This window comes from Dasypus novemcinctus, chromosome 20 (assembly GCF_030445035.2).
Source record: "Dasypus novemcinctus isolate mDasNov1 chromosome 20, mDasNov1.1.hap2, whole genome shotgun sequence".
NCBI classification, from domain to species: domain Eukaryota; kingdom Metazoa; phylum Chordata; class Mammalia; order Cingulata; family Dasypodidae; genus Dasypus; species Dasypus novemcinctus.
In genome coordinates, this window is record NC_080692.1 from 15,792,262 (window position 1) to 15,864,350 (window position 72,089).

Genomic DNA, 72,089 nt, shown 5'->3' on the forward strand with positions numbered 1-72,089 from the left:
CCCCCTCTCCCACTTTCCCACATTATCAACATCCTTCATTAGTGTGATACATTTGTTACAATTGATGAATACATATTCAAGCATTGCTACTAACCATTTACATTATAGTTTATACTCTGTCCCACACAATTTTGTAAGTTATGACAAAATACACAACGGCCTGCATCATCCACCACTGCAATGTCATGTAGGACAAATCCAATGTCCTGAAATGCACACATATTGCACTATTCTTCTCTCCCCCATCCCTCAGAACCTCTGGTGACCACTGCCTTTGTATTAATGATAAGAGTTCTTCCATTGCTAGAATAATGATAAGTCTGTTGTTGGTCATTGTGCATTCCCCAATCCTGATGATTCTGGGATGGTGATACCCATTCTGCCTCTAATTGAGAGGGAGCTTAGATCTCATTTGGCAGGTAGATGGAGCTATCTTGCTTGCAGTTGCAGACACTCTCTTCCTTGGGATGGGCATTGCCCATTGTCATCTCATTTTTAGTTGTCGTGGGTGAGTCCAATGAACAGGAGAGTAGGTGCTGCAATTCTGCTGAAATTCAGGGCTCAACTGGCACATGGGTGGACTAAAGATTTAAGTCTCTGGGGCATATATTTGTCAAGTATAGTACTAATTATAGGTTCAAATAAAAGGACAGAAGGACCATGTGTAGAGAACCTATAAATGAGTCACTTTGAAATCTCTTGGCCATAAAAACTCATTTATATTTAACATTTTCCCCTTAAGGTCAAGGTTTTTTCCTAGATGCATTGGTAGTTGGTGCTTGGTAATAATTCCTTAGTGCCAGGGAGGCTCATCCCCAAGATTCAAGTGCCATGTTGAGGGAGATGATAATTTGTTTATATGCTGTGTTCAGCCTAGAGAGTGGCCACATTTGAGGAGCAAGGAGTTTTGCCCATTTTTAATTGGGTTGTCTTTTATTGTTGAGTTGTGGCTTTTCTTTATGTATTCTGGATAATAAACACTTATTGGATATGTGGTTTCCAAATATTTTCTCCCATTGAGTAGGTTGTCTTTTCACTTATATGATAAGAAGGTTTTAATTATAATGAGGTCCCTATAATCTAATTTTTCTTTTTTTTTGCATGTACTTTTGGTTTAAAGTCTAAGAAACCATTACTTAACACAGATCCTGAAGGTGCTTCTTTACATTTTCTTCTAGAAGCATTATTGTCCTACTTCTTATATTTAGGTATTTGATTCATTTTGAGATATTTTATGTGGAGTAAGATAGGGGACCATTTCCTTCTTTTGCATTTGGGTATCCTTTTTCTCAATAGTGTTTATTGATGAGACTATTCTTCCCAATTGAGTGAACTTAGCACCATTGTCAAAAATCAATTGGCCATAAATGTGAGGGTCTATTTCTGAACTCTTAATTTGAATCCATTGGTCTAAATATTATCTCTGTACCAGTATCATCCTTTTCTGACCACTGTAGTTTTATAATGCGTTTTCAAGTCAGAAAATATGAGTCCTCCAATTTCATTCACTTTTTCAAGATGGTTTTGGCTAAACAGGGCCCATAACCCTTCCGATTAAATTTGATGATTAGCTTTTCCATTTCTGCAAAAAAGTTTGTTGGAATTTTTAGTGGGATTACATTGAAATCTGTAAAATGTTTTGGGTAGAAATGACGTCTTGACAGTATTTAGTCTTCCAATCCAGGAAAGTGGAATGGCCTTCCATATAGATGTTCAATGATTTCTTTAAGCAAAGTTTGCAGGGTTTTTTGTACAAAACCTTTACATCCTTGGTTAAATTTATTCCTAGATATTTGACTCTCTGAGTTGCTATTTTTTGAAGGAGGTACCAGGGATTGAACCTTACATGGGAAGCAGGCACTCAACCACTGAGCTACACCAGCTCCCCTAGTTACTATTTTAAATGGAATTTTTGCCTTGATTTCTTCCTCAGATTGTTCAATACTAATGTAGGGAAACACTGCTGACTTTTTATCCTTCTGTTTTGCTGAATTCATTTATTAGCTGTAGTATTTTTGTTGTATATATTTTCAGGACTTTCTATATATAAGGTTATATCATCTGCAAACAGTGATAGTATACTTCTTTCTTTTAATATGTATGCCATTGTTTTATTTTTCTTGCATAATTATCTGGCTAAAATTTTATACAATATTGAGTAGCAGTGACTACAATGGACATCCTTGTCTAGTTCTTGATCTTAGAGTGAAAGCTTTCAGTCTTTCACTTTGAGTATGATGTTAGCAATGGGTGCTTGATAGATGCCCATTCTCATGCTGCTAAAGTCTCCTATTCCTAGTTTTCTAAGTGTTTTAATCAGAAAACATTGCTGGATTTCATTAAATGCCTTTTCTGCATCAGTTGAGATGATCATTTTTCCCCTTTGGTATTATAATGTGCTTTTGACATTCATTGATTTATTACATTGAACCATCCCTGCATACCTGGCATGAATCCCACTTGATCATGATGTTTAATTCTTTTCATGTGCTGTTGGATTTGGTTTGCTAGTATTTTTGAGGATTTTTGCATTAATATTCACTAAGGGTATGGTGTATGGAATCTTTATCTGGCTTTGGTGTGAGGGCGAAGTTGGCCTCATAGAATGAGTTAGGGAGTGTTCCCTCCTCTTCAATATCTGGAAGACTTTGAGCATAATAGGTGTAAATCCTTGGAATGTTTGGCAAAATTCACTTGTGAAGCCACCTAGTCCTTGGCTTTCTTTTTGGGAGCTTTTTGATTACTGCTTCAATCTCTTTACTAGCTATTGATTTGTTCAGATCTTCTATTTCTTCCTTAGTCAGTGTAGGTAGTTTGTGTTCCTAGGAATTTATCCATTTTATCTAAGTTATCAAATTTGTTGGCATACAATTGTTCATAGTATCATAGTATCCTCTTATAGCCCTTTTTATTTCTTTGGAGATGGTAGTAATGTCCCCTGTTCAATATTGATTTTAGTTAAAAGTGTCCTCTCTCTCTCTCTCTCTTTTTTTTTTTTTTTTTTTTGTCAGTCTCATTCCATGTTTGTCAATTTTATTGAGCATTTCAAGGAGCTAATTTTTGGTTCTGAAGATTCTCTCTATTGTGCTTTTGTTCTCTATTTCATTTATCTCTGCTGTATTCTTTGTTATTTCTTGCCTTCTACTTACTTTCGGTTTATTTTGGTCCTCTTTTACTAGATCTGCTGGTTTTGCGGTAAAGTTCATGAGTTAAGAGTTTTGTTCTTTTTTAATTTAAGTATTTATAGCTAAAATTTCCCTCTCAGCTTCATCCTATAAGTTTTGATGTTATGTTTTCATGTCACTTGACTCAAGAAATTTCCTAAGATTTCTTCTTTGACCCCTTTGTTAAGAAGTATGTTGTTTAATTTCCATATATTTGTGAATATTCCATTTCTCCCTCTGTTACTGATTTTTATCTCATGTCATTGGAGTCAAAGAAGACATATTATATGATTTCAATATTTTTTACTTTATTGAGACATACATTACGATTTATCCTGGAGAGTGATGCATTTACAACAGAAAAGAATGTATATTCTGATGCTATTACATTAAGTATTCTATGTTTGTTCAGTGTGGCTGTTCAGAATATCATTCAATGGGCTGAACTTTTAAAAGTGTTGATGAGATATTTGTCAGAGCATGAACTCAGTTTTTCTACGTCTATAAAGAAGGAAATCAATATTTTTTGTGGCAGTGCCTGGAAAATGATATTGATGTATGTAAGCACTGCTCAACTCTTTCACAAAAAATGCACAGAAGGGTCAAAAACCTACCTGAGTGAGTTGTTTTGAGAATCCACAGGCAGGAGGCTGCAAGGCATCATTCAGAGAGAGAGGGACAAAGGATAAAGAACCTAAGGAAAAACCAAGAGCTGCTCACCCCTGTGGCTGGAAACAGAATGTAAGTAAGGTCCACCCTCAAGGCAAGTAGCCTTTTATGGAACCCCTGGCTCTTACCAGCCTGCTGAGTGGGAGGAAGCATTCCCTGGGAGGAAGAGGGATCTGGCAAAAGGTGCAGAGTGGTTTCCTTTCTGTGAGACATGCATAAGCCTAAATTCTGGGATGACCTCCCGACTCACTTTGAAGTCGCTTAACCATAAAAACTCATTTCTGTTCACAAAAGGGGAAACCCGTTTGATCAAGTTCTTTTTCCAGTTGCGTTGCTAGTTGGTGCTTGGTAGTAATCCCTCAGTGCCAAGGGGGCTTAACCCTGGGAGCTATATCCCACATATAGTGGAAGGTAAGGCATTTATATACTGAGTTTAGCTTAGAGAGAGGCCATATTTGAGCAACAAGGAGGCTCTCAGGAGATAACTCTTAGGCACCCTATAATACTAGGCTAAGTTTCCATTTCAAAAGTAAAAGTTCATAAGTAAAATCATCAATATCAAGGGCCCATTGATCCATCCTTCTTCACTAGCCACTGCCCCTGTAGTCGGGGAATTCTTACTGGCCCATTTGAGAATGTGGCAGAGCTCCCCTGAATGGGAATTCAATATTCTTTGATTATTGTGTGAATCTCCACCCACCATGACAATGCCCCATGAACTCTTGAACACATTCATATGCCTTATAGGCATGCCCCAGGGGAACCTCTTCTCATGCATACCCATCACTGACACACTGCACCAATGATCATCCCCTGCCACACTTGTAACCCCTCTGATCCAAAACTTCTTAAAAAAAGAAGCCAACAAAATAGCCAAATAAAATTAATAAGAAAATCAAATAACTATGATAGCTTTTAAAATGACAAATAAATACAAAAAATTAAAAAGAATTTGAAATAATTAAAGAAGTAATTTTTTAAATTAAAAAAATTTTTGCAGTATGTCTTTCTTCACTGTCAGATCTGTTGTCTTATGAGTACAGTGACATTTTCTTCCATTTATTCCCTCAGTGTCCTATAATTTTTTCATTTTACCTTAAAGAAGCTTTAGGTTACAGAAAAGAAATGTGCAGAATATAGAGGATTCCCATATACCTAACATCCTCTCCCTTTCCCCCTTTCCCCTATTAAAAACATTTTACACGTAGATGGTACATTTGTTGCAATTGATGTACAAATATTGAAACACTGCTAACAACCATGGTCAATGATTGACATGGTCTACATTTTGGAACATGCACTTCTATATATTTTGATGAAATTTAACATGGTCATCATTGCAAAATCAAGTAGAATAGTTCCAATGTCCCCAAAATGCCCCATGTACCATTTATTCTACTCCTCCTCCCCTCAGGACCCACAGTAACCAAGCTTCATTCCTTGAAGAACAAGATTCATAGTTACTTTTTTATTTTTTAGATTTATTTTATTTATTTCTCTCCCCTCCCCGCCACCGCCCCCCCTTGCCTGCTCTCTGTGTACATTCACTTTGTGTTCTTCTGTGTCTACTTGCATTCTTGTCATGTGGCACTGGGAAACTGTGTCTTTTTGTTGTTGTGATTGTGTCATCTTGCTGCATCAGCTCTCTGTGTGTGGTACCAGTCCTGGGTGGGCTGTGCTTTTTTTCACATGTGACAGCTCTCCTTGCAGAGCACACTCCTTGCGCATGGGCACCCCTATGCAGGGGACAACCCTGCATAGCATGGCACTCTTTCTGTGCAGCAGCACTGTGCTTGGCCAGCTCACCACATGGGTCAGTAGTCCCTGGGTATCAAACCCTGGACCCTCCATATGGTGGATGGACACTCTACCAGTTGAGTCACAACCACTTCCCTGATTCATAGTTACTTGCAACAAGTAACATACTGGTCTGCCCTCCATGATTAGGCACTGCCTATGCTCTTGAGACTCCTACCCCTCTATTTGAGAACATAGCAGGACTCTCCAGGCTAAGAGTCCAACAATTTCCCATTCATTGTGTGGGTCTCCACCCACTGACTATGACAGGATGAACACTCACATACTCCCTAGAAGCCTGCCCCAGGTGTGCGCTGTCCCTCATGCCCCCCCCCCATCCAACACCTTAAATCAGTATCCCTCCCCTGCTCTATTAGAAAAAAAATCCCAATGTTGTATTTTCAAACACATACCCACCAATCCTCAGAGTTCATCCACTCCCTCCACAGACCCTTCCCCCCAGTTCCATGGACAGTGCAGCTCTCTCAACCTACCCCCTCACAGGCCAGCAGTGCCTAACCCAATAGTATCACTGCACAACTACAGCCTTCCACCTCATCATAGATTTTGCCCATATGAACATTGGATAATAGCCCTCAGCTGTCTTTCTGTCTCCTATAAACCTGTCTTCCAGACTCTAGATCTGTGTCTGCTCAATATGTTAATTTATATTATTGAGGTCATGTTATATTTGTCCTTCAGTGCCTGGCTTGCTTCATTGACCATAAGGTCTTCAAGGTTCATCCATGTTATCCTGTGTGTTAATACTGCATTCCTTTTTACAGCTGAGTAATATTCTATTGTATGTATACACCAGAGTTTGCTTATCCATTCATCTGTATTTTTTCTTTTTTAAAATTTTCTTTCTTTCTTTTATTTTTTTAAGATTTATTTTTTTATTTAGTTCTCTCTCCTTCCCCCCCTCCCTTGTCTGCTCTCTGTGTCCATTCACTGTGTGTGTTCTTCTGTGTCTCCTTGAATTCTTGTCAGCACCACCGAGAATCTGTGTATCTTTTTTGCTGCATCATCTTGCTGTGTCAACTCTCTGTGTGTGTGGCGCCACTCCTGGGCAGGCTGTGCTTTTTTCGCGTGGGGTGGCTCTCCTTATGGGGCGCACTCCTTATGCGTGGGGTTCCCCTACATGGGGGACACCCCTGTGTGGCACAGCATTCCTTGTGCACATCAGCACTGCATGTGGGCCAGCTCACCACACAGGTCAGGAGGCCCTGGGTTTGAACCCTGGACCTCTCATGTGGTAGGCAGACACTCTATCAGTTGAGCCAAATCTGCTTCCCTCCATTCATCTGTTGACAAACATTTGAGTCATTTCCAACTTTTAGAAATAGTGAATAATGCCACTATGGACATTGGTGTGTATATATCTGTTCATGTCCCTGCTTTCAATTCTGGGTATATACCCAGCAATAGAATTTCTGGATCATATGGCAGTTCTATAGTTAGCTTTCTGAGGAACTGCCAAATTGGCCTCTACAATGTTTGTACCATTTTTGCATTCCCATCAGCAATGAATAAGGGTTCCCATTCCTCCACATCCTCTCCAACACTTGTAGTCTTCTGGGTTTTTTTTTTTTTAAGATTTATTTATTTCTCTCCCCTTCCCCATGTCCCGGTTGTCTGTTCTCTGTGTCTATTTGCTGCATCTTCTTCTTTGTCCACTTCTGTTGTCAGCAGCACAGGAATCTGTGTTTCTTTTTGTTTTGTCATCTTGTTGTACCAGCTTTCCATGTGGGCAGTGCCATTCTTGGGCAGGTTGCACTTTCTTTTGTGCTTCGCAGCTCTCCTTATGGGGCGCACTCCTTGTGTGTGGGGCTCCCCTATGCGGAAGACACCCCTGTGTGGCATGGCACTCCTTGCATGCATCAGCACTGCGTGTGGGCCAGATGCACGTGGGTCAAGGAGACCCGGGGTTTGAACCGCGGGCCTCCCATGTGGTAGACGGACGCCCTAACCACTGGGCTAAGTCCGCTTCCCCTCTGTTTTTTTAATAGCCACCATTCTAAAGGTTGTAAGATGATATCTCATTGCAGTTTTGATTTGCATTTTCCTAATAGCTAGTGATGTTGAGAATCTTTTCATGTACTTTTTAGCCATTTGTATTTCTTCTTCAGAGAAGTGTCTATACAAATCACTTACCCATTTTTTAAATATGTTTTTTTTTTTTTTATTTTCGAAGTGTAGGATTTCTTTATATGCTAGATGTTAGGCCCCTATCAGATATATAGAAACCAAATATCTTCTCCCCTTAAGTAAGTTGCCTTTTCACTTTCTTGACCCATCAAAAGTTTTTAATTTTGAAGAGGTCCCATTTAACTATTTTTTCTTTCTCTGCTCATACTTTGGGTGTGAAGTTCATGAAACCATTTCCTATTAAAAGATCCTGTAGATGCTTCCCTACATTATCTTCCAAGATCTTTATGATCTTGGCTCTTATATTTAGATCTTTGATCCATCTTGAGTTAATTTTTATATAAGGTGTGAGATGATGTTCCTTTCTCATTCTTTTGGGTATGGTTGCCAGTTCTCCAAGCACTATTTTTTGAAGAGACCATTCTCTCCCAGCTGAATGGGTTTGGTGACCTTATTGAATATCAGTTGACTGTATATGCGAGGATCTAAATCAGAACTCACAGTTCAGTTCCATTGGTCAGTATGTCTATCCTTGTGCCAATACCGTGCAGTTTTGATCACCGTAGTTTGTAGTATGTTTTAATGTCAAGTAGTGGTAGTATGATTCCCCTGGTTTCAGTTTTTCCTTTTCAATATGTCTTTGGCCGTTCAGGAACCCTTGCCCTTCCAAATAAATTTCATAGTTAGCTTTTCAACTTCAGTAAAAAATGCTGTGGTAATTTTTATTGAGATTGCATTATTCTGTAAATCAATTTAGGTAAGATAGACATCTTAATGAGGTTTAGTCTTCCTATCCATGAATGGGGAATGTTTGTCCATTTATTTAGGTCTTCCTTGTTTTTCTTTAACAGTGTTGTGTAGTTTTCTGCATAAGTCACTTACATTTTTAGTTAAATTTATTCATAGGTATTTGATTCCTTTAGTTGCTATTGTAAATGGGAATTTTTTCTTGATTTCCTCCTCAGATTGCTCATTATTGGTGTACAGAAATGCTACTGTTTTTTGCACATTGATCTTCTACCCTGTCACTTTACTGAATTCATTTATAAGCTCTAGAAGCTTTGTTGTAGATTTCTCTGGGTTTTCTACGTATAGGATCATGTCATCTGCAAATAGTGAAATTTTTACTTCTTCCTTTCCAATTTGGATGCCTTTTGTATCTTTTCTTGCCTAAGTGCTGTAGCAAGTGATAATATTTCTAACATAATGTTAAATAATAGCAGTGATAGTGTGCATCCTTGTCTTGCTCCAGATCTTAGAGGGAAAGCTTTTAGGACCTCACTTTTTAAAAAGATGTTAGCTATGGGTTTTTCATATATACCCTTTATTATGTTGAAGAAGTTTGCTTCCTTTCTTACCTTTTGAACTATTTTAATTAGGAAAGGGTGTTGTATTTTGTCTAGTGCTTTTTCTGCATCTATGGAAGTGATCATGTGATTTTTTTCCTTTAATCTGTTTATGTAATGTATTAAATTATTGATTTTCTTATGTTAAACCATTCTTGCATCCCAGGGGTTAAATGCACTTGGTCATGGTGTATAATTTGTTTGATTAGCAAGTATTTTATTGAGAATTTTAGCATCTATGTCCATTAGAGAGATTGGTCTATAGTTTTCCTTTCTTGTAGCATCTTTGCTTGGCTTTGGTATCAGGGTAAATTAGCATCACGGAATGAGTTAGGCAATATTCCCTCCACTTCTATTTTTTTAAAAAAGTTTAAGCAGGATTGGTGTTAGTTTTAACTGGGATGTTTGGTAGAATTCACTTGTGAAGCCATCTGGTCCTGGGCTCTTCTTAGTTTAGAAGTTTTTGATGATTAAGTCCATCTCATTTCTTGTGATTGGTCTGTTGTGGTCATCAACTTCTTCTTTCATCAATGTAGGCTGCTTGTGTGTTTCTAAGAATTTGTACATTTCCTCTAAATTATCCATCTTGTTGGCATACATTTTCTTCAAAGTATTCTCTTGAGATACTCTTTATTTCAAGACTAAACCTCATTAAGAAGTCTATCTAACCTAACCTGATTTACCCCTTCCTTGTTTCTTATTTTATGTGTTTACATATTCTGGTTTTTTTTTTTTTTTTTGGTTGGTCTAGACAAGGGTTTGTCAATTTGATCAGTCTTCTCAAAGAACCAGCTATTGGTTTTGTTTATTTTTTCTAGTGTGTTCTTATTTTCAACTTCATTAGGCTCTCCTCTAATCTTTGTTATTTCCTTCTTTCCCCTAGCTTTGGGGTTAGTTTGTTGTTCTTTTTCTAATTCTTTCAGGTGTGTAGTTAGGTCTTTGATTTTAGCTCTTTTTCTTTTTTAATATAGGCTATGAATTTCCCTCTTAGCACTAGTTTTTCTGTATCCCATAGCTTTTGATATGTTGTGTTGTCATTTTCATTCATTTCAAGGTAGTTACTGATTTCCTTCAGTTTCCACCTTGGCCACCTGATAGTCTAAGATTGTATTGTTTAACTTCCATATCTTTGTGCCTAATCTGGTTCTCTCTGTGCCTAATCTGGTTCTCTGGCCCTTACTGATTTCCAGCTTCATTCCATTGTAGTCAGAGAAGTTACTTTTTATAATTTCAATCTTTCTGAATTCATTGAGAGTTCTTCTCTGGCCTACCATGTGGTCTATCCTGGAGAATGATCCATGTGCACTTGAGAAGAATGTATATCCCACTTTATTTGGGTGTAATGTTCTGTATATGTCTATTAGGTCCAGATCCTCTAGTGTATTATTCAAGGTCTTTGTTTCTTTTTTGATTCTCTGTTGAGGTGTTCTGGCTATTGGTAATAATGGTGTATTAAAATCCCAAACTATAACTTTAGGGGCATCTATTTTTCCACTTAGTTTTTCCAATTTTTTTTCTTCATGTATTTTGAAGTGCTCTGGTTAGGTGCATAAATGTTTATGATTGTTCTTTCTTCTTGCTAGATTACTCCCTTTTATTAGTATGTAGTGTCCTTCTTTGTCTCTTACAATAATTTTGCATTTAATGTCTATTTTTGTCTGATATTAATATAGCTACTCCTGTCCTTTTCTGACTATTGTTTGTATGTAAAATTGTTTTCCAGCCATTCACTTTCAACCTTCTTGCATCCCTGGGTCTAAGGTGAGTTTCTTTTAGATGGGTCATATTTCCTTATCCATTCTGCCAATCTATGTCTCTTGATTGGAGAGTTTATTCCATTAGCATTCAATGATATTCCTGTCAAGGAATTACTTACATTAGCCATATTTTCTTTAGGTTAATGTATGCCATATGTTGTTTTTATTTCAATTTCTTTCTTTTTAGTTATTCTTACACTCTCATCCATCTCTCTCTCTTTTGTTTTTTCCTTTCAACTTGCAGAATTTCCTTTAGTACTTCTTAAAAAGCAGGTTTCTTAATGACAAGCTCTCTTAATTTCTGCTTATCCAACACTCCTTCTGCCCCCTTTCCCTTTTCTTCCTCCTCTGGGATGCCTGCAATGTATATGTTTGTTCATCTTGTGTTGTCATTAAAATCCCCAATTTCCTGCTGTATCTTTTCTATCTTTTTATCTATCTGTTCTAGTATCTGTCTGATTTCAGATGTATTGTCTTCCACATCACTGATTCTTTCCTCTACCTGTTCAAATCTGCTGTTATGTACTTTGAGGTATTTTTTATTTCTTGCCTTGTGCCATTCATCACCAGCATATCCATTAGCTTTTTATGTACATTTACAATTTCTTCAGTATGTTCCTTCAGTGTCTTAATATCCTTTATCTCTTCCTTCACTTCCTTAGGTTGATTCATGATATTTGTTTGGACATCTTTGATTAGTTTTTCCACTATATTAATCAAAATTCTCTAGGGAAATAGAATCAACAGGAAACATCTGTCAATAGTAAGAGATTTTATAAGAGTCTCTCATGTAACTATAGGGATGCACAAGTCCAGGTTCCACAGGCAGGCTGCAGACAAGGGGCTCCCATGAAAGTCCAATGAAGCTTCCTGGGGGATATCGGCTGTCCAAAAAGGAGCTAGGAAATTGTCTCTGAAAGCTGAAATCACTTCCCCTTTGAGGGTATTCAACTGATTTGGATAAAGCATCACTCATTGCTAATGACAATCTCCCTAGTGGATGTAGATGTAATCAGCCATCTATGCAGTAAACTCACTGAAGACTGAAGTCCATAAATGTCCTTGTATTACAATTAGCCCAGTGCTTTCTTGACCAAACAACTGGACACAAATACCTGGCCAAGTGACACATTAGCCTAATCATCACAGGGCATCCTCTAGGAGACCCCCTTAGAGGATCTCTTGTATTCCAGGCAAACTCTTCTTTACCCTCAATATGTAGATGCAGTCCTATTTCCCTTTGATAGTCAGGATCAATCAACCCAGCCAGTACAGTAACTCCCTTCTTTGCCTGGTGATTCCAAGGCATGAGGAGCCCAAAGTGGCTCCCAGTTCTGTGGAATTATTGTTGTGTTCCCTGGTGGCAGCACTCCTCCTTTTGGGACTAAGACCTATAGACCAGCAGAATATAGGTCTCAGGGACAGGAAGCAAAAAATTTTCTAGTGGGTTACTAGGGGTAATTGTGAGTGGTGCCAATCCCATTTCCACCCCTTGATTCCTGGACCCATGAATCCTGGTTATGGGAGAAACAGCACCATAGAGTGATCACTGATTTAGAGCATATATGGACTCCTGGGGAACAGTGCCCCAGCCCTGCAAGGTATTACCACCTGGTTGGCACCATAATTGAGTCTTCAAAAGGCCATCCACCATTCTATTAACCCAGCTGCTTCAAGATGATGAGAAACATGGTAAAACCAGTGAATTCCATTGACTTTAATCAGAGGGTAGGCCATTGCAGGTTTATCTGGTAAAGACTCAGCAGAATTTAGGGTTCCAATGTCCCCAACAATATTATCATCATCCCATATGTCTCCATCTCAGTCCTCTGGGTTCTACTCCTTTCCAATCAATGCCTTCACTTTAACCACAGAAACCCTGTGGTGTTGAGATTTTAGTTTCCTTCATAACTCTGTTGCTCATACAATGAGAATCTGTGTTTGGTTCTCAGATATCTCAAGCCTGTGGCTGCCAGAGACAAGATTTTCTTTCAGAACACACATAGAAACTTTCACATCATTCATGTGGTGTTTAAGTTGTAAATTTGAAAACTTTAGCTCATCTCTTTCTTTTGTACCTGTATCCAGATTATCTACAGGGAGTCAACCAACATCATTATAATTTTTGACTCCACAGACCTCTGTTAAGGTGTTGAAAACACTCTTACCCAGATCCTTGCTTCTTATAAGTATGGAAGTAGGGGAACCCAGTGATGATATTTTGTGTACCTCCATTGCCAACTCACACCATGGACTGCTAGTGGCCTCTTTATTATGGGAAAGGGAGCCATTAGTACCATTTAATCCAATTAGAATAGAAAGCCAATTGCAAAACTCCCAGAACCACCTCAGACATCTCATGTTTAAGATTCTCTTCCTCATGTATTTCTCCTTTGTATTTCACCTTTGGGTGCTTGTTGTGATTTTAGTCTAGTAATAGGTCTCAAAGAGAAGAGGGATGGTAGAGGGTGGGTAAGAAGAAGGATTAGAAATGTCATGCAAGCTACTGACCTCAGGGCATTCCTTTGCATATTCTTCTGGTGAGACAGGATTAATCTCTTCAGTCAGGTGTTGGAGGGCAGATTCCTCAGGGAAGGCTGGAGGCTGGGCAGTGCATGCTGGAATGGCTGGTACCTGCCTCAGGGCTGGAAGGAGGTCCAGATTCCCTGCAGCAGGCCAGAGACTGGGCAGTGCAGGCTTCAGATTGGCTGGTACCCACCTCAAGTTTGGCAGGAGGTCCAGACTTTTGGGGCAGCCTGGAGACTGGGTGATACAAGGTGGTAACTGTAAGCTTCTACCCCACTTTTGGTACCAAATTTTGTATTAGTCAGCCAAAGGCATGCTGATACAAAATACCAGAAATCTGTTGTTTTTTTTTTAATTGTATCCGTCCCTGTGGCTTTTTTTTTTTTTTTCATGCTGTCTGCTCTCTATGTCCATTCACTGTGCATTCTTCTGTGTCTATATCCTCCTCGAGATTCACAGGGGGCTCAGGTAGCCAAACCCACAGAAAGGAAACCACTCTCTACCCTTCACCAGACTCCTCTTCCTCCCAGGGAATGCTTCCTCCCACTCAGCTGGTTGGTGAGAGCCAGGTGATCCATGGAGGCTATCTGCCTTGAGGGTGGGAGTCATCTGCCCATTCTTTCTAGCAACAGGGGTGAGCAACTCATGGTTTTCCCTTGGGCTCTTTATCTCTTTGTCCAGCTCCCTCCAGAATGATGCCCTGCAGCCTCCTGCACTGTGGATTCCTGAAGCAGCTCACTTGGGTAGAATTTTGCCCTTTATCAGTCATTTTTTATGAAAGATATGGGCAGTGCCTACAATGGTGCCATTTTCCCAGAACCTCACTACTGCCTTCTTGCCGACATGGTTTCTGATGAGAAATTGGCACTTAATCATACTGGGAGTGCCCTGAACATTACTCATTGTTTTCTCTTACAGCTTTCAGCATCCTCTCCTTGTCCTCTGCGTTGGACAAATTGATTACTCTGTATCTAGACATAGTTCTCTTTGAATTCATCCTGTTTGGGGTTCATTAGGACTCTACAATCTGTATATTCATGTGTTCCATTACATTTGGGAAGTTTCTGCCGTTATTTATTTAAATATTCCTTCTGCCATTTGCTCTCTTGCTTCTACTTCTGGGACTCCCATAATGTGCATATTGCTATGCTTGCTGGTATCCCATAGGTTTCTTAGGCTCACTTCATTCTTTTTTAAAAAATTATTAATCTTTTTGTTCCACATTTTGAATCATTTTGATGTCCTGTTTTTGAGTACAATGATTCTTTCTTATGCCACCTCCAATCTGGTCTTGAAACCAACCAGGGAGTTTTTCATCTCAGTTATTGTGCTTTAAAATATCTCTCTGGAGAGATTACCACATTGTTTATTCATTGTTTTTCTCTTATCCTTTAGTTCATTCTCTGTATTTTCCTTTATCTCCTTGAGCATATTGTAGATCATTATTTTAAAGTTTCTGTCCATTAAGACTGAAATCTGGTTCACTTGGTTGATGGCTTCTGATTTATTATCTAGTGCCTTTCTATGGGCCATCATTTCCTGTTTCTTTATCTTCTAAATCTTTTGTAGCACTCTGTACATTGTATCACTTCAAAGTGTTATCTCAGGGAGTTAATTTGTATCCTGTCCCTGTGACTTTTTTTTTTTTTTTTTTTTTTGCGTGCTGTCTGCTCTCTGTGTCCATTCACTGTGCATTCTTGTGTCTTTATCTATTTTTTATTTCCCCTCCTTCCTTGTGGCTTGCTTGCTGTCTGCTCTCTGTGTCTATTCACTGCACAGTCTTCTGTGTTTTCACTTGTCTCCCTTTTTTGTTGCATCACCTTGCTGAGTTGGCTCTCCATGGTACCTGCAGGCTGGGTGGCACTCTGCAGCATATGGGTGAGCCTGCCTTCACAAGGAAGCCCAAGGATGTGAACTCAGGGTCTCCCATATGGTAGACAGGAGCCCAATTGATTGAGACATAACCACTTCCCCTGTTGGGTTTTTATAAAGGGTATTTATTTGGGATAGAAGCAATAACAACCACCCAAATCCAGCCTCATAAAGTGTTGCACATTTCCTGCTCAAATGAGTCTGATTGCCTTTAAAATCTCCAGGTGGAACACATGGATCAAAGTACAGGTAACATGGACAAGATCCTATAATGGTGGATACCAAGAGCTGGTAGTAATAAATACATAAGTAAAATAAATAAATAGATAGATAGACAGACAGACAGTTAGATAGGAAGATAGATAAATAAGAAATAGACTTAAGGAACATATCCAAATTCCAAGTATGGAGACAAAGATCCGAATCAAGAGGGAAGAAAGAAATAGGATGTCAGTAATGGACAGCAAAGTGCAGTGCTGAGTATAAAGCTTTGACTTCAAAACTGAGAAGTTTGGGAGGATGCTCAAGCTTGAGTGGCTATAGGTTCAGTACAGGAACCTTAAGAATCTTTAACTTCATGAACATACCTCAGGTCAAAAAATTGACATGGTGGTGAGGACAATGGAAGATTAGGAACTTAAAAGCAAGGGACTCAAAGGAAGATGCTAGTGTGGAATTAGAGAACAGAGGTTTTCGGATCAAGTAATTTTGAAAGTGATTTGAGGAGACAGTTCAGAAAACCACAAGGGATTATGTGAATTGAAAATTATTCCTGGCTTGAGCATAACAGCCTGTACAATGAAGGAGAAGCCAGGAGGTGACTTGGGGTCCTCTGAGGACAAGAGGTGATTATTAGGATACACATCCCGGGGGATTTCTTAAACTGCCCTACAAGCCACAAGTCACGGGTCAGCTCCTTGTGGGCTCAACCCCTGCAGGTGCAGATGTAGCACTCATTGCTCTGAGCTCTAATGACGGGCCCAAAGGGTAAGTTTTATTCCCGCTCATTCTACAGACCTCTTTCCTGTTGCTGGCACACATCTCCATCATGCCACAGAGACTTAGTCCCCTGGTATCTTTCCTTTGCCATTTGCTTATAGCGATTTTTGCCAGTTTCATCTGGAAAAGCTCCTGTAGCAATGCTTCTATTAACTTTTGCCTCCTTTCTAAGGAAATTTTTATATGTCTAAGGGAAATTTAATTTAATTTATTAAATGCATTTCTAGCATTTTATCTCCCCACCCCAGGGAGAGAAATTTCTCCATTTCTGTTGATGCTTCTCTCACCCTTGAGCAAGTGAAGGAGCAATTACTCACTGACTCTGTTCCCAGAGCCAACCAACAGGCAGCTGCTCAGAATAGTCAGGAGTCCTTGACAGAGGCACAGTGAGGCACCCTGAGTCCTAATGTCTTTCCTCACACCAGCGGACAGACTAGGAATGAGTCAGAGATTTTCCACTAAGACTAGCAGTGTTTCTTAAGGATAATCTCGGAAATTTCATATATATCTCATGCTGACACCATCCCACCAACCCCCATTGGATCCTGTGAACACAAAACTACCCCTCTCCCTCAGTCTCTCCTTTACTAACGTCTTCAATTACTTATAGCTAGTAGGAAAACATTAAAAAAAAATTATCCCAATTCAGCCACTTCCAGCCTACGTGGTATGCTGGGAATGCTCTTCAAATATGTCAGTTTCGAACATCTGAAGGGCTAATTCTCACCTTTCAGTGTGGCAGCCTAGATTCTTACCACATGGTAATATGATTTCTTTTCCTTCCCCAGCCCTGGGAACTTGTAAATTCTGGAAAAGGAACATTTACCACGGATGCATCTGCCTTGCTCATTCTCAACTCCCTGTCTACCCAAGCTATTGATGCTCCCTGGTTTTCAGGAGTGTGGAGGGCATTTTTGGAGGGGTCAGGGAAGAGGATCTCAGTTCCTTTCCCTAACCCTCTCCCTCTCTGACGAGTTCCTCACAGTCTTCCCACAGTGCTTATCTTTCTCTTCCAGGCAGTTGCCCCCAAGGGTCTCTCCTTACTGCTGGCATGGTCATTGTTATAGTTTGTTAGGCTCAAATACCATGGAATGGGTCTGCTTTTAGCGATGAATATTTATTTATTAACTTACAAGCTTACAGTTTTGAGGCTGAGAAAAATGTCCAAACCAAGGCATCATCCAGCGTAGCTTCCTTCCCAAAAGCCGGTGATCCTGGATTTCTCTGTCACATGGCAAGGCACATGGTGGAGTCTGATGGTCTCTCCCTTCATAGCTGTGCATAAAGTACATGATTCCCATACACCATCCCACCACCAATGCCCTGTACTAGCGTGTAATATTTGTTACAATTGATAGTAGCACTTTTTTTTAATCATTGTACTATCTTTTTAAACAGTCATAGCCAGCATTTATTGAGAGATTCTATTTTCTAGGCACTGTGTAATGCTCGCTTCATTTAAAGCACCCAATACATAGACCTGTGAAGTACTTCCTATTGTTTATTTTATTTTATTTTTCAATTACAGAAGTTGTTGGTTCACGGAAAAATAAAGCATTCTCATATCTGCTGGTTGTTGATACTTTTCATTAATGTGGTACCATTGTTACAATTTATGAAAGAATATTAAAATGGTACTATAAATTATAGTCCATCATTTACACTAGATGTGCTTTTCCCATATATCACCCTATTATTAACAACTTGTAGTAGTGCCTTATATTTATTATAACTCATCAAAGAACATTCTTATACTTGCACTATTAATGATAGGCCATACTCTACAAGAGGGCTCACTGTGTTGTTATACAGGCTTATCATTAGGCCTATCATTTGTCATTTAATTTTTATTCTAGTAAAATATATGACCTAAAAATTTCCCTTTAAGCACATTTCACATGTATAATTTAGTTCTGTTCATTACACTCACGATTTGTGCTACCATCAGCACCATCCATTTCCAAAACTTTACAATCAACCTAAATTAAAATAGGTTATTTTTTTAGTTGCTCCAGTTATACAATTAGCTCTTTGATTTTAGCTCTTTCTTATTTTTCAGCATCTGTGTTTAGGGCTACATTTTCCCTCTGAGCACTGCTTTCACTGCATCCCTTAAGTTTTGACATGTTGTATTCGTGTATTCATTCATCTCAAATATTTACTGATTTTCTTGCAATTTCTTCTTTGGCCAACTGATTACTTAAGAGTCTTATTTAACTTCCATGTATCTGTTGACTTCCCAGTTCTATGCTTGTTATTAATTTATGCTTCACTCCATTATGGCCAGACAAGATGCTTTGTATAATTTCAATCATTTAAAATGTATTCAGATTAATTTTTTAAACCAACATGTGGTCTATCCTGGAGAATGAACCATGTGAACTTAAAAATCTCCACTTCACGTTTAGGTGGTTCAGCCAACAGAAACTGGATGGAGCGAGCTCACCTCTTGCCCTCGGATCTACCAGTTTCTCTCTATGTATTACATTTCCCCTCTGCGGGTCCTTCTGTATGGCACACTCCTCACAACTTGTGCCTGCCCTGGGTCTCTGTGGACTTGGGTCCCTGACCTGTACTGTGTAGGGTTCTAGCTCACTGTTGTCAGTGCTTCATAGTCTGTGTATGCAGGAGAGGGACCCAGGCCTCTGCCTTCTGCAGAGCTCGCAATATGTATGGGAGTGAGTGAGGGGAGGGGAACGGACTAGCAGGCGCTGGCCAAAAATTACCTACCTACTATCATTCTTTTTCTTTAATTCAGCCTTTGTGGGGTCCAGTCCAGTCTCTACAATTCTCCAGAGTAGTAAACAAAAGGGATATACATTTTTATTCTCTGATTCTCTGGAAAGGTTTTTTGAGGGGATATCTTAGGATACCATGTTAGCGACACACTGCCGAGTTATCATTTTTAAAATCCAGTCTATTCCTTGAAACTCTTATAGTGTTCCTGAGCTGGTATCCAGCACCCAGGAGGCCTGATTCAATCTGGGTATGGGGCCACTGTCTAAGTATCTTATGATACACTTATGTTTTTAAAGTTTAGCATAAGGGCTATTTGCATTTTGCATGAAACCAGAAAAGGTAAAGGAAAAAGAGTAAACAAACAGTTCTGGAAGAAGCGAGCATTCTGTTGACAATGACATGTGGATATGAGACAGAGTCTACAGATTGATATTTAGATTACTGCCAGACCTTTACTGCTAAATTCCCAGTCTCCCTTGCCAACCCCTCCCCCAGCTGCATACTCCTGGGCATGGGTAGAGGTTTAGGGAGGGATACTGATGGAGGAGCACAATGGAAAACTGAGTGCGTATGCATGTAAAACCAAGTTATATGGAGCAAACTCTTTCCTTGTACAAATACATTTATTAGTATAATCCTTATTAAAGATTTTTTTTTTAACTGGAAGGCTTCTCAGATCCTAGACTTTAGAGCATATTGTGATCCTTCAAAGGATTTTTAGGAAGATTCCACCTGCATCTCATTTTTCTCCTGAGGGTATCTCAGTCAAACCCCACACCAAGGCCTCTTCCAGAAAACAAAGTTGTTCCTGGGGGATAGGTAGGCCATAGTGGATATTCACTTGCAACAACACTTTACCCCTTCTAGCCATTCCAGGATACTTTTGCCATATCAATGAATCAGTTACTTAGCAAAGGGCAATTTATTACAATTGACTAGGGAACCTTGGCGATTATTTGGCCATCTTGTTCATGATTCCAATAGTCATATTCACCTACTGTTCACGGGCTGTTGATAGAGTGGCTCCCATCCTAGGATTTATCGGTCTGGCTAAATGTGTGACATGCAATGCTGGACAGTTGAGATGGGCGGAAGTTATAAATTGCATAAACTTATAACCTGGGTGAGCAGGACACTGCATCACACAAGGTCAGAGATTGAACTTGGGAACAGACTGAACAACCAGTGGCTTTAGGGTTTGGGCTTTGTGATAGCAGGAGGGTGCAGTGAATCCAGGCTCCAGTGGGAGGGTGGGATTGGCTACTTTGATAACTCCATGAGCTAGCAGGAAACTGATTTATTTCTCACTTAGAAAAATTAACTTCAGTAAATTATTTGATGAGAAAAGGAAAACAAGTGAAATGGTGCTAATTCTATTCTCACTTGATGTAATGTCCCTTTAAGCATGGCCACTCCTACCATAATATTCATTAAAAATTGAGCAGTGCAGTTGGGGCTTCTCATTTGCAGGTAGAGCATCTCTTTGCAGTAAGGGCATGTCTTTTGCCATTAGAACATTTCCTTTCCAGTTAGGGTATTGACTTGGTGTAGTTCAAAATCTGCTGGAGAAAAGGAAAGAAAGCAGTCTCTGTGTATTTTGAAGGGTGAGAAGCAGTGGATCTCAAACATTGTGTGCAACTAAACGATGGAGACTTCATGCCTGTACTGGGATTTGGCACCTATCCACCTGAAGACGTAACAGTACAGGGCTTGGGGTTAAGGTTGTAAAAGGAAAATAGTTTGGATGGGTGGTTTCCGGTTTAGGCTGCCATGGAGTCAGTTCCTTTGTGACACTGGGCATCCTTTTGTCTCAGTTTCACCAGTTAGAGCCAGTCTATGGATGAAGTCTTCAGTCAGTGCTCAGGGTCTCAGAGTTTGGTCACCTACAGATTATTTTGGGCATGACTTTTCCTGTTTCCAGCGTCTTAGAAGAAATGAACCTCAACAGTCAGGGCACTTGCTTTCAGCTGTTTGCTTTAGATTGATTGCAATGAGTAGTTTCTGTGTACATTTCTATAATTCCTCCTACCAAGCACAGTAAAGTCCACATGGTAAGGATCGCTAGCCTTGGCGTTCAGGACTCATATGTACTTCAATAACCTCTTATGTAAACCTATATTCTAGAATAACATTTTTCCTTCTAATATATAATCCTGTCATGTGACTAAAGTGACTGTGCAGAAAAGAATTAACTAAGTCGTCCACTATCCTTAGAAGTTCCTGCTTACAAGTTTCACCAATGGCTAGCATGTGTGAACTTGAATTTCACAAAGGGTCCAACAGTCCTCTCATCAAGAACAGTGGTTGACTGTGTGTAAAGTGTTTGTACAAACAACAGAGGTTTAGGCTGAATCCTCCTTCCTTCACGGGGACTGGAAATTTGTTCTGTGTTAGGCAGAGTGGGCTTCTATGAGTAGCCCCTTCTAAACAGCTTGGGAACTGAGTCTGTAGTGAACTTACCTGGTAGATAACATTTCCCATATATTGTCAAAGTTTGATACTGGAGGATTACACATGATTATAGAGGATTACAGGATTACAGAATCTTTGACTTCTGTACCTGGTTCCTGTGTACTTAGCCATATGCACCTTTTCCCTTGGCTGATTTTGCTTTGTAGTCTTTCATGGTAATAAATCATAGCTATGACAACAACTATATTCTTAGTTCTTTAAGAACTTCTAGTGAACAGCTGGACCTGACAGTGGTCATGGGGACTTCCAATGCCAATGAACTAGCATTCCAGTTTTCCTGGACTGGAAAGTGTTCCTGGGATCCACAACTGTCCAAAATAAACCTGAGAAAGTCCCAAACAAACTGGGATAAATTGTTCAAACTACATGGAGAATTAACACACAAAAAATGAGGGAATAATTGATTCTGGTGAAGACCGCTGTTGGGACATGACTATCTGTTAATAAAATGAATCTCCAACTACTGCCTTCATTGCTTCTCTAGATTCCTAAGGGTAAAGTAGAGGAGGCCACCAAACTAGCTATTGATGCTGGGTATCACCATATTGATGCTGCATATGTGTACGAAAATGAAAAGGAGGTTGGATGGGCCATCTGAAGCAAGATTACAGATGGCACTGTGAAGAGAGAAGATATATTCTATACTTTAAAGGTGTGTGTATATGTTGTGTGTACATGTGTGTATGAACATTTGTGAAACGGGATTGTGTGGAGACATGGGATGATATGATTAGTTGAGTAGCTATCTTCTGAATTATATTAATTTGTATGACTTTTATTCACACATGTATTATGGGTTTCTAATTATTGCTATGCTCATATTTTGTGACTCTTCCTTACCTTTAATCACTTTACATTTCTGAGCCTAGCCCGAAGCACTGTGGTTTGGCATGGAGTATAGCATCAGACAAACGTATGATAACATGATGGATTTCCTTACTGTTTCGGAGACTGTCAAATTTCTTAACATTCTGAATGTGAAATCTCAAAGGCAAAAAGAGCAGGAAAGCAAATATGGCTGAAGTGATAAGTCCTCTGCCTACCATATGGGAGGGCCTGGGTTCGATCCCTGGGGCCTCCTGGTGAAAAAGAAGAGAAAGCGTGCCCACACAGTGAGCCAAGTGCCAACATGGTAAGATGAGTACCCATGTGAGTGTATGTGTGGCAACCCAAGTGCCCATGTGGTAAGCCAATAGCCTGAGTGGTGAGCCAAGTGCCCGTGTGGTGAGCATTACCTACACGTGTGCCCATGTGGCAAGCCAAATATCTGCATGGCAAGCAGAGTGCCCATATGGTGAGCCAGTGCCTGTGCAAGTAAGTCACATAGGAAGATGATGATGCAACAAAAGAGAGATGATAGGGAGAGTCAAGATGAAGTGCAGCAGAGACCAGGACTGAGGTAGTTCAATTGACAGGGAGCATCTCTCCACATCAGACGTCCCCAGGATCAAATCCCAGTGAATCCTAGAGGAGGAAGACAAGAAGGGAAGAAAAAAAGAGAAACAGAAACAGAGATTACACAGTGAATGGACACAGACAGCAAAAACAGCAGGGTGGGGGAGAGGAAAGGGAAGCAAAAAATAAAATAAAATAAGAGTCTTCTTAAAAAAAAAGAAGAAGACAGTGCAATATGAGAGCCAATAGAGTATCTAAAAATATATTGCCAAAGTTTCTCAAAATGTGTCAGGACATAGCACGATGAAAAACCAACTTCCTTCACTTATGCATGGAAAAGTAATACAAAATATTCATGTAATGGGTTTTATGAGGATGGAACTTAGATAAATTGACAGAAAGTGCTTTGTAAACTCTATAAAATATAAATCAAATGCGGGACATTCTTATTACTTGATAATGATTTTTACTTCTTGAGTTATTTACTTCCATTGAGGAACATACTCAAAAAATAATAGAATTTCTATTAATATATCAGTGGAAAAGGAAACTCAAGATAAAAGGAAACTTTTTCTCTGAGGTAATCAAGTGGTCAAGTAGTAGAAAACTGTGTAAATATTGGTTCAAGTAAATCATTCAAGATTTGACACTAAAGTCCTTGAAAAAATGCATGTGGGAAATCTTTTTCTTTAGTACCTTAATGGAACTCTTCTAGCATGGCTATTTTTAAGTGTTCTTCATTCACTAAGCATGGCAGAATTCCAATATCATTAATCTTTTTTCCTTCGGCAAGATTTCCATCTCTTTTATAATATTTTGTTCATTTTCTTCTATTTCCTTTCAACATTTTCCATATCATTTTTACAGTGTAGAGAGCCATAAAATATAAAAGATATTATGAAAGGAATGGTATTCTGAATGAAACTCAAAGAGTAAGTCTATACATACTGATTACATTCTACGTTGATCAATGATCCAAGTATAGCTTCTATTTAGTAAAAATGGTGAATAAGTTTCAGTTGTGAATTTGCTCAACTAGTCACACTCCCTCTGCTTTCTGTTTCTTGATGTCATTCACCAAATCAGCTGAAGTATTAACCTGTCTTATATTTGACCTCTGCAGGTTTGGGTCACTTTTTAGACCAGAGTTGGTCAAACCAGCCTTGGAAAGATCCCTGAAGAAATTTCAGGTGTACTATGTGGACCTTTATATTATTCATTCCCCAACAGCTCTGAAGGTTAGCAATTTGCATGATCAAATCATTTTTACTTTCTCTAGCAGCATGCCTTTCATTCAAATAAATAATTGAATTATGCTCTTTTAGGAGGATGTAGGGAATGTGAAACTGTATTCATCTGTCTCTTTTTTATATGAATGCTTATATCTCTAATTTCCCTATACCATGCCTCCAAATGATTAGAATTCAGCAATTCAAAGCCTCTGCCTCAAAATCTTGAACAAATATTCGTGATTGGGTCCAAGCATAGACATGATTATGTCTCCTGAGTCCATTGGAGACCTTCACAGACACAGTTTTCATGTAGCTGTTATACACAATGACACTGCCTCATGTTGGTCTACAAGGTGGTTTTCTCCTCTCTCACCAATTGCAAGCTGAAAAGTGGTTTGTCGTTGCTCACTCTGGGTTGGCCTAAAACTAACAGGCTCCAGAGGGTCCACCAGCCCTTGCTCCTAAAGTTGGCACCACTTCACTTAGGGTTTTGTAGCCTGCTCTTATCCAGTGACTCTGTTGTAAGGATTCTTTTTTTTCCTTTTTTTTTTTTAATTCATTTTAAAAAAAAATATTACATTAAAAAAATATGAGGTCCCATTCAACCCCACCGCCCCCACCCCCCACTCCCCCCACAGCAACACTCTCTCCCATCATCATGACACATCCATTGCACCTGGTGAGTACATCTCTGGGCATCGCTGCACCCATAGTCAATGGTCCACGTCATAGCCCACACTCTCCCACGTTCCATCCAGTGGGCCCTGGGGGGATCTACAGTGTCCCGTAGTTGTCCGTGAAGCACCACCCAGGACAACTCCAAGTCCCAAAAATGCCTCCCCATCTTATCTCTTCCTCCCATTCCCCGCACCGAGCAGCCACCATGGCCACCCTTCCCACACCAATGCCACATTTTCTCTGTGGACCTTGGATTGGTTGTGTCCATTGCACATCTATGTCAAGTGGGGGCTTAGATTCCACATGGATACTGGATGCAATCCTCCTGCTTTCACTTGTAGGCACTCTAGGCTCCATGGTGTGATGGTTGACCTTCTTCAATTGCATGTTAGCTGAGTGGGGTAAGTCCAATAAATCAGAGTATAGGAGCTGAAGTCTGTTGAGGCTCAGGGCCTGGCTATCATATTGTCAGTCGAGAGATTCAAATCCCCTAAATATATCTTAAACCCCAACACCAACTACAATTCCAGTAAAGTAGCATGAAAGTCTTGTGAAAAGAGATCCCATCTGAGTCCAGCTCCATCACGCAGAAACACCAGCTCCAAAGAAGGGCCATCTGACATGGCAGTGAACCCCATCTGGGTCTCTTTATCACTCAAAAGAACCAATACTTGGGGTTGTATCTACTTTATCTGTCTCTTAGACTCTGCTCAGTTGTGCATAAAGGCAATCCTTCTGACAACCTCCAGACTCTTTTTTAGAGACTTGTAGCCATATAAACTCATTTCTCCTTTCCATTTCCCCCTTACATTAGGTCAAACAGCATTTTAAAGTCATGTTATTATATGTAGACAGGGATATTCTGCTGATCCGCATTGAACTTTTAATTCAAGGTCATTTTCTAGTTGCATCTTAAGCTGGTATTTGGTAGTGATCCCTCGGTGCCAGGGAGGCTCATTCCCGGGTGTCATGTCCCATGCTGGGGGGAATGCACTGCATCTACATGCTGAGTTTGGCTTCGAGACTGGCCACATTTGAGTAACATGAAGGCTGTCAGGAGGAAACTCCCAGCCACAATGCTGCTCTAGGCCTTGTTCTTATTGCAGGCGTATAGGCTCACAAGCATAGTCATTAGTATCAGGAGCCCACTGTTGGACCCTCATTCCTTCCTGGTTCTTACCATTGCACCTGGGGGACTGCCTCTGCTCCCCTAGGGACCACGACAGAGCCCCCCCTCCCCCCCCAGCCAGGAACCCAGTACCCCACCAGCTGTTGTTTTTAATTGTTTCCACTATGAGTATATCTAAACATTACCATGCACCCTGGACATATGCCCTGTATAACTCCCTGTCAACCATATATAGCCTGTCAATAACATCCCATACCAGTATTCCTCCGCCGCCATTGTTGAACCACTCTGTGATCCAAAACTTCCTGTAAAGTGAATCCCAATATAATGTCAGGTTCCCTTACTAGTAAAATGGAATATAGCAATGAGTTTAAAGGTTAAATCTAGAGTACATATTGATTTGGAAAAATTTCTACATCCTATCTTTTTCTTTTCTTTTTTCCTAATTATTCAGCTTCTCTTCACAAGAGTCTTAGATCACAGTAAATCATATATACAATTTACAGTACTCCCACACATCCACCATAAAACCTTTTCCCTTCCACAGCGATAATCTTTTAACTTATTCATATCATATTAACTGAAACTGAAGTACAGACTCCGAAACAATAGCTTTCAAACAAGGTGACATCTGTGCTTACAATGTGGTCCATACTTTAGGATATAGTTTTCTAAATTTTTTAGTTATCCTATGTTTTACATTATGGTTTACATTATTAGTCTGTCGTCCCCTATATGTTTTTGGTGTAATATTACATGTTTTATGTTCATCCTCGTGTACTCTCACGAAACTCCTCTCTTGCCCCCACATTTACCTTGGTTCCATCCATTCAACATCCATTTTCCCCTCCCCTTGGGGCCCACAGCTACAGCCAATCTCCATTTCCCAAGGAGCCACGTCCAGAGATACTTGCAACAGTGTTCAGGGCCTGACTTGCTCAACTGCCCTAATGCCCTGGGAGCCACCCTTTCTCTCGAGAGATACAGTTCTATTTGATGGCATTAGTCCTCCCCAGGATGTGGGTCCACCCCAACTCTCACTTCTTGGGTCTCTACCCAATGGTATAACCCACCCTGGCAAAATGAGCCTTTCCCCAGGAGTCCTTCCTGCATCAGACCATCCCCTTCGAGCATCCTAAACAGGTAACCCTCCTAATTATATTTTGATACAATTTTCTCAACATTTTACTCTCAACCAACACCTGACACTCTCCTATGTTCGTATGTTGCCCCTCCCTCCCCCCAATTTTGTGGGCAATATTACTCATCCGCCCATCCCCAGCCCCCCTCAAACCCGCAAAGCCCCACCCAAAGGCAACCCCTTGCCCCCATTTTATCTCTTCTTTGTGCTCATACTTACCGCCAGCTCATCATAGATTCCACCCCTGCAGACGTTGGCTCACATCCTTCCTCCACCCCCCAATTTCCTGTAAGCTTATTTTCCAGTCTCTAGCTCTCTGAAGCAGGTTGCTTATTTCATATCATTGAGGTCATGTAGTATTTGTCCTTCAATGCCTGGATTGCTTCACTCAACATAAGGTTCTCAAGATTCATCCATGTTATCACGTGTGTTTGTAGTGTATTTGTTCTTACAGCCTAGTAGTATTCCATTGTGTGTATATACCACATTTTATTGATCCACTCGTCTGTTGATGGGCATTTGGGTTGATTCCAACTTTTGGCGATAGTGAACAATGCTGCTATGAACACTGGTGTACATATATCGGTTTGTGTCCTTGTTTTCAGTTCTGATGGTTATATACCTAGCAGTGGTATTGCTGGGTCATATGGCAAATCTATGGTTAGTTTTTTGAGAAACCACCAAACTGTCCTCCAGAATGGTTGGATCCTTCTGCATTCCCACCAGCAGTGGATGAGTGTTCCCATTTCTTCACATCCTCTCCAGCATTTGTATTCTTCTGTTTTATTCATAGCTGCCAATCTTATGGGAGTAAGATGGTATCTCATTGTAGTTTTGATTTGCATTTCCCTGATAGCTAGAGATTTGGAGCATTTTTTCATGTGCTTTTTAGCCATTTGTATTTATTCTTTGGAGAAGTGTCTGTTTAAATCTTTTTCCCATTTTTTAAATGGGTTGTTTATCTTTTTATTTTCAAGATATAGGAGTTATTTATATATGCAAGTTAAAGTCTCTTATCAGATATATGGTTGCCAAATATTTTCTCCCATTGTGTGGGTTCCCTTTTTACTTTCTTGACAAATTCCTTTGAGGTGCAGAAGGCTTTAATTTTGAGGAAGTCCCATTTATCTATTCGTTCTTTTGCTGCTCGTGCTTTTGGTGTGATATTCATGAAGCCATTTCCTATTACAAGGTCCTGTAGATGTTTCCCTACACTGCTTTCCAAGATCTTTATGGTCTTGGCTCTTATATTTAGGTCTTTGATCCATCTTGAGTTCATCTTTGTATAAGGTGTGAGATGGTAATCCTCTTTCATTCTTCTACATATGGCTATCCAGTTCTCCAGGCACCATTTGTTGAATAGGCCATTCTCTCCCAGTTGAGAGGTTTTGGTGGCTTTATCGAATATTATATGGCTATATATATGAGGTTCCATATCAGAACTTTCAATTCCATTCCACTGGTATGTGTCTCTCCTTATGCCAATACCATGCTGTTTTCACTACTGTAGCTTTGTAGTATGTTTTGAAGTCAGGAAGTGTGATTCCTCCAATTTTGTTTTTCTTTTTCAATATGTCTTTGGCTATTCAGGACTTCTTTCCTTTCCAAATAAATTTCATAGTTAGCTTTTCTAGTTCCTTAAAGAAGGCTGTGTTGATTTTTATTGGGATTGCATTGAATGTGTAGATCAGTTTTGGTAGGATAGACATCTTAATAATATTCAGTTTTCCTGTCCATGAACAAGGAATATTCTTCCATTTATTTAGGTCTTCTTTGATTTCCTTGAACAGTCTTGTATAGTTCTCGGTGTATAAGCTTTTTACCTCTTTAGTTAAATTTATTCCTAAGTATTTGATTTTTTTATTTACTATTGTGAATGGCATTTGTTTCTTGATTTCCTCCTGATCTTGCTCATTATTGGTGTACAGAAATGCTGCTGATTTTTGCGCACTGATCTTATAACCTGTGACTTTACTAAACTCATTTATGAGTTCTAGAAGCTTTGTTGTAGATCTCTCAGGGTTTTCTATGATTAGGATCATGTCATCTGCAAATAATGAAATTTTGACTTCTTCCTTTCCAATTTGAATGCCTTTTATATCTAGTTCTTGCCTCAGTGCTCGAGCAAGTACTTCTAAGACAATGTTAAATAGGAGTGGAGACAATGGGCATCCTTGTCTTGTTCCTGAGTTTATAGGGAAGGATTTTAAGATTTCTCCATTGTAAACAATGTTGGCTGTAGGTTTTTCATATATACTCTTTATCATGTTCAAAAAATTTCCTTGTATTCCGATCTTTTGGAGTGTTTTTATCAAGAAAGGGTGCTGTATTTTGTCAAATGCTTTTTCTGCATCTATAGATATAATCATGTGATTTTTTTCCCTTCAATCTGTTTATATGGTATTACATTGATTGATTTTCTTATGTTGAACCATCCTTGCATACCTGGAATAAATCCCACTTGGTTGTGGTGTATAAGTTGTTTAATGTGTTGTTGAATACGATTAGCAAGTATTTTGTTAAATATTTTTGCGTCTAGGTTCATTAGAGAAATTGGTCTGTAATTTTCCTTTCTTGTGGTGTCTTTGTTTGGCTTTGGTACTAGGGTAATGTTGGCATCATAGAAGGAGTTCGGGAATGTTCCTTCTGTTTCGATTTTTTGGAAGAATTTCAGCAGGATTGGTGTTAGTTCTTTCCGGATTGTTTTGTAGAATTCACCTGTGAATCCGTCTGACCCTGGGCTCTTCTTAGTTGGGAGATTTTTAATGACTGATTCTATCTCTTTGCTTGTGATTGGTTTGTTAAGATCATCAATTTCTTCTTTCGTCAATATGGGCTGCTTATGTGTTTCTAGGAAGTTGTCCATTTCCTCTAAATTGTCATTTTTGTTGGAATATAGTTTTTCAAAGTATCCTCTTATGATAGTCTTTATTTCTGTGGGGTCAGTGGTGATATCACCTTTCTCATTTCTTATTTTGTGTCTTTGCATCTTCTCTCTTTTTTTCTTTGCTAGTCTCACTAAAGGTTTGTCAATTTTGTTGATCTTCTCAAAAAACCAGCTCTTGGTCTTGTTTATCTTTTCAAGTGGTTTCTTATGTTCTCTTTCATTTAGTTCTGCTCTTATCTTTGTTATTTCCTTCCTTCTTCTTCCTATTGGGTCACTTTGTTGTTGTTTTTCTAATTCCTTCAAATGTGCAGTTAGTTCTTCAATTTTTGCTCTTTCTTCTTTTTTGATATATGAATTTATGGCTATAAATTTCCCTCTCAGTACTGCTTTTGCTGCATCCCGTAAATTTTGGTATGTTGTGTTATCATTATCATTTGTTTCAAGGTAATTATTGATTTCTTTTGAGATTTCCTCTTTGACCCACTGTTTTTCTAAGAGTGCGCTGTTTAATTTCCAAATCGTGGTGTGAAATCTGGGCCTCTGTCCATTGCAAATTTCCAGCTTCACTCCACTGTGGTCAGAGATATTATTTTGTATGATTTAGATCTTTCTGAATTCATTAAGCCTTTCTTTGTGGCCTAGCATATGGTCTATCTTCGAGAATGATCCATGTGCGCTTGAGGAAAATGTATATCCTGCTGTATTTGGGTGTAATGATCTATATATGTCTATTAGATCCAGCTCCTCTAATATACTGTTCAAATGTTTTGTTTCTTTAGTGATTCTCTTTTGAGATGTTCTGTCCAGAGTTGATACTGGTGTATTAAAATCCCCCACTATAATTGTAGATGCATCTTTTTTTCATTTAGTTTTCCCAGTGTTTGCCTCACGTATTTAGAGGCACCCTTGTTAGGAGCATAAATATTTATGATTGTTTAATCTTCTTGACAGATTGTCCCTTTCACTAAAATGTAGTATCCTTCTTTGTCTCTCACAATTGTTTCGCATTTAAAGTCTATTTTGTCTGATATTAATATAGCTACTCCTGCCTTTTTTTGGTTATTGTTTGCTTGTATGATTGTTTTCTAGTCATTCACTTTCAACCTCCATGAGTTTCTGGGTCTACGATGTGTCTCTTGTAGACAACATATAGATGGGTCATATTTCCTTATCCAATGTCCCAGTCTGAATCTTTTGATAGGTGAGTTTAATCCGTTGACATTCAGTGTTATTACTTTCAAGGAATTATTTGTGTTAGCCATATTTTGATTGGATTTGTGTTTTTCGTATTTTGTTTGTATTTTCTTTTCCTTCTCTTTTTGTCTTTTTTGTTGCTCTTACACTCTCCTCCAACTCTGCCTGTCCTGTTCTTGCCTTTCTTCCTGCAGAACTCCCTTTAGAATTTCTTGAAGGGGAGGTTTCTTGTTGGTATACTCTTTCAGTTTCTGTTTATCTGTGAATATTTTGAACTCTCCATCATTTTTGAATGCTAGTTTAGCTGGATAGAGTATTCTTGGTTGGAAATTTTTTTCCTTTAGTACCTTGACTATATCATACCACTGCCTTCTTGCCTCCATGGTTTCAAATGAGAAATCAGCACCTAATCTTATGGAGCTTCCCTTGTATGTGATGGTTTTCTTTTCTCTTGCTGCTTTTAGAATTTTCTCTTTGTCTTGAGCATTGGATAATTTGACAAGTATATGTCTTGGGGTGGGCCTGTTGAGGTTTATGACCAGTAGAGTGCGCTGTGCTCTTGGATATGTACTTCTGTCTCTTTCAGTAGATTTGGGAAGTTTTCAGCCATTATTTCCTGCATCACTCCTTCTGACCCCTTTCTCTTCTCTTCTCCTTCTGGAATGCCTATAATACATATGTTTGAGCATTTTGCATTATCATCCAGGTCCCTAAGTCCTAGCTGGATTTTTTCTACCTTTATATTGACCAATTCTACTATCTGTTTGATTTCCGATGTACTGTCTTCCACATCACTAATTCTCTGCTCTGCCTCTTCTAGTCTGCTGATATTTGCTGCAAGTGTATTTTTGATTTCTTGAACTCTGGTGTTCATTTCCATCATATCTGTTATCTTTTTGCGTATGTCTGCAATTTCCCCTCCAAGTGTTGTCTTCATGTTGTTAACCTCTTTCTTTAGTTCATCAAATTTGTCGGTGATAAATGTTCTGAGATCTTTCATTGCTTGTGCAAAGTTCTGCTCCCCTTCCTGATTTTTAGTTTGTTGATTGGATTCAGCCATGTTTTCCTGATTACTGGGTTGGTTTGTAGATTTTTGTTTCTGTCTGGTCATCATTTTTTTCTTGACAGGTTTAATCAATTCCTTAGCTTCTTTGTCTAGTCTTGGAGATTAATTCGCTGTTGTTTTTGTGTAAGTGTTATATCTTCTGTTTGTCACTTTGTTCTTCTTATTCTAATTTCTTATAGCTGGTTAAGTTCACTTTAACGGAAAGTATTAGTGCCGGGGAAAGGCAATTGTGTAAGCAAGGAAAAAGCGTAAAGTAGTATTGGTGATATATGTTAACAAAGGAACAATATGAGATCAGGAGGATGGAGGTTAGATTCTTGTAAATTGTGTAGAGTTATAGCAGTGGGTAGAGTACCTATAATAAGGTAGATGACTGAATATGGGAGGAATATGGTATGAACTAAAAAGCTATTGTTTTTGTGAGAGAGAAAGAGAAAAGAAAGGTAATAGTTTCAAGAGTGGATAACAGACAGAAAACAAAACAAAGGTATTAGAAATTAAGAGTTAGACACTTTGTGGATCCAAGAAAGTGAGGTGGAGTATAGGAGAGATAGTAGATGATGGAGGATATCAAGATGTAGGGGAAAGGGGATAGTGTAGATAGCCAAAATCTATTGACACAGAAATGAGGCAATGGAGGATGAGGAAACCCAGCAAATGTGAGGTGTTGCCTGCAGCACCTATTGTATAGTTAAGATAAAATAGAATAAGAAGAAGATGGGGGACGAGAGAGAGAGAGAAAAAAAAAAAGACTTTGGGGGATACGCTGGGAGAAAAGACTAGGATAATGCAATGTTAGCAATCAGAACATTAAAGAAATAAAATAAAAAATAAAAACAAAACAAAACAAAACAAAAAAGAAAAAACACAAATGTTGAGAGCTAGGACATTCAAGGACCTCAGATGGACCTCAGGGCGTGATGGATTCAGGGATGGAAAGTCTGAGATATTGAGGACTCAAGAGGTGTGAGTCTCTGGGGTGTGGGCCACCAGGGTTTAGGGGACTCAGACCTGGCAACCTCAAGTCCGGTTAACAGGAAGCCTGGGAGCACCACAGTGCATCACAGCCTTCAGAGATCCCCGCAGCTGTGTGCCAGCCCTATGGGTGAGGTCACATCCACAAGCTCTATCCTGTGTTCTGTACCCCACAATTCACTCACTCACTGGGGTCTATTCTGTGGATATATCACCAATTGACTTCAGGACTCCTCCCACCCTGTGATACCCCCGGAACGGCCACCTGGGGGCACCTCTAGGCTGCAACCAATTTAATGACGCAGATCAATAGCCAGGTCCGGAAGAGGGGCTCCAGTCGGAAATGCTAATAACAGAGTCCAAACCCAAAATTCCCACACTTCGCAAAATATTCCCCTAATCAGCTTCCAAACGTCTCCCACCCTGCCAGAACCTGGTGGCGTCTCTTTATTGCTATCACTTTAAGTCCACTGTAGATTGGCAGCCGGGTTTGGGGGGGGCGTGACTCTAGGCGGAAGCGCTATTGTTTGTGTCCGCAATCAAAAATTCCCCCTGCTTTGCCATAAAACTCCCGTTTGTCTTCCCAAATCGGTCTGCAAGCACCCCCTGTCCTATTAACCCCTCAATAGGCCACTCAGGGCTTATGAATTCCCCAGTATTGCAGAGCCTCCAAAAAAAAAAAAAAAAAAAAACTGCCACGGCAGCGCCCCGTGCCACAGCAGCGCCCAATGCCCGGCTCTGCCCACCCAAGGAGGGAACTTCCCGTGTGCAGCTGGGACCTCCGTGTATATTTTATAGACGTACTTTCTCTGTTACCTTCCCACCAAGTCGATGTCCAGATACCTCCTGACCTGCAAAAATCCTGAAACAGCCTGGTCCCGAAGAGCCTCCAATGCTGCCCAGCCACTTCTTTGCAGGAGTTCACTCAGCCACCATCTTGCCCCGCCTCTACCAGGATTCTTTTTTTTTTAAATTCACCTTTTTAAAAAAAGATTTATTCATTTATTTATTTCCGTCCCCTTCCCCCCCTACCCCAGTTGTCTGTTCTCTGTATCTATTTGCTGTGTTTCTTTGTCTGCTTCTGTTGTTGTCAGCAGCATGGGAATCTGTGTTTCTTTTTTGCTGCGTCACCTTGTGTTAGCTCTCCTTGTGTGCGGTACCATTCCTGGGCAGGCTGCACTTTTTTTTCAAGCTGGGTGGCTCTCCTTATGGGGCGCACTCCTTGCGCGTGGGGGACAACCCTGCGTGGCATGGCACTCCTTGCGTGCATCAGCACTGCGCATGGGCCAGCTCCACACAGTCAAGGAGGCCCCGGGGTTGGAACCGTGGACCTCCCATGTGGTAGACAGGGACCTAACCACTGGGCCAAGTCCACTGCCCGAGGATTCTTAAATAAAAGTAGCAGAAATCTGATTAAGCTACTTATGCAAAACTAAGAGGTCTTTTTATTATGCAAATGGGATATCCAAGATAATGCTAGATTTAATGATTCAATGTTCTCAGAAATGTCTCAATTTTTCCTACTCTTATCTTTGAATTCTCTCAGTTCAGCTTTATTTTTGTCCCATATTTTCCATGATGTCCAAAACGCCCTTGGAGTACGTCAAAGGTAATGGAGATAGTACTTGAGGTTCTTCCAGTCTCCATATTAGTCCTAAGAACACTCTAGATAGACTGTGTTCTGTGTCTTCACCTCTGATCCTTCATGTTTATAGGTGATGAGGAAATGTGAGCATCAGTGTGGTTTAAGATTATAATGCATTTTTGGTGGAAATTGAGGTCACATAATGGACTGCTTTCTCAGATGAAGGAGAGATATTTCCAAAATAGAATGGACAGAAAAAGGTAACACAAGTCCATTATAATTCCCCATTAGAATCTTGGGCAAAATATATTTAATGAACATTTAATAGATGGAAGGGATTATAAAGCCAGTCTCTGAAGACATTTATTACTGCTGCATATTCAAACCACATTGAAAAAATTAGAACTGGAAAGTTTCACTAACCTCATGAATCCTTAAAGTCCCAACTCTTGATGACCTGTCAGAACAACCAAGGGCAGAGGTTTTCATTTGTGAGCTCCCTATAATGACTCCTTCTGTTCTAGCCCAGGGAGGATCTTCTTCCAAAAGGTGAACATGGAAAACCTATATTCAACGCAGTGGATCTCTGTGCGATGTGGGAGGTGAGTGCTGTTCCTCAGAAGAGTAACCTCAGACAAGAAAGTCCAGAGAAGGCGGGTGTGGTTTAGGACTGTCCCTAGATGAACCTCAACCTGAGTGCTCTCAAATTTATAGTCATATTTGAACAAAGAATTCCAAAATTCTCTATAAGCTCTAAAATTGTTTTATTCTTTAGTAGCAGTTTCCTGGTCACACAATGTGACCTTGCTTTGCAAGGGAAACTGACACAACCCCATGGCCACTGAGATTCTGTACAAACAGAAAAACCTTCTCTTGGAGAATGGAAGAGGGAATTGTCTATTGGTTCTAGAAAGGTACCTGAAATTGGATTTAGAGTTATATTAATATTATCACTTTCATCTGTCCTCTGTTCCCAAGAATATTGAGTGTTTGGGACACACAAAATCTCAGAAAATCTACTGTAATTGCAACATCTTTTACATTCCTACATTCAGCCTAAACCTCCACTGGAAATGAGAGTAAGATATGGAGAATTTTTGTGTCTCCACTTGCATTTTGACAAACGTTCAGAAATGAAGTTTTTTTCTGAACAATCTTACTTTGTTTAGTTAATCTGATTCTTGCTAATCTTTATTAACATAATTTAGGTAGAATTTTAACCTCTGGAACAGGATTTCATTGATAAGTTTAATCATAAAAACCCAGTTAACTCAATGACTGCTAACACCTATCCTTCCTCTATTGTCTGATGCTCCTCACTGGGCAAATGAATCTCTGTACCTATCCTGACAGGAGATGAGGAAGAGCTTTCCCACTGACTTACCCATTGCTATGGTTCCCAGGCTGGTGCTCACCCTATCATATGGTATTCTGTTTGTCAGTGTAGTATGTTTTACCATTTCTCAGCCTACTTCTTTCTATACTCAAACTGAAGGCATTCTGACATTGTGAAGTCATACTGAACAGCTATTATATATGGGGTACTGGGCATAAAATTCCCTGCCCTTATTGCTCTGGAATTCACATCAGAGAAGACAGGAAATGAACAAATGAAAGGATAAACACAACTTGTCAGATAGTGATAAGTTATATGGAAACAGTAAATAAAATAAGGAAGATGGGGCATATAATGGGGGAGGTATCTGGCGGATTTGAAATTTCATAGGCCCATAAGTAAGATCTTCATTTAAATGGAGACATTGAGCAGAGGTATACGATGAGGTGTGACTCTTGAGATACGTAAGAGAAGATTATCTAGGGATAGGGGATAGAAAGTTCAAAGGCCTTTAAGTGCTAGAGTGGTCGTAACCAAAGAACAGCAAGAGAGCTCATAGGACTGTAAGAGGATGGAGTGCTGGAGGGCAAATGGGGGATCAGATCTGGAAGGGCATTTTTTAAAAAGATTTATTTTTTATTTATTTCTCCCCCCTTCCCCCCCCCCCCCCCCCCGCCAGTTGTCTACTCTCTGTGTCCATTTGCTGTGTGTTCTTCTTTGACCACTTCTATCCTTATCAGTGGCACCGGGAATCTGTGTTTCTTTTTGTTGCGTCATCTTATTGTGTCAGCTCTCCGTGTGTGCCTCTCCATTCCTGGGCAGGCTGCACCTTCTTTCACGCTGGGTGGCTCTCCTTACAGGGTGCACTCCTTGCGCGTGGGGCTCCCCTATGCAGGGGACACCCCAGCGTGGCATGGCACTCCTTGCACGCATCAGCGCTGTGCATAGGCCAGCTCCACACGAGTCAAGGAGGCCCAGGGTTTGAACCACAGACCTCCCATGTGGTAGGCAGATACCCTATCCTTTGGGCCAAGTCTGCTTCCACCTGGAAGGGCATTTTAGGAAGGACTTTGACATATGAACTTGGAAGCCATCAGAGGGTTTTGATCTGATTTACTCTTTCATAAGCCTGCTTTTTTTTTTTTGCAATATCTAATCCAGTCGCCACTAGGTATATAAGGTTATTTACATTTACATTGAATATAAATCAAAATTATGAAAAACTCAGTTTTTCAAGCACATGTTTTATTTGGTTAATAGCCACAATTTTCTAGTGTTTACCATGTCAAACAAGGTGGACATGTACTATTTCCATCATAAGACAAAGTTCTGTTGAAGAGCACTGTATCTAAATCCTGTGAACTACAGACAAGAGAGGAGAGGGCAGAAGCAGGAATACTGGCTAGGACACACTTGAAACAATCAAGAAGAGTAAAGATATGACAGCATGGAGGCAATGAAGGTTGGATTCTGGAATGATTCTGAAGGCAGTAATGAAAGGGATTTCTGCTATAATGGAAGAGTGGTGTGAGACAATGAGAAGGACTGATTAATCCTGAGTTCCTTGTTCTAAGCAAATGCGAGGGTGGAGCTGGCATTCATTGAGATGGAGAACAGGTTAGGGGAGAAGATCAGTACATCTGTTTTGGACTTGGTTAGCATTAGATGACTATTCAGACATTTCAACAGAGATAGGTACAGGATGGAGATATCAAGTTGTGAATCTGGGCAAATAGATGGTATTTAAAGCATGAATTGGATGAGATCACTTGAGAGTGAGAGAAGATAGAGAAGATATGAGTTCTGAAGCCTGAAACTAGAAGCTTCCAATTGAGACAGATGATGAAACCCTAGCAAGAGGAGATCTGAGGGATTAAGAGGACCACAAAATTAGTTCACTGCCTAGAAGCAAAGTTGAAAGTGTTTTAAGGAAAAAATTGTAAACTGTGTCCAATGTTGCTGCTAGATCAAAAGAGATAAGCCACATTGGAATTAGCGATTCATGGTCTTGACAAAGACTGGGGAAGAATGAGGAGGGGAGCTTTATGGGAATGTTAAAGAGAGAAAGGGAAGGGAAGAATTGGCAGCAGTGAGTTATAAGCAGCTATTTCCCTCAATGTACAAGTCTCTCCTGTTTTGCCTGGAAGAAAATAGTCATTTCTTTCTATTTAATTCTTCTCCTTCCCTTTTTCATTTATTACTTTCTTCTTTGAGACAATCAAACTCAGTCAGCTTCATAGTCATACTTGGCACTTGTTCTTTCATCATTCCTTGAATTTATCATAAGCAGTCTTCACAACCTCTTCCTCCCAGACCCTGGAGAAGTGTAAGGATGCAGGACTGACCAAGTCTATTGGTGTGTCCAACTTTAACCACAAGCAGCTGGAGAAGATCCTGAACAAGCCAGGGCTCAAGTACAAGGCCGTCTGCAACCAGGTGAGTAGCCTGCTTAGCCCATCGGGATCTTTCCTTTTTCTGTTCTTAATACACGTCTTCCTGCACTTGTGCCAGATGCCTACATATCCTCCCCTCCTACTCATCTTACCTTTATGGATTAGAATATTCTAGAGAGCAGCTCCTCTGTCTGGAAGGGCAGTGATAGAATCCTTAATTGTATCTATGCCTGGTAAAGTCTTAGTGAAAATGATAGGGAGACATTAGCACATAAGTATATGAAAGAATTTAGAGGGAAGGAGAAGAGATCAAGGAAGGTTGGAAGAGTTAACAACACCTTTAAGAGGAAGGTGGACTTTACCTGAGCTTTTAGGCATGAACAGAGATTGGGGGTGAAGGTGATTTGGATTGAATTGCCTTTAGTAAGGACATTCATTAAGCCTGAAAGCTTTAGTCAAAACCAAGAATGAGTCAAAATAAGATGAGAGAGGTTTTAAGGATTGTCTTGGGCTTGGAAGCCATATTCTTTTGTCCTGATACTTGATACAGGAAGCAAAAATTAACATGAAACTATTAAAGTAATCCATGTTTAAGGGATTAAGTAACCAATTTATGTTGATGATAAAGGCGGAGGAAATCAAACCAAAGGGACTATTCTCAGATAGATAAGGCAGATTTTGCACCTACATCTGAGTCTGGTTCTCTTCCCTGCTTCTACAATTAAATTAACTTTTAAAATATCTATTCTCAGGCAAGTTATTTGTTCTAACTCAACTTTAAAAACTTGCATTCTAGGAGTGGTAGTAGGTCCTAGAGTGGACAATTTATTTACAAAATTGAGTAACATCTTTTTGATATACAGTATAGTGATATAAAACCATGGATTTATATAAATAAACTTAAATTTTATTGTGGGTCTAGCCTTAATTTTTTAAAAACTATCCAAAAAAGTGGAATTTAAATATGATATAGCTATCAGGCAAATTTTCCACTTTTAACATGTCTGCTGAGTGCTTTCAAATTAAATTGTAGACTTGACACTTCAGAAACCCCCATACCTCAGGTTGCATCTCATAAGACTGAAGATATTCTCGGACACACTAACATTCTATTATAAGTAAATTAACAGTGATTCCTACATATTATGTGTTATCCAGTTCATACTCATTTTCCCCATTTTTAAAATAAATCCGTCTGGTATTCTTTTATAAACAGGATCCATTGCAGTCACTTATCATATTTTACATTTATTTCAACTTTTTTGATCTTCAAACATTGCTCAAAACTTTCTTATCTGATGATATACTGACAGGTTTTTTCTAATATTCTAGGTGCAACATTGTTGCTTTTGATGCTAGTTAACTTGTTGCTCTATTCCAAATTTCTGTAAACTAGAAGTTGCTTCTGAAGACTTTATTAGATTCAGTTTAAATATTTTTAGAAAGAAAATTTCATCATGATGCTGAGTCCTTCAAAGTGCACTGAATTAGGTAGTACATAAGGACAGGTTGTGCTGCTAATAGTGGAGATAGATTTGATACCTTGGTTAAAGTACTGATAGCCAGATCTACTCTATAACATATGTTTTTTTTTTTGTTTTTTTTTTTTTAAATTTATTTATTTATTTAATTCCCCCCCTCCCCTGGTTGTCTGTTCTTGGTGTCTGTTTGCTGTGTCTTGTTGTCTTGTTTCTTTGTCCGCTTCTGTTGTCGTCAGCAGCACGGGAAGTGTGGGCGGCGCCATTCCTGGGCAGGCTGCTCTTTCTTTTCACGCTGGGCGGCTCTCCTCACGGGCGCACTCCTTGCGCGTGGGGCTCCCCCACGCGGGGGACACCCTTGCGTGGCACAGCACTCCTTGCGCGCATCAGCACTGCGCATGGCCAGCTTCACACGGGTCAAGGAGGTCCGGGGTTTGAACCGCGGACCTCCCATATGGTAGACGGACGCCCTAACCACTGGGCCAAAGTCCGTTTCCCAGTATAACATATGTTTTTCCCTTTGCAATTGCCAACCAATATGATGAGGGGTAATTTGGCATCAGTGAAAAACTTTCTCCTAATGTTTGATAGCTAAGAGTTTTGCCTGAAGTCATTATTTCATCGGCATTTGCAGTTGTAATTTTCTACTTTTATCATTCCTTCTACATTTCTTAGAGGCTATTTCCTACATTAAAAATTTATTTTAAGGAGTAGGTGTGGCTCAAGTGTTTGAGAGCTCGCTTCCCAGATGAGAGGTCCTGGGTTTGGTCCCCATTGTCTCTTTAAAAAAACAACCGGCTGAGTCAATGTGGCTCAGTGGTGAGCATCACCTTCTTACACACAAGATGCCAGATTCAGGGAAGTGAACTTGGCCCAATGGATAGGGCGTCTGTCTACCACATAGAGGTCCGTGGTTCAAACCCTGGGCCTCCTTGACCCATGTGGAGCTGGCCCATGCTGATGCAGTGCTGATGCATGCAGTGCTGATGCGTGCAAGGAGTGCCCTACCATGCAGGGGTGTCCCCTGTGTAGGGGAGCCCCACATGCAAAGAGTGTGCCCTGTAAGGAGAGCCGCCCAGCATGAGAGAAAGTGCAGCCTGCCCAAGAATGGAGAGGCACACACGGAGAGTTGACACAGCAAGATGATGCAACAAAAAGAAACACAGATTCCTGGTGCTGCTAATAAGAATAGAAGTGGTCGCAGAAGAACACACAGTGAATGGACACAGAGAGCAGACAACTGGGGAGGGGGAAGGGGAGAGAAATTTTTTTAAAAAATCTTAAAAAAAAATAAAGAGAATTACCAAGAATTAAAAAAAAAAAAAAAAAAGATCCCAGATTCAATCCCCAGCCCTGGTACAACAGGGAAAAAAATTATTTCAACTCAGGGTAAATTATAATTATAATTACTACATGAGGGTAAGGATAATTTTTTTCCCTTTAATTATCAATATACGAAGGAGTACCATAATAATGATATTCGATGTTGATAATTATTTTTTATATTCTCCCTCTTTTTCTCTTTCTCATCACTATGGACACATTCATTTTTATTGATTCAATATGATAAGAAATGTAGTACTGTATATTCCACTTTATGATCATATTTATGCAAATGTGGCCAATGCGATCCTCCCAAAATGCATTGCTTATCTTTTTCACATGCATTCCTAAGTCTTGGACTGATTTCCTCCTTTCTGGCATAATCTGATGCCCAAAGCTCAGATGTTTTTTTCCATATCTCCTATCCAGAATTAATCATTTCTCTGGGTAGAAGGCAAAGATATTTAGAATGAAGATCTGGGCAATCTTCTCTGGAATATCATGGTTTTGGCTTCTCCAGGGGATAATGATATAAAATTTATCTTTCTTCAAGTCATTAGCTCATGTTTATATATTCAGTCAATGTTTAACTTTGCAGGTTTTTTATTGAGCTTCTTTGACTTTTACCCTTTCTCTTATATTTTACTATGAGTTTCTCATGTAATCTAACACATTTCTATCTTGGCATCCCACAGGTAAAATGCCACCCATATCTCAACCAGAGAAAACTGTTGGACTACTGCAAGTCCAAAGATATTGTGCTTGTTGCCTATAGTGCTCTGGGATCCCAACAAGATAAAAGATGGTAATGAGAAGAGGAGATTTACCTAAAACCCCACTTTACATTAAACATTGTTAATCATACCAAGCTCTGTTTTCTGGAACTAACTCTCAACTGTCTATTTAAATAGTGGATAGGGACAGGCATATACCTTCTTTAAATCCCATAACCTCACACATTGCTTTTACATTGTATTATGTTGCTACAGTTTATATAATAATACATAGCTGCTTGAAAATCTAAACATAATAAAAAAAGGTGAGCCAAAGGCATAATCTCAAGTCACAATTCTTAAAGTTCAAGTAACATCTTCCATAAGCTTCAGTACCTTATTTGAGATTTATATCACTCGAGGAGAGAAAGAAATTATCATCTGAAAACATTTTGAAAACTTCTATTGAAATACTACCCGTTATACTTAATGACGAGAATGAATAATAATCATTTGGAACCCGCAAGATTTTCAACAATATGTTAGAAAATTTAAAATGAAAGTGGTCAAAATCTTCCCTTTCTTTCTTCGATGTAGTTTCTTGCCCTTCTTCTAGGGTTATTATACCAAGAAAAGAAATATATCCACAGGGAAATAGAAAAGAAAAAGTCAAGAGCATGGAACCATTGTTCTCAAAGTCAAACATACTTAAAAATGACCTGGGGAACATGACAAAACACAGATTGCTGGACTCCACATCTGGGGCTCTGATTCAATAGATCGAGATTGAAGTCCTAGAATTTGCATTTCCAGTCGTTTCCCAGGTTGTATAGTGCTGCTCCTCTAGCGACCATATTTTGAGAACTACTGGTCTAATACAGATCACCTTATTCTGTTAGGAGCCTCCTAGTAAATGGAATACCCAGCAACAGATATTCAGCCTTTCTGCCTTCTTTCTAGGGTGGACCAGAATTTACCTGTTCTCTTGGATGATCCAGTTGTTTGTGATATAGCAAAAAAGCACAAGTGCCAGCCCTGATTGCCATTCGGTACTAGATACAGCATGGGATCATGGTCCTGGCCAAGAGTTCCAATGAGAAGTGGATCAAAGAGGAGCTGAGCTGGGGACCTCAGGAAGCCTCTATATTTTCTTCATATGTGTTCTTCTTTGTAAGCATCTCAGCACATTTTCAGTCTCATTTATTTCCCTAAATTTCCCCATTCATATATGTGCCCTGTATAGTTTTCTCCTTCTTCCACAGCATCAGGAAAAGTATAAGTGGATGGAGAGAAGTTTGGGCAAGAGCCTGAAATTTGGGTTCTCGCCATATTTCCTTACTCTGTAACCCTGGTCAAGTGACATCTAATTTTCTTCCTTTCTAAAATAAGGTTGTTTGAATAGGTGGTATTTAGATTCCAAATCTCTCAGATACTTTTGCCAAGACCTAATTGCCAGCTCTGCCAGAGCTGACAACCTGACCAAACACAGTGGATAATCCCCAACTTATTTCCTGTGTCTTAAAAGTGAGAAGACCAATGTCCAGATGAAAATCTCCTCCTCCCTGAATTCCTACAGGAAGTGGTCCCAGTTCTATGGAAAAGTGAAATGTTCTTTTCATCTCTGATATTTTAATCTTTTAATAACTCGGTTTTTAAAAAATTACGTCAAAAATTTAAACAGTATAAAAAGTATAGAGCGAAAAGTAACTCTCTTCTGATCTGTTCTTTGGGCTCTCAATTACCTCATGTTTCTTTCCATATCAATATCAGTGGGCCTTTTCCTATATCAATTCCAGACACATTCCCTGAGTATATACCTTCTTTAAAAATCAATGCAGAATAGTATACACTTTGATTTTTACTTTTTATTTCAGAGACACAAAATTTAATTTTGACATGAAAAGATAAAACTATGGCTTTCAGTTGTGTGTTGTCAATTTGAGCAGTGAGTTGAGTGGGTCTACTTGCTTGTCAAAAGCTGTCTAAAATGTATGAACTATATCTTAAACACAAAATATGTCTTTACATAGAATCCTACCCAAAATAATAACAATCAACTGAAAATCCTATGATTTTCAGGTTATGAAATAGTGTATGTCTTCTCTGATACTTACTGATAATATCTCATTCCCTCAGAAGTTTCCATTTCCCATGTTTTATAATAAGCCTTATCTCCTTGATTATTTTTATATTTAACTACATATATCACTCAAGATGCCTTTCATTTTTACTTCTTTGAACTTTGTATATGTGGAATCAAACTGCATTCTTCTATAATTTGCTTCACTTAGTTAACAGTAAGTATGATAATCATCCGTGTTATTGCATGTGGTTGTACTTTGTTCAGTTCTACATCTGCGTAGTGTTCCATTTGATGAATAGACCTTAATTTATCAAAACACTTAAGACCATTTGCAATGCTTTTTTTTTCCATTATGAATAATGATTCTACATGCATTTTTCCATGTGTCTCCTGGTAGAAGTCTATCCTTTGGATATAGTCTTAGATCTAGGAATGGAATAGCTGGACAATATAGTATGAGCAAGTTTACATTTATTTGATTACATCAAACTTTTTCTAAAGTGATTTTTGGGGGGCCACATGTGCTATATCTCCTTTCTCCACATTTTAGCAAACACTCAATATTCCAAACTTTTCCATATTTCGCCAGTCTGCAGGATAGGTGGAGCCCCTCATTGTGAATTTTTCATTTTTCTGAATACTAACAGAACTTACTTTGCCAAGTTTTATTAAGTTGTGCATCTTTTATTATTTGTAAATGATTATTTTTGTCCCATTAGCTACAGCCTTGTACTGAACACCCTGAAAACTTAGGTGCTTAGCATTAAAAAAAAAATTCTTTAACTCATTACTTTGGATTCATGATTTATGCTTGACTCAGCTGAACATTTCTGTTCTTGCTTGGGATCACTTCTTAATGCCGTCAAATTCAGAGCAGCCAGGATCCTCTGTTTCTTGAGTTTGATAAGCATAATTTATCTCTCCTCCTCATAGTTTTTCATCCACTAGCCAACTTAGCCCACAAGTTACATTATGACAGTGGCAGTTATCCATGGATAGAAGAAATGCTTTCAAAGTCACATATTTGTTGACTTATCTTCTCATTTGTGCTTAGTTTTAATCTTCTTGCTGGTTTATTTTCATGAACCAAGTTCTTTCTCTATTGGAGTCAAACTCATCATACATTAAATGTGTGGTTTATGATTATTGTGTACTTTCTTACTCTGAGCATCATTCAAATTCTTCTCTATTACTTATATTATTTCCTTTCATATGTATATCTTTAATTCACCTGGAATTGATTTTCAGTGCTATGTGAAATTAGAATACAAATACCTACACAAGCAAGTATATGTGTATTTATATATAAGTATATAAATATATATGTGTGTGTTTATATATAAGTATGTGTGTGCACATGTGAAAATGGATATCCTAATGTCTGAACACCAATTATTGAAAATTTACTATATTTCCACAAATATTCATTGTCATCTCTATTATATATCAGTATCCATATTCTGTTCTCTGCTCTCTTTTCTCTATTGACTTATTTTCATTTGAGTACTATCTTAATTTGTATGAAAAATAAATCTTGCCATCCAAAATGATAATAATTATTCCTTTCTTTTTCTAAGATTGTCTTGATTATTTTGACTGCTTTCTCTTTTGTATATAATTTAAAATAACATCACAAATTCCGCCCAAAAGTTAGTTTTTCCATAAGATGCATTGAAACCATAGATCAAAATGTAGACAAGGGACCTCTTTATAAGACTGAAAATTCCAATTCATGGTCATAATAAGAATATCCAATTATTTAGGTGTTCTTTAATATTTTTAGTCAATACCAAATTTATCTCCATGAATGCATTGGTGTATATTGTTGCTAAATTTATTCATAGATTAATAATAATTCTGCTCATTCCTTGGTAGCTTTTTCCTAAATTTTTATTTTGATATTTTAAATGTTAAGAAAAGTTGAAATAATAGAGCAATAAACTCTATTACCTACAGTCCTCAATTGTTAAAATATTAACACTTCTGTATGATTTCTTTATATCTATGTACTATGTATCCTCTCATCTATCACTTTTCTGAGTATTTCTATGAAAACATGTCCTATTCATTCCCTCTGCTCTTCCTGGAACTCTAATTAGAAATATAGAACCATACACTTGTTCCTCTATGTCTTCAATCACTTTCAATTTTCCCATATATTGGTTTCTATGCACATCATTCTGGATAACTTCATCACTACCTTCTAGTTAACTAATCCTCATTTCAACTGTGTCAAATGTGCTAAAAAAGCTGTCTTTTACATTACCTCAATGCCAATATTTAAAACAGACTATTTTTGTAGAGTCCTCTGAAGGAGCTCATGCTTACCTGGATTATACAGCATTTTAGGCAGAGAATTTTCTATTAAATTTTCAACTTGGGGAACACTCCAGTCTTTCACTTCTTTTATTTGCATTCTATTGGTCAGTTGGTAGAAACAAAACAAATTAACACAATGATGCTCAGTCACGGGATTCAACAAATATTTTGACGGTAAGGGGAACATAAGTCTTGGTTTACCAGAGATATATTGTAAGTGCCTGTTCTAGGGGACAGCAGTGTCTTATTCATACTAGCACTCCCTCTCACTTGGGCAAATGTTAGTGATCTTTGCAATATGAAAAAGTAATAACTAATGATATGTTCATACTATCAACTTTCTATAGGAGATAATGGAAAGTGATAACTTTCAATTTAGTCAATTGTTTTAATATATTCTTTAATAGCATTTTAGAATTTTCTACTTAAATCCTACTAAATCGAAACCTGTGTTATTGTTTCCATTACAAATGGGAACTTTTGTATTTTAATTTCTAATGAGTTTTCTGTAGTATTTGAATATTTATTTATATTTCTTCATTAAAATTATTCCAGATATAGTGTGTAATTTCCTTTTTAATAATATTTTCTTTGTTTTATTCAATTGACATTATGTAATCTATTCAACCTGATTCACCAAGAGGGTGAGCATAGCCAGGGTCAGATTGGACCTCCCACATATGCACCTCTGCACTTTTGCACTCCATGTCGCTTTACAAGCAATGCAATATCATTGCTGAATCTTCAACTTCTCTGTGAGCTTCTTATTTCTACAACTAAATGGTGGAAATACACTACAGTAATTGCAAATGTAACTCAATTAAGTGATCTTTTTCTTTTAAATCTGCTCAATTACTTATGATGATAAAAGGCATCTCCATCATACCTGTATTTGTTCCATCATAAATTCCCATCTCCCCAATATGTAATAATTCACTAGGTCCTATAAATTTTATGTCTTCAATAGTTTTTAAATCTGTCCCTTCCTTTCCATCTCATGTTCTGCAGGTCCCAAACACTGTATTTTGTATTTGTCTCTTCCAAGGCTGGCCCTAGTTTGGTGTTTAAGAACTATTGGTTTTAATTTTCTGAATTATGGAAATCTAAGTGCAAATGGTGACTAAGGTTAAGGGAAGAGAGATTTAAAACCAAAAGAAGAGTGTTGAGGCAAAAACCTCCACTGGTGGAGATAATTTACAGTCAATAGATAATTACTCTTCATTCACACGTTAAGGTTCTAGGTTTATGCATGTGCAGTAAAAGTTAAGGAAAGCTTTTGGGAATTTAATTTATAATGAAATTCAAATGATAATGCATGCTGAGGGAAATGATAGTTAATTACTCAAAATCTGTCATATATTATTGTTAATTTTTGGTGATATAAAGAAGAAAGAAGAATAAAATAGGGAATTAATATAAAAAGTACAGGAAACTGACAAGAATTAAGTAAGTCTGACTACTGGCTAAATATTTTAGTCATAATCATTTGTTATCACCTTATGTCATGTACCGTTATTATTATGCAAAAATCACCTTTATGGTGTAATAACCTAATTGGATATGGGACCAAATATTTTACATTTCATTTTATCCAATTGTGAATCTTATACAGTATGTTGCACATGGCATTTAGTAAATAATTAATGAATTATTACAATGAAAGTGAAATTGCTACCAGTAATGTGTAGCATGCAAAACAGTTCTGAGTGCTGAGCATGTAGCTAGAATATTTTTTATCATAAGTGAGAATGAGTTTCTGTTTTCGGAGAGATTCCAAATTTAAAAAAGCAGGAAATCTCTTTCCTGTGTTACAGAGGTAGCTAAGGGAAGAGAACATATTTGAATATTTGCAATAGTCCATTGATGTGTAGTAAATTCCATGTATGGGAATATAAATTGATTACTCAATTACTTTTAAGAGAAACCTTATTAGAGCATCAAGTTTATGGAACTGAGAAAGGTAGGCTTTATCAAAAGCCAGTAAATAAAATTTGAAATTTTCACCCTACGTCATCTTCTTGGAAACCATGTTTGTATCATAATAGAGATAAAACCATTGAATTGACATACCATCGTTCTTTCTAATTTTAATTTCATGAGCCACTTTTTTTATCCATTTACTGAAGAATATTAACAAGGAAGACTTTGCCATGCTCCTATGAATATCTTCTGCATGTGCAGATTGATACTGGAAACGTCTCCTGTGGTGCAATCCATGCTACTTAGCAACTCATTCTCACCTAAACTCTAATCTATAGGAAAGGCATTAAAATCTTTAGTCTCTGCAAAAACAAATTAGATTTAATTTTACATAAAGATCTTTACCTTATCCAGACTCTGTCTCTGTTTCTTTTTTTTCATTAAGACCAAAATTATGATTTGTCTAGTGATTAAGGGAAAACGAGAGAGATAAGAGCTATTTTATAGACATTCCAGGGGTGGGACCAAGGATCTGATTTTCATCCTCTTAGAGATGTAGTAATTAGCTGGTATGTATCACTCTGTGTTTCCTTAGCACTTTGAGGAACATGAAAATGCCTGGCATATAGTTGGGAAGGTAAGGCAAATGGAAAGTTGATGACCAACATTTCATGGGCTCCTTTGACCAGTTCAGAGGATCAGAAGTCCAGGAAATCTGGGAAGGAAAAGTCACTGTGGCTGATGGCCAGAGAAGATGGTAGATAACCCGTCTGACAAGGTAGACTCAGATATGTGCATTTGGCAGAGAGAGTAGAGCACAATCACTAAAATGGAAATATTATCCAAATGTTCTCTTGATAATGATATCAGCCTAAATTAGTTCAAATATTTGGGTCTGTATAAATCATTGCCCAAGATTCTGAGTCCTTGCAAATGATATTGCTTAACTGCCTTTGATGATCTGAAATATGTTTTCAAATATGAGAAATTATAGGAAAAATTAATTCCAATTTGAAATAGAGAACAAGATGGACAATACATTGGTGATATATTATGCAGGAAGGTTGATATATTAGTATGCCATAAAATTTCTGGCAAAATTGCAGAATCAATTATCAAGTAAATGGTTTTTGAGGTCTTCGAAGGAGAAATTGTAATGTCTAGGACTCAATGTACACCTTATTGCAGCAATAACTATGTCATAACCAACTCCCCTCTTTCTTTGGCATAGTCTAGATGGACAACAGACATGCCATGAACCTAGTGTATTTTAAGCTCTTCAAGGCTTTGAGTTGAATGGAGCAACATGGGCTCGAGTTAAGGCAATTAGTTGGGCTAATTGTTGAATGTTTATGATCAAAGTGAATTATTTGGCCAACGTTGGCCTAATTGTTTTCTGTAAAGATTCGCAGTCCTTTGACTTTAAGTCCATTTTGTTGATCACTTCCTTGAATACAGGCTCAGAAAAATATGTTCATCAACTCTTTAGATGATGAAAACCAGAAGATATGGAAGATACATTGAAAGAGAGAAACCTGGATAATGAAAGAATTAAAATTTTGGGGTAGAAGTTATCTAAGAGGTGTTATCTAGAACTGTTTGGAGTAGAAGTAGACTACTAGCGGAGGAATATTCAAATATCTGAATTGATTTACTCTTAAAGACTGATTAGACCGGTGTTTCACTAAAACTTTGGGATATGTACCAACTACCTAGAAGTTCTTATTAAATATACAGCTTACTAGGGTCTACCTCTGAGACTGTTATATTAAGTTTGGATAGAACCCTCAAATCTGCGTTTTTAACAGGCCAATACTAAAATCTGATACTGGTGGTTATCAGCCACTCTCTGATAAATACAAGATCTGATTTAGTCTTGCACATTCAAACTAAGACCAAGGAATGGAAACCTTAGGGAAGAGACTTGGTATAACCAGTAAGAACTACCCAAATGAATAAATTGCACTGGGAAGAAATGATCCTTCTGAGCAGATTCAAACTCCATTTCAGGGTACCTTGGAGGGGATGTCGGAGGCAAGCTTTAATCTTATAGATTGTTAAAAAGATGAGTCTCTGGTAAAAAAAAAAAAAAAATCAATAAGCACTAATGAAAAACTGCTGAAATACTCATTAAATAGCTGACCAAACCTGTCCAGTAATTTCACTGCCCTTCCAAACTATCCATTTCACTCTCTCAGCTTCACCTCTAGAAGGTCAGAGAGAAGAATGGTGTGTGTGTGGTGTGTGTGTAATAGGAAGGAAATAGAGAGATGACTGAGGAAAATGGAAGATAAGGAGGAGCTGTAAGGAATCCCACCTCATTTCTCAGGAAACATGGGTTTAGCTCTACAAAATGTATATCTGAGCATGGAAAATTCACTAACCGTACATGGAATTTAAAAATAAAAATCCACATATTGAGTTAATCATGGAATTGGAGTCACAATTACTATTGTTATTTTTTAATAAAATAAAAGAAGGTTATACATGGAAAGTGATAAAATATCATTACTTAGAGATTGCAAAGGACACTCTCATGAACATAACCACCTGACTTTCATTTTACAAACCTTTAAACAAACAAAAGACACTTAATCCAGTCACCTCCAGGATGCTTCAACAGAAATTACTTTGCCTCCGTGACTCAGTTTCCTCACCTATAAAATGGCAATAATTATAATTTCTATTTAATGATATTGTTGTGAGTTAATATGCATGACACAAACTAAATATTCAATAAATATTAACTTTTATCATCATTATTTTAAAGTGTTTTAATCCTGGCTGAACATTCAGCTTCCCTTAAACTCTAATAATGTATGAGTTTAAGATAACTCTGAGGTTACCAGGCAACATGACTAGGAGAAATGGGAATGGGACCCCATTTATTAGGCTTAAAAAATTGTATTAGTATTTTAAAATTTGTTGAATTCCTATTATGTGCTTGACACTAAGTTAAGTACTAAAAACGCAATGGTTGGAAACGGACTTTGGCCCAGTGGTTAGGGCGTCCGTCTACCACATGGGAGGTCCGCGGTTCAAGCCCCGGGCCTCCTTGACCCGTGTGGAGCTGGCCCATGCGCAGTGCTGATGCGCGCAAGGAGTGTCGTGCTACACAGGGGTGTCCCCCGCGTAGGGCAGCCCCACACGCAAGGAGTGCACCCGTAAGGAGAGCCGCCCACCGTGAAGGAGGGAGCAGCCTGCCGAGGAATGGCGCCGCCCATACTTCCCGTGCCGCTGACAACAACAGAAGCGGACAAAGAAACAAGACGCAGCAAAAAGACACAGAAAACAGACAACCGGAGGAGGGGAGGGGAATTAAATAAATAAATAAATCTTTTAAAAAAAAACAAAAACAAAACGCAATGGTAAACAAGAACTTAAAACTGATAAATCATTTACATTATCTCTGGTTCTGAAAGTCAATTTTAAAGTTGTAAGTATAGCTCCAGTACAGTTTCACCCCAGTGACTAGCTCTGTGACATCAGGATCTCCACACCAAGACTGGAATACTGATGACTCAGATGACTGTCTTTCCAAGTAGGCAGAAGAATGTTGTGGAGAAGGAGTCAGGTTTTGGGTTCAGGCAATAGCTATGACCACAGCCTTATATGCTTAGCACATGCTCACAACTACTAAAGGCTCTTACATGGATGCACTTATTTAAGCCTCGCAACATCCCCCTCTTATGAATAAGGTGACTGAGGGCCAATCACATAGCTAGGAAGTGGTACAGCCCGGCCTGAACCTAAGCAGTGTGGCCCCAGAGTTGTCCATGCTCTTAACCACTGCACTGGCTGCTGGCGCCAACAAAGGTGAGTGCCACACTATTCCTCTGCCCTACAATATCTATAAGCATCTGAGGATTGTGAATGGTGGAGAAAAGAAAATGAACTGTCCTGGGGCGTAGATCTCAGGATTCAATTACCAACTGGGTAGCAGGTTTCCTGGGATTTCCTGTAGCCTCCTATATGTTCCAGCCTGGGCAGTGGAGAAGCTCACAAACTGGAAACACCAATGGGCACAAACAACAAAGTAAGAAAACCAACAAAAGCAGGATAAGGCTGGTCTCTCTGGCCCAGGGACTAGGGAGGGGAACCCTCATATGTGGGTAGTGGGAATGTAAAATGATACAATCACTTTGGAAAACAATATGGTTGTTTCTTAACAAGGTAAACATATACTTATCATAACCCAGCAATTCCACACTTTAGGTATTCACCCAAGAGAAATAAAAACTTATATATATACACAGACTTGTACACAAATATTCATAGCAGAATTATTCTTCAAGACTTGTAATTATAAACAATCCAGTGGCCATCAACTGGTGAGTGAAATAACGAAATGTGGTATATCCATACAAAGGAATATTATTTGGTAATAAAAAGGAATGAACTCTTGCTACCCATAACAAACTGGGTGAAGCTCAAAATTATTTTGTTTAATGAAAGAAGCCAAACAAAAAAAAAGACCACATATTTTTATAATGACATTTACGTGAAATTTCTGGAAAGAACAAAACTCTATAAACACAAAGTAGGTAAGAGGTTCCTTGAGTGTGGATTTGGAAACAGTTATTAGTTGCACATGGAAACTTTTTGGGAGTGATGGAAGGTTTCCAAAATGGGATCGTGGTGATGATTGCACAACTGCATCAATCTTTTAAAAATAATACTCATCTAACAGTTCTGTTAAAATGACCCAAGAGTGCGATATGCCTATCCATTTCACGGGGCATGCAGAACTTTACATGCAATTCTGAATAAGGATTTTGAGAGTTTGGGGATCATAAAATGTAAAAACAAAACAGAATATCTTGGGAAGAGGATTTGGCTCAACAGATAGAGCATCTGCCTACCATATAGGAGGTCCAGGGTTCAAACCCAGGGCCTCCTGACACATGTGGTGAGCTGGCCCACACACAGTGCTGATGCGCACAAGGAGTGCTGTGCCATGCAGGAGTGTTCCCCACATAAGAGAGCCTCATGCACAAGGAGTGTGCCCCATAAGGAGAGCTGCCCCATGCAAAAAAAGTGCAATGGCTCAACAGATAGAGCATCTGCCTACCATATAGGAGGTCCGGGGTTCAAACCCAGGGCCTCCTGACACATGTGGTGAGCTGGCCCACACACAGTGCTGATGCGCACAAGGAGTGCTGTGCCATGCAGGAGTGTTCTCCACATAAGAGAGCCTCATGCACAAGGAGTGTGCCCCATAAGGAGAGCCACCCCATGCAAAAAAAGTGCAACCTGCCCAGGAGTGGTGATGCACACATGGAGAGCTGATGCAACAAGATGACTCAACAAAAAGAGACACAGATTCCAAGAATGCAAACAGATACAGAAGAACACACAGCTAATGGACACAGAGAGCAGACAATGGGGGCAGGGGCAGAGGTGGGGAGAGGGGTGAGAAAAAAATCTAAAAAATAAAAAACAACCCCCTCCCCCAAAAACAGAATAACTTGAAACCATTATAGGTGACTATGCTCAGAACTCACTATTATTTATTATTCATTCAACAAATTTCTTTTGAGTACAAACTTTGTACCCTGGAGTCTTCCTAGGCATGGCAGTTACAGTTTTGAATAATTTGTACAATATATTTGAACACAAACCAACAAATACATGAAAAAAAAAAGAGCTTTCAGAGAGTGGTAATGGTTCTAAAGAAATTTAAACTAAAGGATGCAATGGAAAGAGATGTGGAGAATTGGGAGCTTCTTTGATTAGAATGATGTCATGACACATTGTTGCAGGGGAGGGACGGTGTATGATGGGTCCCTTTCGGAGCTGACGCTCCTACTTGTCCAGGGAGTGACCTGGTATTAGTCCAGAGAACCACAGGTCGATCCTGGGATAGGAGCAGCAAGGCCTGGGAGGGAGTGGCAGGAGCCTCCCCAGGGCACAGCCTGCCCTGCTCCCACGGCTGCCTTTGCCCAGTAAGGAGGAGGCCTGAACCGGGCCAGATTCTCCAAGGGCCATTCTAGAAACCTAAAAGGTTAGCAATCATTTGGACTGCTCTGTTTGTGCATGGTGGTGAAGTCGGGGTGGAATAGGTCATCACAGAAAGTGTGGCAATGTTTCCCTTTGTTGCTTCATGATGAACTCCTTTCCATTCAGGCAGAAGTATATGGGTCTTTGACCCTTCTTTCATATTTCTAAGATACTCTTTCCTTGAAAATGGGAGAGGCCACATGCTGGGTCACAACACAAGTCTCGATACATTTAAAAAGATTGAAATTATACAAAGCACCTTCTGTGGACACAATGGAATGAAACTGGAAATCACTAGCAGGCAGAGAACTGGAAAGTCCACAGACATATGGAAGTTAAAAACACAAAGTTCCTACTGTTCAACCAGGAAGATGAGGGGGGAATCATGTCTCTGCATTTCATCAAAACATTTGGTGAAAAGTTCAGGAGAATATATCAATGGGTACTGGACAATTTGTAACCTGTTAGATGACAGTGTCTAGTCTGCTAACACCAATTAAAATAGAGTTTTTTTCCCCAATGGTTTGGCACATAATTTGAAACTGTTTTATTTGACACTTTTACCAATTAAACAGAAAGGGTATATTATTCACATTTATTCATGACACAATGTTGGGATGAGTGCCAAATTCACGGAATAATAGAATCAGTCAGGATTATGGCTTTGGTCAGCCAGAAGGATGTGTTGAAAATGATCAGAGAAATTTAGCACAAAACAATGTTATGTTCTGTGTTTGACTCTCAGCTATCAATTTAACAAATACAGGGTAGTAACATTAAACAGAAGAATACTAGGGCCATAGATAAGATATTAGTGCGTACTATTAAAGCTAAATTGGTCTGAATTCCAACTGGCATGTTAGAAATTTAAGATATTAATTTTAATCCTCAGGGTAACCACTAAGAAAAACAGCTAAAATATATAATGAAAAAATATGAGATGGAATTAAAATGGTACAATGGAAAATCACAAAGTAAGTATGAGGGTCAAAAATATAGAAAATATATTTAAAAACAAGTAGAAGAATATCAGAAATATGTGGCTACTTTCAGTATTTAAATGAAAATTCATTAAACTCTCAAACTGAAAGACCAACTGGTAGCACATATGGAAACGACCGATCCCCAGTGTGTTCTAATATTTTGGTTAAGAATTGGGTGATATTAAAATAAAAATGATTCAGAAAGTATAATATTTCTAATAGCCTCAGATTTCTCCTCACTCACCTTGGGGATCATATGTGGGAATGTTTAATTCTTCAGACAGAACAGAATCTATGACACAAGAGTTAGTGAAATGGAATTTACTTAAAATTCCATGGATATAAATTTCCTTAGATACCAGATGAAAACCATCATAATATCCCCTTAAATACCTCTTTTCTTTTTCCCAGAGTTGCTCCCAAATCAAAAATGTTGCTCCTTTAACACCCAGCCCTCTTCCTTACTCCCTTCTCCCATACACCTTCCCCCATCTCTCCATTTTCCAAAGCATTTAAACTCTGTCTCTTGGACGATACAGTCCTGAACTTCTCACTCCTCACCCCTCACACTGGAAACTTTTGTTATGCAAGCATGAACATTCATTGTTCACAAAAGACAAAAAACATCATTCCATCCTAAACTCCAAAATACATTCATTTAAAGCATCCCCTTCCTAGGGGTAAATTCTCCTTCCAAGATCAATTTTTCCAAGTGTATCGATATACATTGCTGAGAAATATTGGCTGTCTTCCTTCAGTGGAACTAGGGATTGAGACCAGAGACACTTCCCAAGTCTCTGAGACAGCAGGGTCCTCCGCTAACAGTATCCAAGCATGATCAAGGTTGAAATATAAAACCGACTTCAAGAAAACAAAGACTGCTCTAATATCTACTCACCTGACCTTGTGGATGGAAATTTTCTTGCACTATGCAATGAAATTTTTCCTAGCTATCCGAGCCAGCACAATGGAGTGGTTTCTCCAGGACATGGTGAAACTCCTCACTGAGGTAGAGCCCACCTGAGTCCCCAAAGGAGGTTTGGAGGGCACTTTGGCCACAGGTGAGCTCTTCAGGATTTATCTTTGGAAAAAATGAGAATTTTTCTTATAGAGTAATATAATCTGCTTTAAAAATAAAGATGTGTCTCTTCTGTCATCATTTATTCCTGTCTCACCTGATGTTTTCACTGTGCTTCAAGGTGGACTTCAGTTTCCCCTCACACCTGGAGTCACAGCAAAGATTTATCCTGCACCAAGACTTCACAGGACAGGGAGCCAGGATGGGGTGCATCTCTGAAAATGCAGAGGTCTTGGAGGGGACAGAAACAGAGAGTGGGGGAAGGGACCAGGACACATTTGACCACCTTAACTTGGAAATAATGATCACCTCATTTCATTTGGATGCTGTCCATAGAAAACTGAGTTAAATAAAAACTGGAAGAGATGCAGATGACACTGTTGAAGGTTGTTGAGAGCATACACTGACTTGCTAAGTGTGTTGTGTGCACAGCAGGTAGTTCGCATCCTAAGTCTGGGCCACCTGAGGAGAGACCTGGACAAAATCTAGGCAACTGGGAGATTCTAGGATTAGCTGAAGGCATAAATCCATATTGTCAGGAAAAATGCTGAACGAAGAAAGGAGAGAGATGGTGCCAGTTCAGGAAAAACAGCCTCTGTTAAAGCAGGAGACACCATATTCTAAATTGTGTGACAAATTGAAGGGATGGATGGGCAAGTAATAAAGATTTCAGACAACAAGCAAAACCTATGGCAGTTTTGCAATAAAAGTTTAAACTATTAGACATCTGCCACGTAAATTCATTCTGCTCAATTCTGCCAGGAACAGAATTATCTCATTTAATAAGTAAATACTAGTGGGCTGCTCTCCTTTTAATATGCAGTCTGCCTTTTTAATTATCACATTAAAAGCCCTCAACCCTATATTTTTTAATTTTTCATAAATACCATATTATAGGTTTAATTTGTATAGTTCCATAATATTATATTGCATTTAAGCATCATAGTTAACCTAACCAATCCCAGATCTATAAAAAGTTATTTCCAATTTGTCCTCTTATGAATTCAGTTGAGAAAGATCATGTGTTATATAAACTATATTTTACATTTTTTGAGAGTTACTATATGATAGTTTTCTAAAAGTTTTGCAATTGGGTGAGAGAGACAAATAACTCAAAGTCTCTGGTTGCTTAACAGAAAATGACGTCCAAAATCTGTTATTCATTTACATGCCAAAGAGCTGCATGTGAAGCTCTGGTTTTATTGCACCATCTACAGATTACATAGTCTTATTACAAAACAAGAAAAGGAGAAAAAAATAATGCAATCAATGCAAATGGTTAAAGGCTAATTTTTCATTTAATTTAATACTTTTGATTTTAAACTCAGACTGAAATTTTGAAAAGTGCTCATTAGGTGTTCATTGATATGTGCATGTGTTGTAAGATATTTAAATGTTTTAAATTACATATCATCAAGTAGGGGCTTCATGAGGAAGGAAAAAGAAAAACAGTTAATTATTATCTGGAAGTTTCCAAACTATGAAATGGTCAACAAATCTCTTCAAATAATTTAGGGTAATGGGTTGCAGATTTTGAAGAGAGCAATGAGTCCCCAAATAATTAATGATTAATGATTACTTTATAATGTACTGTAATAAACTTAAGCGTCCTCTCCAATGAAAATAGAAATCCAAATGACATGATGCCAATTCTACCTCCCTCCATGAAACATGGATTTTACACATGGTCCCTCCCAGCACATTATTAGCTAACAGTTGAACGGGGCTGTCAGAGCATTGCTTACTGTTGTCCATAACTCTGGTGAAATTGGAAGGAAGAACTGTGCCTACCAAAGTGTGGGAGGCAATGGATCTCAAAGGTTATCATGTGAAACTAAACAACAGTCACTTCATTCCTGTATTGGGATTCAGCACCTCTGCAGCTAAAGAGGTAACAGTACAGATTGCGTTTAAGAGTGGAAATGGATATAGCCCTAGGAAGGGTGGTGGTTGTCATAGAACCCAGTTCCTGTGTGACTCTGGGCCTCTACTTTGTCTTGATTTCACCCAGTTAAAGTCATTCTATTGATAAAAGGAGAAGGGGAACCATCTCCAGCCAGTGCTTCGGGGCCTCATACTGTGGTCACTTACGCATTATTCTGGGATGGCTGTTTAGAAAGAATAAAACTCAGTTTTTATGAGTCTCATAAAACTCAGTTTATGAGACTGATTGCAATGAGGAAATCTCGGTACAATTTATAATTCAAGAAATCTTTCCTCCTTCCAAGTACAGCAGGTCCCAAGAAGTCCATGTGGTCAGGAGACATGGACTTGAAAGTGTGTGCTAAATGACGGAAGAGAAATGCTGCTGTGGGGTAGGGTAGGTCACAGAGTGCCAGGCAAGAAATAGGAGAACCTGACCTGAGTAGCATTTCCTTCCACTTTGGACCTAGAAAACTCACCCTAAAAGGGAAATATGACATCTTTCAGAGGAAATGGTATCCTACAAGGGCGAGACTTCATTGTCCTTGTTAATATGCTTTAGGTGTAAAGGAAATAGGTGGAGTTTTTCCTCTCAGCTGAGAGTGGGCATCCCTCAGTAGATGGATGTCAGAAAGTTTGCATTAAAATTTTTGTTTCGGACTACATAACTGCATGAAAAGAGACAATATGCTTTACTTTTCCGTCTCATTTTTCACAGCTGTAATGTGGACAGAAAATTTTAACAGACATTCTGAAAAACAGCGGGCAGGGCTTGTTTTCTAGGTCACGCACTGGTGCATGAAGAAAGAGAAAGTCCATGGACAGCACTGAGGCTTCAGCCTTGTGAGTCTCCACGTGTTGGACACCTAAGAAAAACTGCATGGTGGACCAGCAGCAGCGTCTGGAGCTCAGTACCTAATTCCTTGTAATAGTGCAAAAAAAAGAAAGATGCTTAACAACAAATGAAAGCAAAGGTTTGCTTCATTTCTCTTTTGTCCATTATTAAAATCACAAAATTTTCCCTCTAATGTTGGTAGACAAGCTCTAACCTCAAATTTCCCCAGAATATCTTCTGCCAATGAATTGGCTGTGCCTTTCAGACTCATGTCTACTTCACTAATACCTTATGGGATGTGATTCATTTCTACCGTAAATCTATATCCTCAGATTGCATATTTTTACTCCTAATGTAAAAATGTTTTCTCATGCAGCTGGAGTGACTGCAGGAAGAATTAACATAGTACACTGCTCTACTTAGACTTGTCTGCTGAAAAGCTTGCTCCTGGCTAGAATCTAGGAAAGTGGATTTTGGGAGATGTTTATCATTCCTCTAATTGATAAGGGTAGTTAAGTGTGTCTACATATACAAACAATGAGTTTTTGCTGAATATCTGCTTTCCTTCCAGGGGGCTTAAATTTTTTTCTGCACTAGGCAGCAAGGGCATATATGAGTAGTCCTCCTGGAACAAGACTGGGTATTGAGTCTGTAGTGAGCTTCGCTGGTTGACAGTATTTCCCAAGTTTTGTCAAATTTGATGCTAGGGGAATCAAGTGTGCGCTCTGTCTCCACTGGAATCGGACCCTTGAACTTTTGTGAGATCTTCCTCTGTACTTTGCCACATGAACCATTTCCCTTTGCTGGTTTTGCTTTGTAGCCTTCCAATGCAATAAATCATTCTTCTGAATGCACCTAATGTTCAGTCCTGTGAGAACTTTTCAGTTATGGCTAAACTGACATTGGTCTTGGAGAACTTCCATGGTAATGGACAACAATTCCAGTTTTTCCAAGACTCATGAGTCCTCAGGATGACCAACATTCGATATGAAATGCGAAAGTCCTAAGCAAACATGGACAAGTTGATCAACTTACATGCTAAACCAACACAAGACCAGGGGAATGATTGATTCTGGTGAAAGCCAGTATATGGGTCATGATTTCCAGTCAATCAAATGGATCTCCAACTCCCACCATTGTTGCTCCTCTAGAATCCTAAGAGTAAATGAGAAGAGGCCAACAAATAAGCTATTGATGCTGCTTGTCTGTCCCTAAATGCCCTACAACAGGCAATCTAATCAAAGGCCCCTCAACTGAATTTAATGCAATCGAAGGGTATCACACCCAGACGAATACATAAGTCTTTCTCTTTTGGGAATTCATAAACTAATTTCAGACTGCCACAAGGCTATGTATGTGATATCATTTGAGGTCATGAGAGTGCACAAAACAGCAAGAGAAGGACAGCACAGAGGTGTGAGAGGTTGTAACCATTGCCTAAACAACAACTCTTACATGGCAGCCAAGAAGCCATTTCTAATTCTTTATGGGGTGGCAGCCTCCTTTCTTTCAACCAACGTTCAAGTCTCTACCTCCTGGACCACTGCTAGGAGGTACTTTCTCAAAGAGTGCCACAAGCAGCCAGGAACAATCACCAGGCTAGCTACAGCGACCAGATTGCCCAATCCACAGTATTTTGAGGCTCAAGCACCAACTGCTTAGGATGTGGTTTTGTGACAAGCAGGCCCTGAGCCTCAGCAGACTTGCAACTCCTACCCTCTGATTTATTGGACTTACCCCGGCCAGCTAGCAGGGAGGTGAAGAAGACCAACAAGCACACCAGGGAGCCAAGAGTGCCTACAAATGCAGACAGGAGAATTGCATCCATCATCCATGTGGAATCTAAGCCCCCTCTTGATATAGAGGGGGACTGAACATAACCATCTCAGGATCTACAGGATGGAGGAATAGGGTATGGATTGGAGTGGACTTACTGGTGTTCTGCTGTGGAATTGTTGTGATTGGTAATGGAAGAAATTGCAGCATTGATGTGGAGAAAGTGGCCAGGTAGCTGCTGATGGTAGGGAGAGGGAAGAAGAGATATGATGTGGGGGCATTTTCAGGACTTGGAGTTGTCCTGGGTGGTGCTCCAGGGACAGATGCTGGACATTGTGTGTCCTGCCATGGCCCACTGTATAGCCTGGGGGAGAGTGCATACTACAATGTAGACCATTGTCCATGTGGTGCAGCAGTGCTCTGAAATGTACTCACCAGGTGCAGTGAATGTGCCAAGATGACGGAAGAAGTTGTTGATGTGGGAGGAGTGAGGTGAGGGGGGTGGGGTGTATATGAGTACCTCATATTTTTTTAATGTAACATTTAAAAGAAAATAAAGAAGGAAAAAACAACATCAACAATCCTAGTGTAAATATGTTTTGAAAGAAGGGTAAGCCCCCTCGTGTTTACCTATAAAATGAAATAGTTCTATTCCTGGCAGAATTGAGCAGAATGAATTTACGTGGTACATGTCTAATAGTTTAAACTATTTTCTGGACAACGTCACTGGTCAACTGCCACAGGTTTTGTCTTCTGTCCTTAGTCTTCTTTATTACTTGCCCATCCAAAATGAAAACTGTGTTCAATCCCTCCAATTTGTTACAAAAGTGTGAATATATTGTCTCCTGACTTAAACTTCAAATGGATTTCCTGGACACTGGCGCCATCTCTCTTCTCTCTTGAGTCCAGTAATTTTCCTGACAATCTGGATTTCTGCCTACAACTAATCCAGGAACCTCCCAGTTGCCTAGAATTTGTCCATGTCTCTTTTCAAGTGGCCCGGAATTAGGACAAGAACGACCTGTTGTGCACACTTAGCAATTCAGTGCATGTGCTCAACAACCTTCAACAGTGACCTTTGTATCTCTTCCAGTTTCTGTTTAACTCAGTTTTCTATGGAAAGTATCCAAATGAAATCAGGTGATCCTTATTTAAGACGAGATGGTGGTAAGTATGAACACAAAGAAGAGATAAAATGGGAGCAAGGGGTTGCCTTTGGTTGGGGCTTTGCGGGTTTGAGGGTGGCTGGGGATGGGCGGATGGGTAATATTGCCCAAAAGTGGGGGGAGAGAGGGGTAGCATATGAACACAGGAGAGTGTCAGGTGTTGGTGGAGAGTAAAATGCCGAGAAAATCATATTGAAATATAATAAAGAGGGTTACCTGTTTAGAATGCTCGGAGGGGAGGGTCTGATGCAGGACGGGCTCCTGGGGAATGTCTAAATGCTCATTCTGCCAGAGTGGGTGACACCATGGGGTAGAAACCCAAGTAGTGAGAGTGGGGGTGGACCCACATCCTGGGGAGGAATAATGCCATCAAATAGAGGGAACTGTATCCCTCGAGAGAAAGGGTGGCTCCCAGGGCATTGGGGCAGTTGAGCAAGTTAGGCCCTGAACACTATTCCATCTATCTCTGGAAGTGGCTCCTCGGGAAACAGAGGTTGGCTGTCACTGTGGGCACCAAGGTGGAAGGGAAAATGGACGTTAAATGTGTGGAACCAAGGTAAATGGGGGGTAAGAGAGGAGTTTCGTGAGAGTACACAAGGATCGATATAAAACATGTAATATTACACCATAACATATAGGAGATGACAGACTGATAATGTAAACCATAATGTAAAACATAGGATAACTAAGAATGTAAAAAACTGTGTATCCTAAAGTATGCACCATAATGTAAGCGCAGATGTCACCCTGTTAGAAAGCTATTGTCTCAGACTCTGTACATCACGTTAAGTAAATATGATGTGAATAGGGTGTAAGAGTATCGCTGTGGAAGGGAAAAGGTTTTGTGGTGGATGTATGGGAGTGCTGTATATTATATATATGCATTGCTGTGGTCTAGGGCTCCTGTGAAGAGAAGCTCAGTAATTAGGGAAAAAAAAAAAAAAGAAAAAGATAGGATGTAGAATTTTTTCCAAGTCAACACGTATTCTTTATCTAACCTTTAAACCCATCGCTATATGCCATTTCCTAGTAAGGGACCCTGACATTATATTGGGCTTCAAATTTCAGGGAGTTCTGGATCACAGAGTGGTTCAACAATGGCAATGGAGGAATACTGGTATAGGATACCATTGACAGGTGATATATGGCTGACAGGGAGCTGTACAGAACATATGTCCAGGGTGCATGGTAATGTTTGGAAATACTCATAGTGGCAACAATTAAAAACCACAGCAGGGGGGGTACTGAGTTCCTGGCCAGTGGTGCTCTGTCGTGGTCCCTAGGGGAGCAGCGACAGTCTCCCAGGTGCAGCGGCGGGGACCGGGAGGGAGTGAAGGTTCAACAGTGAGCCCCTGACGCTAAAGACTATGCTTGTGAGCTGATAAGCCTAAAATAAGAACAAGGCCTAGAGCAACATTGTGCCTGGGAATTTCCTCCTGTCAGCCTTCATGTTACTCAAATGTGGCCAGTCTCGAAGCCAAACTCAGCATGTAAATGCAATGCCTTCCCCCCAGCGTGGGACATGACACCCGGGAATGAGCCTCCCTGGCACCGAGGGACCACTATCAACTACCAACTGATGATGCAACTGGAAAATGACCTTATATGGAAGGTTCAATGCAGATCAGCAGAATATCCCTGTCTACATAAAATAACATGACTTTAAAATGCTGTTTGACCTAATGTAAGGGGGAAATGGAAAGGAGAAATGAGTTTATATGGCTATGAGTCTCTAAAAAAGAGTCTGGAGGCTGTCAGAAGGATTGCCCTTATGCACAACTGAGCAGAGTCTGAGAGACAGATAAAGCAGATACAACCCCCAGGTATTGGTTCCTTTGAGGGCTAAAGAGACCCATGGGAGTTATGGTCATGGCAGATGGGGTTAACTACCAGGTCAGATGGCCCCTCTTTGGAACTGGTGTTTATGTGTGATGAATCTGGACTCAGATGGGATCTCTCTTCATAAGACTTTCATGCTAATGTGCTGGAGGTGCAGTTAGTGTTGGGGTTTAAGATATATTTAGGGGAGTTGAATCTCTGGACTGACAATGTGATAGCCAGGTCCTGAGCCTCAACAGACTCCAACACCTACAATCTGAATCATTGGACTCACCACACTCAGCTAAGATGGAGTTGAAGAAGGACAACCACCACACCATGGAGCCTAGAGTGATTACAACTGAAAGTGGGAGGATTGCATCCAGCATCCATGTGGAATCTGAGCCTCCTCTTGACATAGAGGTGCAATGGACACAACCAATCCAATGTCCACATAGAAAAGGTGGCATTGGATTGGGAAAAGTGGACATGGTGGCTGATGGGTATGGGGAAAGGCAGGAAGAGATGAGAGGTGGAGGCGTCTTTGGGACATGGAGCTGCCCTGGATGGTGCTTCAGGGGCAATCACTGGACATTATAAATCCTCACAGGGCCCACTGGATGGAATGGGGGACAGTATGGGCCATGATGTGGACCACTGACCATGAGGTGCAGAGGTGCCCAAAGATGTACTTACCAAATGCAATGGATGTGTCATGATGGGAATGAGTGTTGCTGGGGGGGGGGGGAGAGTTGGGGTGGGGGTGGTGGGGTTGAATGGGACCTCATATATATATATTTTTAATGTAATATTATTACAAAGTCAAAAAAAAAAAGAAATTAAAAAAAAAAAGTCATTCCTTATAACTCTATACACCCGCCACTTTGTAACAATTATCCAGAAAGCTTTCCTCCACCTAACTAACAGAGCCATAGTGTCCCAGCTCTAGATGTTGAGACACCACAGCTAAAAGGCAGAGGCATTATTTTGTGACCTCCCTATAATGACTCCTTATATTCCAGTTTAGAGAGATGCTTATTCCAAAAGATGAACATGGAAAATACATATTAGACAAAGTGGATCTCTGTGCCACCTGGGAGGTAAGTGCTGCTCTTCAGAGAATTGAGCTCATACAAGGAAGCCAGGATAGGGAATCTGTTTTCCTCATGTACCAGTGAGAACTCGGGAGAGTCACTAGATGGCCTTCCACTCAGTGCTTTCAAAATACCGTCAAGAATTGGTCAAATGATCCCAAAATTCTCTTCAAGCTCTAACGTATACTTATTCCTTAGTAACAGTTTCCATCACAAAGTGGACCTTCTTTCATAAAAAAAAAAGGCTGACAACATCATGGCTATTAGGGAAGCAAACAGAAAAACTTTTTCTTAGAAAGAAAAGAGGGAATTATCTATCCCTTCTAAAGGATGCAGCAACTCAGACAACAGATTTAGAGTTATATTGATAATATCACTTTTACCAACCATGTGCTGCCAAAAATATTGGCACATGCAAAATTACAGAAAAACTATGGGAATTAGGAACATAAAATACAGTCCAATTTCAAGCCTACACTTCCACTGGGAATGAGAGTAAGGCTGTATAACTTTAGTGGACTCCTTCTCAGGCTTTGAAAAACTGAAATTAGTATTTTTTTCTGAAAAAGTTTCCTTTCTATAGCTAATATGATTCTTGGGAATGTCTATTACCATAAACTAGGTTATAATTTCATTTTTGGAACAGTATTTCTTTGATAATTTTAATTAACAAGAACAACATGCCTTGGTAACTCAAAGATTGTCAATATTTCACTTTTCTTCTAGTGTCCCATGTTCCTCCATGGAAAAATGAATCTCTGTAACTGTCCTGGCAGGAGATGAGAGAAATATTTCCCAATGACTTTCCCATTGCTCTGGCTACCTGTCTAGTGCTCACTCTACAATTTCTTATTGTGTGTGCAGAACTGGTAGATATTTTATCATTTCTCAACCTATTTCTTTTTGTAATCTAACCGAAGACCTTCTGACAATGTTGCTTTATACTGTCTGCTGTGCATAGACTTGAAATTATGACATTCATGTATTACTCTATAATTCAAAATAATATTTAGTGAACAGTTATTATGTGTAGGGCATTGGGACAAAAAATGTCCTTGCCCTCGTGATCCTACATTCAAGTCAGAGGAGACAGACAATAAGCAAGGTGAAAGGTACACTTAAGTTTGTCAGAAGGTGATAAATTATGTGGAGTGAAGTAGTGCAAGGTAAGGAGAAGGGGGAGTTTCATGGAGGAGAGGGATTTGTTATTTTCTAGAGACTTTTAGGTGAAACCCTCATTTAAATGGAGACTATTGAGGAGAAGTATGAAGAGGGGTGAGTCATGCAGATATCCAGGGGAAGATAATCTGGGGAGAGGAGACAGCAAGTTCAAATGACATTAGACGGTAGAGTGCTTTGAGTATGAAAATAGTGAGTTCTCAGAAGACTGGCAGAGGAAAGGATGGCAATTGATGAAGTTAAAGGGCAAAGGGAGGACCAGCTCAAGGAGAGCATTTTTATTTTTATTCAGTATAGCTTGGAAGCCATTACAGGGTTTCATCTGATTTACTTTTCAGTAGTATCACTGTATATTTGCATTGTCTAACACCGTAGTGAAAAATCACATGAGGCTGTTTAAATTTGCGTTAATTATAAATCATTAAGATGAAAAAATCAGTTCATAAATTCCATATTTTAATTGGAAAATAGCCACATTTGTCTAGTAGATACTGTATTGGACAGGGTGGATTTGGACTATTTACATTATCAAAAAAAGTTCTAATGAAGAGCACTGTATCTAAAGGCTATGGACTAGAATCTAGAAGGATAAGACTGGAAGCAGGGAGAGCAGGTAAGGGGCTGCTAAAATAATCAAGAAAAGAAATGATGGTATTATAACAAAGAAGCCATGAAGATTGTAAGAATCAGTTGGATTCTGGATTTGTAATGAAAGCAGTGATGACAGGGTTTTGTTCTGGAATGGATGAGGAGTGTGAGACAATGAGAAGGACTGATTAACACTGAGGTCCTTGGCCTGGTCAAATGAAAAGTTGGAATATTTGTTTACCAAGAACAGCCAATGCAAAGTAGCAAAACTGGGTTGGCTTTTATAAAGGGGATTTATTTGGGATCAAATCTTATGGTTTCAAGGCCATGAAAAGTCCAGTTCAAGTCACCATAAGTGGTGTTTTCTCACCAAAGTCAGCTGCCTTGTGGTGAAGCAAGATGGCTACCAATCTCTGCCAAGGTCTGTGGTTTTCCATAGCTGTGAGCAAACCTAGCAGAAGGCTTGTCTCTTACTGGGCCCCTCAGTCTGGGTGACTCTGCTTTCTTCTTGAGTTCATCTGAAAGCTCTAGGCATATGGGTCATTTCACCCCAAGCCTCAGCTCTTTGAGGCTCTCCTATCTCTCACATGGCAGTATCAAATATGATGGCGTTCCATTTTCCTGTGTGTCTCCATTTATATCAGACTCAGCAAGCACAGACTGAACTTGAGTCATGCCTCGCTGATATAGTTCCATTTGAAAATGTCTCATTCACAATGGAATGAATTTAGATCATAAACATAACTATTCTCTTTTTGGTATTCATAAAAGAATTTCATACTGCCATAGGTGAAAATGGCATTCCCTGAGATGGAGAAACAAGAAGAGAAATAGGTTAGGGGAGACTATCAGGAGCTGTGTTTTGGACTTCTTCAGTATGATATGTCTATTCAGACTTCCCAATAGAGATGCTGAGAAGGCTGGGGAATCTAGGATTCTAAAAATTTCAAAGTCTTGGAAAGGTCTGGGAGGAGATATCAACTTGGGAATCTTGGGCAAGTAGATGGTATTTAAAGCATGAATCTCTATGAGGTCATTAAGAAAGGAAGAAGATAGAGGGGAGACAAATTCTGAAGACTGAACCTAAAGGTTTCCAATATTATAGTTCAGAAAGATGAAACTCTAGCAAGAGAAGAATTCCGGTAATTAGAAGAACCAACAAAACAGTTCAGTGCTTGGAAGCAAATGATGAAAGTCTATTAAGAAAAAAATTATCAACTGTGCCCAATGCTGCTGCTAAGTCAGATGAGATAGGCACAATTGGATGTAGTAATGGATGAGCTTGACAAAGGCTCTTTGATGGAATAGTGATGGGGAGAGCCTTTGTCAAAGTTAGAGAGAGAAAGGGAGGGAAGGATTGAGAGCAGTGAGTATACGCTTCTATTTCCCTCATTGTGCAATGGTCTCTCCTGTTTCCCAAGGAAAGTCATTTCTTTCTATTTAATTTGTCTCCTATCCCTTTCCATTTTTTACATTTTTCTTCTGTGACACAGTCAAAGTCAGTCAGCTTCATGGTCATTTCTTTTTTTTTTTCCAAATTCTACTCAATTTATTCATTTTTTAAAACGATATTACATTAAAAAAATATGAGGTCCCCATTTGCCCCCACTGCCCCCACCCCACCACTCCCCCCACAATAACACTCTCCCCCATCATCATGTCACATCTGTTGCATCTGGTGAGTACATCTCCGGGCATTGCTGCACCCCATGTCCGGTGTTCCACACCTTAGCATGGTCATTTCTTGACACATGTTCTCACTAACAGTTCTCTCAGCATTTCTTGATGTATAGCCAATTTATCATATTCTTTCTTCACAATCTCTCCTTCCCAGGCCCTGGAGAAGTGTAAGGACACAGGACTGACCACCACTGGTGTGTCCAACTTTAACTGCAAGCAGCTGGAGAAGATCCTGAACAAGCCAGGGCTAAAGTACAAGCCTGTCTGCAATTAGGTGAGTAGCCTCCTTAGCCTACGTGGGGCTTACCCTTTTCTGTTCTTCACACACTTCTTCCTGTACCTCTGCCAGCTGCCTATGCATTCTCCCCTCCTGTTCATCTTACTTTTGCATAACAGAAAATTCTAGAAAACAGCTCATCTCTCTGGAAGACCAGGGATAGAACCCTTAATTGTATCTCTGCCTGGTAAAGTTTTAGTGAAAAGGAGGGGGAGGACTCAACATTTAATTATATGAAAGGATTTAGAGCAAAAAAGAGGAGACCTTGGAGAGCTGAAGAGTTAATAATACCTTGAGAAGGAAGGTGGACATTTACCTGAGCTTTAAAGCATGACCAGAAATTGGTGGGTGAAAATGATTTGGAATGAATTGCCTTTAGTAAGGAAGTACACTAACCTTGGAAGTGTGAGTATTAACAAAGAAAGAGTGAAAATAATATTAGATGGGTGTTAAGAGCTTGTGCTAGGTTTGGGGGCCTGAATCCTTTCTCCTAGTTCTTGACAAAGGAAGTACAACCAAGGGAGCATACATATGGCAAAAATCGACAAGAGTTCAGGTTTGAAAGATGAAGTAACCAGTTTATGGTGAAGATAAAGGTGGAGGAAACTAACTCTAAGAGGCCTTTAGTAAGAATATAGGCAGATCTTGTCACTGACTAGTTCTCCGTGCTTACTACTATTAAATTAGCTGTTTAAAAGTATCTATTCTGAGACTAGTTCCTTATTCTAAGGTACTTTTTTTTGTCTTTTTTTTTTTTATGTTACATTAAAAAAATATGAGGTCCCTATACACTCCCCACCCTCCTCACCCCACTCCTCCCATAACAACAACCTCCTCCATCATCATGGGACATTCATTGCACTTGGTGAATACATCTCTAAGCACTGCTGTACCACATGGTCAATGGTTGACATTATAGTTTACACTCTCCCCCATCCACCCAGTGGGCCATGGGAGGACATACAGTGTCCAGTAACTGTCCCCGCAGTACCACCCAGGACAACTCCAAGTCCTGAAAATGCACCCACATCACATCTCTTCTTCCCACTCCCTACCCTCAGCAGCTACCATGGCCGCTAAGTTACTTTTTAAGAACTTGGTACCTAGGAGTGATAGAAGACCCTAGATTAGACAATACAATTACAAAGTTCAAGAATATGTTTTTTATATTTAGTGATAGAGCACGATGGTTTTAAATTAAAAAATATTAAAATTTTACTGGGTTCTAGCATTAACTTTGCATGTAATTTTTATCAAAATTTTCAAACAGTAAAATTTAAAGTATGATATAGTTAACCTACATATTTTCCACTGATATAAAAAATTGTTTGCCAATTTTGCCAAAGATATGTGTGTTGTTTGGAACTTTGTATACCCCAGAAAATTATGCTCTTAGAGTCTATCTATTCTTGTTAGTGTGAACCTTTTGTAAGAAGGAATTTTGAATAGGTTTCTTCAGTAGGGCATGGCCCAGGGTGGGTCTTAATCTTCTCACTTGGGTCCTTTATAATTGGGATGAATTCAGAGGAAGAAAATCCACAGAAAGAAGCAACTGAAAGCGACAAAACCTGGGAGAGAAGGGAGAGAGCAGCAGACACTGCCATGTGCTTTTCCATGTGACAGAGGAGTCCAGGCTCCCTGGCAGCCAGTCTTTGGGAATAAAGCATCACTTCATGATGCCTAGATTTGGACATTTTTCTCAGCCTTAAAACTGTAAGCTTATCAAGCTAATAAATTTCCATTTTTAAAGCCAATGTACTTCATGGTATCTAGCTTCTGCTGTTCAGCAAACTAAAACTGATTTTGGTTACAATAGAGTGCGGTGCTGCTTAAAAATATCAAAAAGACTTTGTAATTATGTAGTGAGCAGGGGTGGGAAGAATTGGAAGGTGCTTGAAAGAAAAGGCCCAGATTTTTTGGAAGAAACTGTTGGTAGAAATATGGACACTAAAGGTGCTTTCAATGAGGCCTTAGACAGAAATGATGAATGCATTATTCCAAACTTGAAGAAAGGTGATCTTTGTTTTAAAGTGGCAGAGAATTTGGCAGAATTGATCTTTGATGTCAGATAGAAGGCAGAATTTGAAGTGATGAACTTATGTATTTGACTGAGGAGATTCCCAAACTAAATGTGGAAAGTGAAGCGGATTTCTTCTTGTCACTTATAGTAAAATGTGAGCAGAAAGGGATAAGCTGAGAACTGAACTCCTAGGTGCAAAAAAAAAAAAAAAAAAACAAAACCCAAACAAACCAGAAAATTGATGGTTGGGAAAATTCTTAACTTCCAGAAACTAAGTCCCCAGGAAATAGTGCTCCATGTGAGGGTTAAACAGAACATGGAACCACAACAGCCATTTCAGTGAATGTCAGGATTGGAAATTCAGTTATTCAGAAAGTTCTTTTGTCTGATGATTTGGACTCCTGTGTACTACATGTGAAACCAAGCTTTTTGTAAATCTGTTTGAAAGGAATCACTGCTAGCCTGGACAGAAAGGGGCACATTGGAGGAAAAATTGTTTTGAGCACAGGACTATGGAAGCTGAGGTCTGGACTGAAGACATCTTCTCAAAGCAAGAGAGCAAACACACCCATGTGTGGAAAGGGTGATGATGCATGGGTACTTGGAGAGGATGGGCCTTCTGCCCTGCTGTTCAGGAAGAGTTACCACCCCAGTTTTCTCAGATGTCTGAGGAATTGCAGAGAGCCTGGACACCATCTCAATGTTTGGCAAGGATGGATCTGAGAGCCTGGTCATCACCCCAGTGATTGAAGATGTTGGAGACTTTATCCCAGTGTTTGATGAGAACATGGCCACTGTGTAAGTCCTTAGAAAGGGTGGAGCTACATGACTTTTCCCTCATGCCAAATTACCATCCTTTATATTTTTTGGCAATTGCAAAGGGGAAAATATATGTTATAGAGTAGCTCTGGCTACCAGGTAATGCAGAGATTAAATCTAGTCTCACTAATAACAGGACAACCTGTCATTATGTGCTTCTTAATGGACTGCAATTGTAAACTTAGCCACTTGATGATATTCCCAAAAATGTTTAATCTGAAAATCATTAAATCTTCAGATGTAACTTCTATTGCATAGAATTATGTACTAGGGAAACAAATTACCCAGTATCACAAAGGCAGCAATTCTGATAAATCTGCAATATTTAATGAAAACCTGTCAATGTATCATGGGATAAGAAAGGATGGAGTGGTGGCTGCAGATGAAAAGACCATAAGGAAACATAAAAAGGAATATGCAAGCTGAAATGGATCCTGGTCAAAAAAGAAGAACCATAGAAGACATATTAGAACAAATAGTATGAAATTGATAGTATACGTTATTGGAGAATTAGTTT

At 39.3% G+C, this 72,089-nt stretch overlaps 1 pseudogene; it reads left to right on the plus strand.

The window, feature by feature from the left end:
• Window positions 1-18,946: 18,946 nt before the first annotated feature.
• On the plus strand, window positions 18,947-43,360 carry LOC101440428 (aldo-keto reductase family 1 member C1-like; annotated as a pseudogene).
• The last annotated feature ends 28,729 nt before the right edge of the window (window positions 43,361-72,089 follow it).